This window comes from Tachysurus vachellii, chromosome 4, assembly GCF_030014155.1.
Source record: "Tachysurus vachellii isolate PV-2020 chromosome 4, HZAU_Pvac_v1, whole genome shotgun sequence".
NCBI lineage: Eukaryota > Metazoa > Chordata > Actinopteri > Siluriformes > Bagridae > Tachysurus > Tachysurus vachellii.
Window position 1 is genome coordinate 15739116 of NC_083463.1, and position 72089 is coordinate 15811204.

At 36.4% G+C, this 72089-nt stretch overlaps 1 protein-coding gene across 1 annotated transcript; it reads right to left on the reverse strand.

The window, feature by feature from the left end:
* Positions 1 to 3729: 3729 nt before the first annotated feature.
* On the reverse strand, positions 3730 to 30091 carry quo (quattro). The gene is made up of 23 exons (XM_060868004.1): positions 29872 to 30091; positions 21154 to 21351; positions 18722 to 20636; positions 17123 to 17299; positions 16126 to 16249; positions 14643 to 14736; positions 13723 to 13809; positions 13320 to 13436; positions 10366 to 10464; positions 10113 to 10261; positions 9817 to 9955; positions 9519 to 9641; positions 9125 to 9319; positions 7990 to 8996; positions 7284 to 7533; positions 7046 to 7135; positions 6460 to 6690; positions 5772 to 5942; positions 5433 to 5610; positions 5158 to 5274; positions 4705 to 4962; positions 4332 to 4546; positions 3730 to 4229 (listed from the first exon to the last, which is right to left on the reverse strand). The coding sequence occupies exons 1-23, from the start codon at positions 29890 to 29892 to the stop codon at positions 4188 to 4190; spliced, it is 5997 nt and encodes a 1998-aa protein (XP_060723987.1). The 5' UTR covers positions 29893 to 30091; the 3' UTR covers positions 3730 to 4187.
* Positions 30092 to 72089: the final 41998 nt, after the last annotated feature.

Genomic DNA, 72089 nt, shown 5'->3' on the forward strand with positions numbered 1-72089 from the left:
GTACTACATACATTCAAAGAGTAGAACCTTCATTACCTTCACAGCTTTAGTCCCCACAACATTCTCATTCAAGCCATAACTTATGTGTGAAGTAATACTGGGCCATTTGTCTGATGAAAATCCTTCCAGGAAATTGATGTTTAGTTGTTATGTGTTTGTGTTATTTGGTCCAGTTATTACAGATAAGTTTCTGTGTTCCACAGAACTCCTGAATGCCACATTAAAATAAATTGAAGCAATTAAATAAATTGCAACATGGTGTTCTATAAACCACTCACTCACAGATTTGTTTAGCAGTGTGTGCATAGTTTTTAACAAGGGCCATCCTGATGGAACCGTGTTTGAATTATCATGAGTAGATAAAACCTTGTTCTCTGATGGCACACTTTGTCTTTCTACAACTGAAACAGCAGAAAATGTGGCTTTTTGGATAAGTGATTAGTATGTTTACCTTGTGCCTCCATTGGGTTCTTATATCTTATGTAATATAATATAATATAATATAATATAATATAATATAATATAATATAATATAATATAATATAATATAATATAATATGGGGGGCACGGTGGCTTAGTGGTTAGCACGTTCGCCTCACACCGTCGGGGTTCGAGTCCCACCTCCACCTTGTGTGTGTGGAGTTTGCATGTTCTCCGAGTGCCTCGAGGGTTTCCTCCGGGTACTCCGGTTTCCTCGCCCGGTCCAAAGACATGCATGGTAGGTTGATTGGCATCTCTGGAAAATTGTCCGTAGTGTGTGAGTGCGTGAGTGAATGAGTGTGTGTGAGTGTGCCCTGCGATGGGTTGGCACTCCGTCCAGGGTGTATCCTGCCTTGATGCCCGATGACACCTGAGATAGGCACAGGCTCCCCGTGACCCGAGGTAGTTCGGATAAGCGGTAGAAGATGAATGAGAATGAATAATATAATATAATATAATATAATATAATATAATATAATATAATATAATATAATATAATATAATATAATATAATAGCTTTGACTTCTTTGACTTGTTACTGTAGTTCATTATTACTGATTGTATAATATTTATAGTATATTTATATTTGAAACTCCATTAGTTAGAGTTAGAAAGATCCATTAGTTACCCATAACCCCACAACCATCCCCCCACTCCAAGTCCTGGCCCTTTCATCTGCCCCACCCTCTCTAGCATTGCTCAATGTCTGCCATGTCAGGCATGTTAGTTCTGGCTTGGTTTTCTAGCTCATTGACATTTAACCTCCTCTCCCTTGGAAGACAAATAGTTGTATGGTGTGCATCACCAATTTGTTGGATTCCAAGGTATTTATTGTGCTTCATTTCCTTCAAGTCCTAAGTTTAACCCTAAGTTATACTTCTGAGAATAAAACCTGATGAAACAACAGAGCAGTATGTATATATATATATATATATATATATATATATATATATATATATATATATATATATATATATATATATATATATATATACATACAGTTAAATAGCCCCTTTAATCACACATTCAACTTATTTTGCATTTCAATAAACCTGTACTTTACTCTACCTCTGCTGATCTTTGGTGTGTTTCTGTTCATCCTCACACATTTAAGTGTGACAACTGGTGGAAAATGAGGGCATAAACCAAGCACCAGGCACAATGCTCACCTCAACCACAACGAAGCAGATTATTAAGCAACTAATGGAAACCAGCCTCCAGCAGCAGGCAGGCCCAAAGCCGAGCTAGTGGCCATGAGGAAGCGAGCCTGAGCAACCGTGCCCCCCTCACCCCGATCCCTGCCACAACACAGAGAGGGCAATCACCAAGATGAGCAGTGAGGATGATATACTGTAGAGGCATATCTACAAACCCTCTAAAGGGTTACCAGCAAAGAGGAACGGCCCAAGGAGGACTGGGTCCATGTCCTTGCCCCCTACATTTCAAGAGAAGCCCAGTTGGCCTCCCATTCCTTGAGGCCAATGACTACAAGGTCCTAAAACAGCCCAGGTGGTTTGGACATGTGCAGAGGAGACTGAGTGGTTATATTGGTAGAAGGGTGGAGCTGCCAGGTAAGAGGTCAAGAGGAAGGCCAACGAGGAGATATGTGGATGTTTTAAATGAGAATATGAAGGTAATTTGTGTGAGAGTAGAGGATGCAAAGGATAGAGAGTAGAGGATGCAAAACAGATTATTCACTGTGGAGACCAATAACGGGAAAAGCCGAAAGTAGTAGAAGAAGAAGAATTAGTTTTTCACTGTTTCACTTAAAGGCACACTGCGAAATCTGAAATCGAAGGCAGTGCTATATGAATTGCCAAATCAAATTTCTCCCTTACACACTGAGTAATCAGTAACAGAACCCAGCAAGCCCTAACCTGAGTGTAATCATCACACTACTGCAGGCATGTCATACATCAAAATGATCAGTAACATAGATCATTTCTGTACATGTCTTTACTCCCATTGAATGAGGTACTCTAGATACTTTGTTAAGATTGGTTGGTATGATCTTATGGCAGAACTGGTACTTCATAATGTTTGTTTTATTGTATATTACTAAAATGCTCTAGATACTAAATTGATAACACTATAAAGTTACAATTTGTCATATTAGGCACTATTTATTTTGAGAGGCTTTTTAATGCTTTGTCATTTGTTTTTGAAACTTTCATGCCAATACAGTCCCTTTGATTAAAATTACATTGGACAAAATTCTATTTACATTTACAGCATGTGTTAGACACCCTTATCCAGAGAGACATACAGTGCTTTTACTATGAAGCCATCATTTACCAATGTCATCAAGCATCGCGTTAGTTCTGAAAGGCCACGTAGTCAAGCGTGCATCAGCTGTTAATCAGCTGTCCCCAACGCGCACCAATCCGGTCATGACCTCCATATTACCCGACCATTTAAATTCCCATTCATAGAGCTGCTTTCTAGCGCTTCGCTGCTGCCGTGATCTAAACTCCTTCCTCCAACCCCGACTCCACCATGCCAGAACCCGTGTTCGTTGTACAAATCCCACATATTTTTTCTCTCTCCCTCTCTTTTTATTTATTTATTTATTTATTTATTTATTTATCCATCCATCCATTCATTTATTACTTTCCAAAAACGCATAAGCATATCTAATACTATGCATGATTAGTGGTTCTGTAATATACGGGGGTCTATTCTATTTTCTAGTTGCTGCTCTCCCCACTCTGTCCACGCATGCGCACGGACGGGAGCGTGGATTCTTGCCCAGAACAGAACCATACCGCCAACACTAACTGTATGCATATCATCTAATAAATTATCTTTTGACAAAGTGGTCCTGACAGAATTATGTTAATTATTGAAACATTCTATACTTTTTATTTCTGAAACAATTATTAACATAAACATTATGTGTGGTAGTTACATATTCTGATTTTGTGAGGCAGGGATTACTGATCGTATTTGCCGGAAAAATATGTACAAGTGCATACTTAAACACATAAGGCCGTTCCTATACCAGAACTTTTGCTTTTTACTGTTTGTCTCTAAACATACAGTATTAGAATGTAATTGTTTGGTTGGTGAACATGTTACATACAAAAAGGAAGTCAGTTTGGGTTTGCTTGCATGTTTTCACTAACATATGTGTGTGTGCACCTTTATCTATTGTAATGATTTGAATAATGGAAACAAAATTTAGACTTTCATACAGTTTCAGTAAAATGTGTACCTTTACCTATTGCAGTCATATATTTTTTGTGCAGGTAGCGAGTAATAACTTTTAATTTTGGTTTACATTCAGACATATACAGTACCTGTGCCAGTTACATCTACAGTACTGGAAAAGTATCAGTACGTCTCGCTACATTTTGCAATACTGCATATACATATTTTAACAGGAAACAGGAAATCTTCAGTCAGCTTATACTGAAAAGGAAAAACATACAGTGCATACAGGAACCACAATAACTGTAACATTGGAAAACAATTTGGAATACAAGTAGAGTACAAAGCAGAAAGCAGAAACTATAAAAAAAAAAATAATAATAATAATAAATATTTTGTTGTACTTTGCGATCACACAGTAGAAAGATATGGTATCTGAGAACATCCTTTTGTAATATTGAAAGAACAAGCACCAGTATGTACTTTGACAAAGTTTATAAGTTGATTTGGTAGTTCCACACGGTCAATAATGCTCCATGGTTGAAATAATATTATATTCACACTTCAGTTGATTTTCCCATGTGATTACTCCCTTGAGCCTGCAATGTGAAGAAAAATACTGCATCATTTTCTATGTTCAATAAAAAAATAGAATGTCCATGTATAATAAATAAACTCTGTCTACAATTACATATTTTCACCTTTGGTGGTTGGTCCCTATTTTGAGTTTGAGGTTTAGAAAATGTGTCTTCGGGTTGCTGGTTGCCCTCCATTTTGTGGGGGTATTGTTTCCCCAGGCCAGTGTCAGACAACTCTAGGGAGTGTACCTCATGTTCTCTTCCAATCACTGACCGAAAACTGTAGCCAGAACTGCTGAAGCCGCTTATACTTTCCACTGAAGATTCTGAACTGTCAACTGGAACAAGACGAATAAAAATAGCACTGAACTACCTAATAACTTCATTTGTCAAGTATACAGGCATTCTGACACAAGATAGAATGCTTTTATATATTTTAGGATAAGTCATGATAGAAGGTAGCCAGCAAGCATATTTTAGTTCATTAATGTCTTACCCAGCTGATTTTGCCTGACATTTTCTTGGTTTAAGTCATGTTCTCCTGGATTAGAGAATCTTCCATGGTCAGACACAGAAACAATTTTTGTACTAAGGCCAACGTGGTAACCAACAGGTGAGACAGATCCTCTCCCGGATGAAGAGGATGAAGACGAGTGGCTACAAGATGACACACAGCTAGCTGAACCAGAAGAATTTGGTCTCTGGACAGGGAATCCTCGTTCAGTGTCGGACAACCCAGAGAAAACCTTATAGTCTGAAAACATTAAATAAATTCAGAAATTTCATTACACTATATTATATTACTTTGATTTACTCAAATATTTCTATAATTATTAAACAGTTTTCTTTAGTTGGATGTGTTAGCATAGTGTGTATTGTAAGGAATCCTTCAATTTGTCATACATAATTAATATCATAGTTAATAAATAAACAATATGCTTTTCTTCACCTCGTCCTGTTAAAGCACAGTTAATGGCACGGTCACAGATGGCAGCTTCACTGGGCTTAATGTCCATAAAAGGCTTGCATCCAATTCCCATGAAGACCCTCTCTTGCATACGAATCTCTATGTGACATATCCAATAAAAAGGCAATTAATTAGCTAAACAGTAAAAGCCCATTATATTGCTCTAACTGGTTATATCCTAATTCAAACAAACTGCTGCTAATTAAGGAAATACAAGGACATTATTAGTCAAACTTAGAAAAGCCCTGTCAACTGACTTCTGTTGTGTATAGCCTGATCCCACAAAATCCTCTCCAGGTCTATGGTCCAGTCTTTCTTCACTTCGTAACTTCTAGCCTGTAGTGTGTATGTGTCCTGTGATTTCCTCCTCCGAAACCAGATTTCAAAGCACATCCCACTATCACCACAGTTATGTGTCATCCCAATGTCAGAGGTCTTTACAGGGAGTGGATACAGAAGAAAAGGAGATAAATAGAGAAAATTAGTTGTGTATTTGTATTGGACAGATTTTTGGTTTGGCTTCAGGGTGTGACAATATTTGAGTGATGAAACCAAATTTCAATATTGGAATGCACTACTGTATACGGGGAGATTACCTTAAATGACTGTTTGTAGATATATATGTCATTCCCAAAATCTGTCTTCTTGGTCTTGCTAAAAAGAATAAGATCTTGGAAAAGGAAAATATGTCTGTAATATTTCTTCTTTCTAAAGGACACCAAAAACTCATCTTGGCGAATCAGCTGCCCTTGTTCCTTCAAATTCACCTGCACAGTAAGTACAGAACTCAATCAATTATTTTTTAGTAGTGATAAAGTCCATAAAGTAGCAAAAGGTCCATCACAGTATAGCAAACAGTACACAATTGCATATACCAGATGTATTAATAATATATCTTGTGTTGTCTTGTATTTAATTAACAGTCTAAAAACAAAGTGGGTGAAAGAGGGTGTGCTTTCAGAAGACTTATTTATTCAGTCCGCAACATTCTTACTCACAAGGAATCAGAAATAACATGCTGTGCTACAACATGACTATCACTTATTATATTAGAAATCTATCAAGTAGGTACCTACCAATCCCAAAATATAATTATTTTCAAATCCTAAATGTTAAATGTCAATGTTAAGTAAATATTAATCTCAAGATTTTGTTATTTTAATTTTGCCACCTTATAAATGAAAAGAGGAACATAAAAAGTATATATATTTGTAATGCATTGGCAACTTTTAATCCTTTTGATCGCCTAAAGATGTACTATACTTTCTGCTCCACCATACTCACATCGCATTCCTGGATGTCATCCATAGCAAGGAGGTTGTTGCCATGACGAAGCTGGAACTGGATGACCTCTAATGCAGCCTGCAACTCGGCTCGCTCAGGAGCTTTGCGTGATGTTGTGTCACACTCCTGTAGCATGTCCTGTAGAAGCAGACTGTATTTACTGATGCGCTGCACTGGCTTCAGCAGGTATGATGACAGGTCCATTTTGTCTCCCAGCAGCTGCTGTTTCTGCTGCAGAAGTAAAAAATTGGGTGTAGCACAGTGGATGTACAAGGAGCTTTCAGAAATAAAAAAAGTCTTTCTTCTCACATTATGTTGATTACCCTTTCTTACATTATCAAGCACATCAAGATGCTTAAGATCACATTTTATGCTATTCCTAATTTATTAAAGACTTAATAAATTCACATACTAATGGTGACAAGTTAAATGGAAAAACATTATATCATGTTAGGCCATAGTAAGTTACCAGAAAAGTGGATATCTAGAACAATAGAACAGCAAAATGCTCCTTCAGTATGTGAATAATGTGACATTGATCAGTATGTGTATGATTTCCTTGTTACAGCACTTTGTTGCCTCTTACCTTAAAGAACTCTTTGCCATGGTTGATTAACAGGTAGTCTGAGCGAGGTTTATTTTTGCTGTAGAGAGCATAGAGACCAAAACTCTCTTTCTGGATTTGAGAAAGATGTGGGTAAGTCTCAGTGCAGAGACACAGACATATAACATAATTCTGGTTTAAGAGGGCAACACTGTGATTGCTGAAAGTAATTTTTAGGGCTCTGTGTTTTATTTGGGTCGTATGCAAAGAACTTACTTACATGTCGCAGAAAACATAGTCCTACACGAAATGGGTGTCTTAGGCAAAGTTCGAGGTCTTTGAGAAAGTGGTGTTGATGGAACTCTTTGAGTTTTTCCAGGTTTCCAAAGATGCTACCCCTTTGTCCCCTCAGATCTTGTGGTACATCTTGGCGCTCAAGTTCGGGGAAGTAGTGCTCCATAACATAGCCAAGTGCTTTCACATATTCTCTTTCTGTCTGCAACAACTCTTCCATAATGTGCTGCAATTTACTGCCCATGCAAGACAACATGAAGAGTCAAACGTTATCATACTTTAAAGCCACTTGTTGTTTATTCATGAAATTATGAAATAATTCATTATTTTGGAGGGGTCAGAATTATGTTAAAAATAATAGTTTAAAAGGGACCAGTACCCTGTAGTAGTATAACTCTAATCATGGAGTATCTGCCATGTGGTGATATTATGATGTCTCAAACACCCAAACTTAAACACTGATTCCCATTAAGTCTGGCCAATTTTAACAAGCTCCACTTTTAATCATTAGCATATGTTTCTTAATAAACAATATAAAGATGCATACCAGTACCTGATGTCATCACTTACAATAATTGAGAACAGAGCACAGTCACCAATTGAATATTAAAAACAAATGGCCGACTGCTTCAAGTGTATGCAGATGTTACTTTTGTAAGTTGAGAGGGATTTCTTCTCTCTTGATTACTCACAGTAAATTACTGCTGTTCTCCAGTTCTGAGGCAAAGTTGTAGTCTGATGAATCCATAAATCTGTCTGGAGTTATAAGGTCTCTAGTCGGGTAGCCTGAATTTCTATCATCCCTGTAGATCCTGCTGCTTTTCTCCTCCTTCATCCAACCCTGTCTCGGGCTGGACACACTAGAACAGAAGCTCTCTTGCCGAGATATTTGAGAATCATGGTCATCCAAAGTGACTCTAGGCTGATCTCTAATATCCATTTGTATCCATTCTAGTTTTATATTGGAAAAGTCTGGACAGAAGCTGTCTTGATGGTCTGAAACAAATTCCCTATCAGCTAGCAACACATTTGATTTGCTGGTAGATATTTTTTGGAATATAGATAATGGAGGCCCAGTTAACACAGGACTAAAATTTCTCATGCAGGATCCCTCACTGTGGGATCGGCCTAATGCTCGATTACTCTCTTTCCCACTAAAAAGGTCAACGTTCCTCAGATCAGCCTCACTATGATGTTCACGGGGAAACTTTATTAATTTATCCGGTAAGAAGTTTACCATTGTTGATTCTTTCTGTTTATTTACAGATTCATCCCTAGCTTGTTTGTCTTGACTCTGTGTCTGTCTATGAGCTTCACACTGCTGAGCTTGTACTTTAATATTATCCAAGGAGAAGGTAGACCTGGAGGAAGACTGCAAGGAGACTTCATCATTCTTCAGAATTATTTCATCCCTCTGTGGAAATCTTTGAAGCATCTGCTTTTCATCCAACTCTAGTAGCTTCTTCTCCAATCTCTGCTTTATCTCCTGAGTCAAGGAACAAGCCTCACTCCACACACGGACCACTCTCTGAGGTTTCATAGTCATAGCATTACTCTTCTCCTCCTCAAAACGCTCATGTGAAAAGGCTTTAAACCTCTCCTGAAAGGATTTCAGTTTGTCTATGTATGCCATCTCTGGGTTCCAGCCCCTCTCCAAATGTTCCAGATAATGACTGCATTCTTTGGTAAGAGTAAAAGCCTGACAAATAAAGATGAATTGAATTTATTTCATAAGCTTTAGTTTCTACTTGGCATTTTACTCAACAAAGAGCAAATGAGTACATCACAAGTATTAAATAATCATAGTACAACAGGTTTATTTCTAACCTGCTCACAGAAATGAAACAGGTGGATGAATGCCTCCAGGTCAGATTTATGCTGCTCAGCTTGCAAAATGAAATCTGCCAAGTTGGTTTCAAACTTTGTCATGTGAATATGGAAAATTTCAGTCTCAGGATAACATGTTCCCTGGATATTTCTCTCCACATATTTCTTCAATGACATTGCTTTTTCTTTTCTCTCCTTTAAAAAAAAAGATAGATATAGTATAGCTGTGACTGTTCTTCAGTTTCATAATTCACATTATGTGACATATTTAATTAGAAATTTTAACAGCTAGTAATCCTGGGTATGCCAAGCTGCTACATAGTTTATATTACCTTCAGTTTGTGCATTTGTATTAATTTTTAAAGGAAAGTTAGGTTAGATCTACTTAGTCTACCTTTGCCTCAGTGAGAACAGCATGTATGTCTGTAAGTCTTTGCTCAAGTATCTCCCTGGTTTCTTCTCCTGGTTTGAGGTCCTTCTGCCATCTCCCAGCCTCCTCTTCACACCACTCTCTGATCTACAGTATGAATTATATCAATTCTAGTTGAGAAAGTTGATTATCCCTTTGTCTTTTTATTTAGGGGTTATTAGTATTTAATAATCATGCTCAAGGTAGGTAACCTAATAAAAAGGACACAGCCTACATTATATGTACAAAAAGAGAATTTAGCTCTACTATATAGTTGTCTCACTTTGTTAAGTTGCTCCTCGGTTTGCCTCAGCAGGAGCAAATGATCTAGATGCTGCAGTGATTGGTTGGACCTCATGACCAGAGTGTGGACTCCTTCTTCCACCTGGTTATACAGACACATCACAGCCTCCATGGAATCCCTGCAAAGAAAAAAAGTGAGAGAGAGAGAGAGAGAGAATGAGAGCACAAAGAAAAGAAAGAAAATAATGATATGTAATCTAAATATAGTAATTTGTCACACAAGCATGCTCCATAAAGCCTTTTATAAACATACTACAAAAAGATGACAAGGCAAACCTGTAGTCTTCAGACTGAGCAAATCTACATTCTTCCTTCCTCATTCTGGCTAGTATAGCACCACCATCCCTCTGAAGCTTGACCATATGTGTATCTTCAAGTACCTGCTTCATGGCACTCTTCTGTTCTTGGCTACACCTCCTTACATCCTGTGGTTTTGGATTGGTTAGACACATATTATTGTAGACTAATTTTGTCCTAGGATATATGTTATAGATGTATCCTAGGAACCTAACCCAGTATCCATCGGTACCTCTGCTGTGTCAGTTTTCTTGTTACTGTCCAATTTTCTTATAGCACGCTGTAATAACAAGGCTGCTCCCTGAAGGTCCATCTCAAAGAGGAACAGTTTCTGTGGTAAACACACACACACACACACACACACACACACACACACACACAAAGTGACTTCTGAACTGATACTGGTGCCTTGAATGAACAGCTAAATAAAAGCAACAGTACTGATTGGATCCGTTGCAATATTTCAGTATACAGTATTACAGTCAATGTAACTGAGCTTCAATGAAACAGTGCTCATTTATGAAACTCATGCATATCATATATTCCCACACATGTTTCACAGCTGTACTGAAGTCCTGGATATGAACTTCAGAGACATACTGAGATTTGGCAGGGCCTTAATGCCTTTTACTGGTTAGAGCCCCTCTTTCTCAAAATTCAAAAAATGCATTAATTCTTTATGGCATACTGTATATTGCACAAGATGTCGGAAACATTCCTTTCATGATCAGGCAAATCATGAATACCTTTTGAGATACACATTCATGCTGTGAATTTCCCATTATACCACATCACAAAGGTGTTCTTTTGAATTCAGATATGGTGACTGCAAGGCCATGTTCATGACAGTTGCTTTGTGACATTGTGCATTATCATGTTGCAAGTAACCATTAGAAGACGGGAAAATGGCAGCCGCAAAGGGATGCACATGGACAGTATACTCAAATAGCCTGTGGCATTCTAGTGATTGGTATTCATGGGCTTGCAATATGCTAAGTAAACATGTATCACACCATTACACCACATCCAACAGCCTGGAATGTTAACAGAAGGCTAGATGGGTCCACAGATTCATCCTGTTGGCACCAAATTCTGATCCTATACCATCTGTGTGAAATGGAGATTATTCAACCAGGCTTTTTCCATTTTTCAACTGTCAAGTTTTGGCGAGCTTGTGATCACTGTTCTTGGATGACAGAAGTAGAACCCGGCATGGTCTACTGCTGTTTATAGCCCATTCACATCAACGGTGGAAGTATTGTGCATCCCTTGATGATTTTCTTCTGACCACAATTACAGAATGGTTATTGTAGCTTTTCTTACAGCTCAAACCAGCCTGGCTATTCTCTAAAGTCCACTCTCATGAACAAGCCATGTTTGTTTGCAAAGATGATGCTCTCTGAATGATTCTTTTCTTTATTGCATTACTCTGATCTATAGGGACAGTTTTGAAAAATACCAAGAGATCAGCAGTTACAGAAATACTCAAACCAGATACCATCTGAAACCATTAATCATGGAACAGTCAAAATCACTGAGATCATTTTTATTCACATTCTCATGGTTGATTACCCAAATCTATATGATTTTATTCATAACACTGCTGTCAATGATTGATTAGATAACTGCATAGTTTGTAGGCGCAAAAAAGTTTCTAATAAAATGCTCTGTTTGTGTGTGTGTGTGTGTGTGTGTGTGTGTGTGTGTGTGTGTGTGTGTGCGTGTGTGTGAGAGATTATTTGCTCTACATACATGTGACATAAAAATGATCTACCCCTGAAATACTCTTAAGATTATCAGAGCATGTGCAAACAGAGATCCACTTCAGCTTCAATTTCCAGTACTTCCAAGAAAGATGTTTTCTTTAAACAATTTTACCGGACGAGTACACTCACTTTTTCTTAGGTAAATCTATGACATCTTTGGTTATCTACAGTAAATGCATCTTCCTTTCTAGTTAGGTATTGCTCAACTTGGCTTGCTCGTACCTTTTACAAACATCCATTTAACAGATTCTCATTCATACATGAAATACTTTCTCCTGAAAAGTAAGGAACGGTAAAAGTATATTTACAATTTTTGATTACCTAAAAACGTAATAGAAATTGTGAAGGCCCATGTTTGCACTATGAAGGGATGAACTGTTAAATACTCCCACTAATAAAACAGTGATAGATGTTATATTTAAAAACTTAGCTTCCCTCTTTAAGGAGCCTCCACTCATCACCTTTCCAATAGTAGGACACTTCAACATTGATAAACATAACATTAATTATATCTCTGTGTGCATTGCCAACTGTTGATATGAGAGCAATGAACTGGAAAAAATAAAAAAATTAAAAAAGAAGGAGCTCAAGGTACACTGTTGGAACTCTGGGGCCCCAAAGAATGAATATTATGTTCCAAAAAAGATTAATATGAGACCTTGGTATTGGAACGGCAAGGCCAATCCTTTTGATTTTGTTTTATACTGAAGATATAAATTTGTATAGCAGTATTTCAGCTTTTATTCCCTGATCATCTAGTTACATCTAGTATTAAACAACTTACAACATGGTACCTTTTGTTTGAACTCACCCATTTTTCAAGTAATCACATAATGTTACTGTTTGCCTTGCTAGATTAATTTATACAATTAATAGTCCTGTATAACTATTATATGATATATTAAGAGTTATTTACTTTAATTTACATAAAGTCCATTTGGTAGTTTTGGCCAGCAGGAAAGTGGGTGGTCTGCCACCAATGGTAGCATGTTTTGAATTACTTAACATATCTAGACGTATATATCAGGAAATGAAAGTTGAATCTGATCTATCATTTCAAAACAAAGGTCCTCAATAGACTTGGGCTTGTCATTTCAATAATTGTGGCAGGGACTGCATATGGTCCATAATAGAAAGTTGTGCTACTGATTTGAACTATGCCATACACTTCTTCATTTCAAAAGGTCTAAGAACTACAGATAGTTTAGTGTACATTTACTGTGGAACAGCTGGAATGAATGAGTACACCCACTATTAATGGAAAGATAAAACATTCATATTTCAGACAACAGTCACACTCATATTTCAGTGATATGCCTTGAACAAACATCTTATTCATAAGCTTAATAAAGTCATATTAAGTAGAGTCAAATAGAGTAAGTTGATAACAGTCTGTTGTACAAACTGTGTACTTTCTTACTTGGTAGAATTGTAGCCAGTCAGTGTGATTATAAGGGAAAGATCCTCCAAGTTCACTGGTCAGTTGCTGTCCATCAACACACTTATGCAGAGCTTTTATTGAAGTAATAATATCCATCTAAAGTTTGTCAACACAGAAAGGGAGAAAATGTTTATTTAAAATAAACCACCAGTTCAGTACAACTGTGACACAGAGCACAGCATGTGCATCTGTTTGCTGTGTAATACACTTCATTGGCCTAGTGGCTATAAAACTTATACGGTTTATATAAACTTATACGTTTTTGCCTGAACTGAATATTTTGATTTGGGGAAAATATTCCATTCCCAATTATCTTTCTCAAAAATTTTATAAGGAAAAAATATAGTTAAAAAGTGTACTATACTATTCAAAGTTTTCTTACCTGTAATCCTGATGGTCTGTCTGCTCGAGGACTTTGGTCTTTTTCCACCAACAGCAAGATACTGTGCATAGCACAAGGGACCTGCTCCTAAAAGTCAGCAGGTATTTTAATGCACATGTATGCATGTGATTGGACATTTCTGTTCAATTCCGTTTCATTTGTATAGAATATTTAATCAAAGATGTTATTGAAAAGCAGCTTTACAAAAATATAGATTTAATGCTGTAATTAGAAACTGTGTTAAGGAAAAACGAAAGGAAAGGAAATCACTGTCAAAAATGAAGCCTATTATCTTCTAGGTGACACCCGATTGTTGGGGTTATAAAATACTGTTTGTTGAAAGGATGTTCACTATGAGCATCATAGTTTTTACTAGTACAGCAGCAGCTCTTGCATACAGGCATATAGTATAAACTTATATTGCATAAAACTGATATTCATTCATTTTCTACCGCTTATCCGAACTACCTCAGGTCACGGGGAGCCTGTGCCTATCTCAGGCGTCATCGGGCATCAAGGCAGGATACACCCTGGACGGAGTGCCAACCCATAGCAGGGCACACACACACTCTCATTCACTCACGCAATCACACACTACGGACAATTTTCCAGAGATGCCAATCAACCTACCATGCATGTCTTTGGACCGGGGGAGGAAACCGGAGTACCCGGAGGAAACCCCCGAGGCACGGGGAGAACATGCAAACTCCACACACACAAGGTGGAGGCGGGAATCGAACCCCGACCCTGGAGGTGTGAGGCGAACGTGCTAACCACTAAGCAACCGTGCCCCCTAACTGGAAATTATGTAATACAATTTAATGTAATAAGTTATGTATATTTAAGATGTTTTTTATCTATTAGTAATTAAATAAATAACTTTGAGATCATTCTAACAAGCATAAAGATACTAAACTCACCTGGACCATAAGCAAAGCCTTATAGAGCACTGAGGGAATCGGGTTATTTCTGCTGTTAATTATGACTGTTAATCCCAGATCTCGAACTTGTCTCCTACAATGAGAACACATATGTTTAGTAAACCACAGAGGAGTCACTTTGTACTTAATTATGAATAATTTGCTCGTTCAGTTGCAGCTATGCTTGAGGATCCTTCTGCTTTATGAATCTGCAGTTGTAAAGAGAAATTTAAATTTCTGCACGATCAGATTAGGCTGAAAATGTTTGCTAGAAATGTGGGCTTCTATTTCTCCCTAGTCAGACAGTTAACAAATAGAATAGAAGAAATTCAGCTCAAGTAAAGTGAACTTTTATATGATATTATTTTGATGGATTATTACAGCTAATTATTATCACTGAGAAAGAGGTAAAAAACAAAAATAACAAAATATTGTATTAATAATTCTCTATCATTTTAAAGTGCAGGTGCTGGAGGGCTCTGTGTTCATTCTAGGGTGTGTGTTGGGATGTTGATGACTCCAGGTTGGTGTTCAGCATTCTGAATGCCTCAAGAAAAAAACTGGAGAATACCATGTATGCTTTTAGTCAACTACAGAACTATATACTGACTGTACACAGTGCTGATCTGTGTATACTATTGTATTGCAGTATACTTTACTGTCCCTCTTGTCTTACTCCATGTTGTTTTTGCATGCATTCATGTACAACTATGATAATGTACTTAATTCTTAGTTTTGTGTTGCTAGTATTCCGTGTAACGCCATGGTCATGGAGGAACATTGTTTCATTTCACTGTGTACTGCACCAGCTACATATGGTTGAAATTACAATAAAAGCCTTTTGACCTCTTAATATAGGGTGAAAAATAAATAATAAGTGTCATTTAAACTGGACAGTTAATTTAGACCAAGTCCAACCCCTCCCCTAAAAAAAGCCAGCTACTAACAAAGAAAATATCAAACAAATCTAATCTAATATTTTATATGCATATCAGGGTCTAACTTGTCCTACATGCATATATTATACACTCTGTCTAAACATGCAGAACACATTGTGGAAAAATGCAGTATTTATTCAAGATAACGATATATATAATATATATTTTCATTTATTTTATTTCATGACGATATCATCAGTTCTGCTCAGAAGAGATTAAGGAGACATGATAAAGCCACAATTTACTTAATGGTGTAGATTGCAGTAACTATTTATTTACAGTTGCCTCATTCTGCCATCTAGTGGCCAAGATATGATGTTACATTTGTATGCACAGCTTATGTTTTCTACAAGACCATTTTAGTTGACATCCAAGTCTCTACCAAAACAACGAAACCAATCAAATATTTGCATGTTTCTTCCCTTCTTATTATAATTTGCGTGTTTAAAATAATAATAAGCAAAACAAACACATTAATATTTACTTCTTAAACCTAACATGCCTATGATTGTGGCAGTGTACTCTTCTTTTGACATATAGGATACCTCGGAATGGAGTAAAGATAAAGGACCAGTTTGCAGAGTACAACAGGAGTGAGCAGAGGGAACGTCCAGCCATTCTTTCCTCCATGAACTTCGAGTACAGCTCTGCCAGCTCTATCACGACTGCCTGTGGGAGGCACAGGAAAGGTAATATTACACAGAGAAACATATTATATTATTATATTATTATATAAAATTATGTGTGTGTGTGCAATTTTTGGGAACAAACTGAGAAACTTATTTTTTGTTGTTTTAAATAATTGTGTAAAGGTTTTATATTTTATCTACAACTTAATAAAATTAATGGTATATAAAATAATAAAATGCATTCATTATCTATATATTTTTATAGTATCTATATATTTCTATTGCTAGTGTTTAGTGAGGTATCAGACAAAAGCATATCTGGCTTCCAGTGCATGTTTGTCTGAGAAAGTCCTCAGTGATGAACCAAAAGTCTATGGGTTTGTGTCAGTGTTAAACACCTTATCCAGCGCATCCTACCTGAGTCGAGTTTCAGTCTGAATTTGTGTTGTACTTTGTAGGTTAGGATTAGGTTTTGTGGGTTAGGATTAGGTCTACCCCACGGTCTACTGTTTTTTTTAACAATGAATTTACTTTTGTCACATTTTATCAGTGTAATCCATTTCGGTATATAAATATAAAGAACTCATCACTTATTAGCACATGAAAGCACATCATAACCTATTAGTGGAGGGATAAGTGGTAACTAATAATTGTAAACTTTATAATTATTTGTACTTATTTTATTTATTTTTTTTATTTTTTGCGGTGGTTGTTTTTTTAAACCTGGGATTTACAGTATATCAACTGTTCCTTCATTTCACTTAGGTTTCAAACACAGTGTCTGGCCTTTGCAAAGCAGTCAAAAATCAAAAACAATATTTTGCCATTGACTTTGTATAGCTGTGGATAAATAATTGTTTAAAATAAATTAGTAACTTATTTGAATGAAATATAAATACTCAGAACAGGTCACCTGGCAGACAGATGACACCTATCTGGAGAACGTTCTTGATGATGGGGTCACGTGAAAGAGCAGTAATCTGACTTCCATGTTCAGGAGAGAGGTTTTGTAGCTGGGTTGAGGAGCTCTGGAGTACCGACCCATTCTGAAGTGCAGGGAACTGTTCAACTGACCCAGTAGTGGGCAAGTCTTAAAGTACAAAATAAAATAAAAAATGTACTTTTTTATTGGCCAAGATTAAAATGCAGAAAAATAAAATACAGATGAGTTCATTCAGTCTACATACATGTGACCCATGTAGCCAAGTGGTTAACCTGTTCGTGTACAAAGTTTTGCCCACAGACGCGGTGTTTGTCTCTGCAAGAAGCTATTGTTGTCATGGTAGTGATAGCTGAGTGGTTAAGGTGATGGACTACTGATCAAAAGGTTGCGAGATTGAACCCCAGGTCCACTAAGCTGGCACTCCTAGGCCCATGCGCAAGGCCCTTAACCCTCAATTGCTCAGCTGTATAACTGAGATAAATGTAAACATCTCTGTATAAGTTGTCCGCCAAATCCTTTAAATGTTATGATCATAAGTGCAGCCTTATAAGTGGATGATCATAAGTGCAGCCCTGGCATTATAATAATGGTAAAAGCAATCAGAAGTTCATGCACACAGGATGAAACTCCCGTCTCTGTGATTTACATAGAGATTGTTTATGCTGCACAAATCAGTCATAATTACTACAAATGTCTTCCAACAACATTATATAACATATTTCTGGAAATCCCATCTGGATAATACTTCAGTTGTTATTTTCAAAACTGCTGTTTTGACCATTCAGCTACATTACGTGGAGCAATTGGGCTCTCTGTTTTATTAACACACAATGTTAACTCTTACAATGTAGTCTTTCTTGTCTTCAGTTAAAAAAGACATCAAACAGTCTTCCCCTGCAGAGGAGAGTGAGGGAGCAGTTATTTCTGGCTCTTCATACTGGAATTTTGTCCAGCATAAATGGCTTCATTCTGCTGAAGTGGGGGGATGAGATGAAGGCGAGGAGAATTCTGTACTGGAATGCTGTACAAACTATGACCTCTGACACTTGGCCCCATGTTATTATGTACTCTTTTTGGAAGACCTTTTGTCAGGACAGACTGTCAGGACAGCACATTCCACTCTTTGTCAAGGAGATGAGTCAATGTCATCTGTTAATCAGTCCACTTGTAAGAGACCAGTTTTGTTATAAGCATGTAACATGACATTGAGCTGACCCTCTTGTCGGATGTTGACCAGACATGCACACAGCTAGAGTAAAGTCTACATAACAGATGTGTTTTCTCTTCAAACAATCACTCATATCAATCATGCTTACATATGTTTATGTACTGTATAATGTGATCTCTAAAAGATACATATTAAACAGAGAGGAAATCTACAATCAGGTCCCATGCCATTTGAAAACAAGTGTAAGGGTTCGATAAAACGTTAAGCATTTGCTTCAAATTAAATCTGCCATAGAATGGTAGGTGACATAGATTTCTAATCATAACCATCATTTGGTGAGGAAACCCATCAGATCCAATAACAAATTTATAATATGTAATAAATTCTTTGTTGCTTCATACCATTTTTTGCTGCTTTTCTTCTGTCTAGTTTTGGGGACACAAGTCCAAAGGTAGTGCATTTTTTGCTTCGTTGGTCCCGAACTCCAGGAACCATGGGAATGATCTCTGGACAGACATCAGTGCGACTCCTGCTTGATGGCCTATCCTCCTGTGAACACTCCCTTGTCGACTCTGATACTGAGGAAGTAGAGCGAGCTTTAGGCTTTCTTTTTGCCAAACCTTTTAATGCCAGTACAGGGTTTTCACCACATTGCTTGTTTTCACACTTAGGTCTTTGTTCGTCTTGACTGTTTTGTTCTTGAAGCATGTTCAGACTTTTCTGTGGGTGAGAAATTAGAGAATGTCTCTGTCCTGTAGGTTGTTGAAGCGATTTATAAGGAGGTGCAAGGCTATACACAGACTGTTCTATTTGCCTTTCCTTGCCTACACCTTGACATTTGTAGGCACCGGTCTCTTGTCTGTGACTTCTGTGGTCTGGCAAAGCCCTTAGTCCCATTTTGGGCAAATGTTTATGCACATTGGTCCACATTTGATGGGATTCCTGCTCATTCAGGAAGTGTTGCCTGTTGACATTAACTGCTCCGTTATCTTCTGGTACAGTTTTCTGAAGACACTCTAAAGGTTTTTCAGTAAGAAAGTGCCTTGAGTGCTCAGATGTGCTGATACTTGGCAGTGCTGTGTTCATGGACAGATGTACTGTGTTCATATTATTTTGAACTAAGCTCTGGTCTTGCTCAACTGAATCTGGATAGGACTGCATTGGGTTTTGCTTAAGTTGGGATAAACCTTGCACTGATGAATTGCTCAAAGAGTCAATCCCAAGGTCAACCTCTTGTGCCTCATAGCCTGGTTCAGCTTCTCCTAAGCCTGGCCAAGCTTCTTCTAGGGGCACTATTGTGTTTGCCTTCTCAAAACTTACTGGGTTTTTTATAGCTGCTAAGTAAGACTGACGATGTCTACCCTTGGATTCAGAAGCCTTCTGTGGATCTTCAGAAAACTGATTACTTCTTGAACATGGAACACAGTGCTCATCGATCAATGCTGCGGTTTCCACACATGGGGTGCTGGCCTCTTTTGAAAGTGGAAAATAAATGTGCCCTTTAAAAGACACTGGATGTGAAGGAATAACCGATATTTTAAAGCCTAAAGCATCCTTCTCTTTGGAAAAATCCAAAAGATCTACATAGTCCCCCTCTAGCTCTTGACTGGACCTGCTTTCGCACGTATTTGGGGAAACCCAACCAATAGGTTTGCCTACAGGATTGCTTACAGGTTTCATTTGTTCCCTCTTAACAAATTTGTTGCTACTTTTCACTAATTGATGTGAAACTGCAACACCATTTTTAGCTGGAAGGATCATGGTTTCTGTTTCAGGAGTTTTGGAAAAAGACATGTTTACAGGAAGCTGCGAGTTGGGCTCATCCTCAGAACTATCTAGCTTTATCAAAACTGCAGTTGTGCATGATGTTTTAGATACAATATTAGTTTTTGGCCTGTCCAGAAATTCAGGATTGATCACTTCTCCCCAGGGCACCTTCACAATCCCCTGATCAGAAGAAAGCACACACTGATGTAGTTGATTACCATGGCGACCCTCGTTGATTTCCCTTAACCAAGCTTCAGTGAAAATGCAAGGGTAGGATGTCTCTGGGATAGGAGTCTCCTCCACAGCAGGGCCTTCTTGTGCCCTACAGCCTGCTAGTAAGACTAGATCCTCCTGTGCCAAGATATCCTCCTGCACAAGGAGGCTCTTGAGTACTATACGTGCTGACTGTTCCCCAAAAGGTTCCACCTGCAAGTAGAAGTCTCCAGGACGTAACAGTAAGGGGTTAATTGGGGCTAGCTGGATTACCACACGGTCTCTCAAACAGAGAGGCCAACCTTCACATTGGAACAAAACATCAGAGTACTCAGCCTAGAAAGAGAAAAAGATAGATGAAATGAAAATTATTTTTTGATTTTTGAACATACTATTAACTTTTAGTATGAAATTTATATTGAAACCAAGATGGTTTCAGCATGGTCTTACTTTTTACTATGGATTCTATATAAATATTATTTAGAGTCTGGTCAGACTTTGTTTGTTTCTTATCATTTCTTATTCTAAAGAACCTCATTATTAGAAACTGCCTTTGAGGGCATTTACTTTACTTTTTGAAAAAAAAAATGAATAGATGTGGAAACTTCTTGGATCTAAGCCAGAAAACTCCACAAGGAATAAAGCCAGTATAATGGATTCAGAATTTTCTAGTGATCCTAAATGGTTCCCTCTGGTTACTTTAATTAGAATACAGAAAAGACAGGAAATACAAATGCAGCCTTCAGGTATGTGTAGTGCTGAATAATCTGTTGAATGCTGAGATGATGATGATGATGATGATGTAGTACTCCATTATTATATTATTACAGTGTGTTTCATTTGTTGTACTCACACAGGCAGCCTGTTGCACACTCTCAAGGATGTGTTTGGATGGAATGAGATAATCCAAAAAGCATTGCAGTGCGTCTCCCTGGTAACGTGCATCGATGGTACGAAAAAGCTGGCTCAGCACGGTTGGAGCAGTGGCCTCAAATGGGGGGTAAAGAGATGACAATGCACTCTGAATGGACCAGTCCAGAGAAGAGGAAGTCTGAGAGAAAAGTCACAGAGAGAGTTTGTTACAGAAACACTGTTTTAACATAATGTCTAGGAAACCACACTATTATATTTATTTTTACTTTGTCAAAGACAACAAGAAGGAATTGATTTGCTGGAATTGATTTGACTTCTGTTTAAGCAAGGAGTGCATTTTTGAATATTGTGCCATTTTCAGTCATATCTCATTTAAAATGCTTAACCTTCCACAGAAGCAAACCAGATTAGACTAGATAATGAAACCACAATAAAACATGGTCTGAATCAAATGCATGCAATTATGTGCATGAATTCACTCCACATTGTGTGAGTTTACATCTGTATCAATAATGAGTTTGTGGGAAATGCTTTATACTGTACTTAGTTGGCCTTAAATCATATTGTTTATTAATAATAAACAATAAACATAAACATATGTAATAAATAATAAACATATGTAAATGAATCCTTATTCCATTCTTAATGGCCAGTAACTAGGGTATAAGCATGTAAAAACTGAAGTTTAGCATTCTTTTAGCATAAGTAACAATAAAGTAATGTGTAGGTTTGCCTTTCATTTAAAAATGGCAGATGATATTGTAGGTTACTTTTTAACATCCACTGTACATCCACTGACATTTAAAGGCTGACTTATGTGTATAGTGATGTCTATCTTTTTGGGCAGTGAATGTAATTATTGGACAAACTTCAGTCGCATTTAATGAATAAACCAACAAGAATCAAATCCTGGATAGAAAAGCAGTCGTGACTGTATACCGTGTGATTATATAGCATTATTTATTTTTGGTTCATATTCCAGATTTATGAGTTATTCTACCAGTGCAAAGAGGCAAAAACTGAACACATTCTAGTGAAAGCAAGACAGTAGATGCATGTTTAGTCTACCATGTGAATTCTACAGGCTTAAAACCATTATTCAGTATTCAGTCATAACTTTTAACGAAACATGCAGAAGTTCTGTTTTGTCAAATTTGGTTTTCAATTAAATTCATTCATACTGAATGCTGCAGCCAGATGCTGTTGATTTCTTTGGTTGAAAAGGATCTCAGACAGGAAGTATTTAATCAAACAACAAACAACTAAAGCCTGAAGAAAGAAACACCCATAAGATTGCTCTTTGAGAACAGATATCTGCAAGTCATTCTCATAATGTTACGATTCAATTTAGCCTCAGTTATTTCATTAAAACTACAAATACAAACACTGTACACACATGAACCGTACATGCACACTCACACACACACACACACACACACACACACACACACACACACACACACACACACACACACACACATTAGCCAGTCCTACTTCACATTAGAACTAGAATATATGATTTATTACATCTAAAATAATGTTATTTATAATGTTCCTGCTGGCTACACAATTGTATACAGATCCCCAGAGAATTGCATGAAAATTATAACAAAAATATTGCAAACATTTAAGCAGTATTTCATGAAATCAGTATAACAAGCTGCCATTTTGTGAGTTGCCACAATTGAGGGAAAAAAGTGTTGATGGTTTGGTTTCTCCCTACAAAAGCCCGATCCACAGCCAAGACAGCCACAGCCATGAGTGTGTATAGAGTGTATTACTATTCTATTAGTCATACAGTAATACAGCCTGTGAGGTCATGCCCTCACCTCAGAGGAATGCTTGCTCTGGATTTTTCAAAGCTTTTCTAGCCATAATGAATTTATTTGATAGCGAGTCATTGAGCTTTGCTGATATGGAATTCACTGACAGTGTTAAAGACTGTAATACATTGCAGCTGTAGCCCATGAGATGTGATCTTCTGTTTGCCTTTTCATCAAGATCTGGGATTATAGAACTTCAATCCAACAGCAACTTGTTATTATAAACATGTTCTTATAATCAAATAGTCCAGGTATGATTATGTGAGAGACAGAAGTTGTTATTATGTTTGACTTAAGAACTTTTAATCTGATTATGGCATAGACACCAAAAAGAGAACTGAAATCTCTATACGGTAGATAGTAATTTGAATTAATAAGTCATTTGATGCAGTGTAAGCATGTAGACAATTTTTTGCATGAATAATAACAATTTCCAGTTGATTTCTCTGGCTCAACATGTCTGGTTCAGGGTGGTCTTTTCTTTGTTCTATGCAGGCTCCAGAATCCTTTGGCTGACCTCCCTTTCTCTCTCTCTCTCGCTCTCTCTCTCTCTCTCTCTCTCTCTCTCTCTCACACACACACACACACACACTCACTCTCTCCTTTTCCCTATTTTTTTCCTCCCTTACTGAAAATTCTCTGTTTCTGTCCTGCCATCTTGCCTCTCTTTAGGCATTATATATACTTTTCATTTGTTTATTTGCATACAAGTCAGAGGATTCTTTACATGTGGTCCTATAAGTGTTTACAATTATACTTGAAAATAATGGGACAATGATACTGCAAAATGAATGGAGAAAGTGCAGTGGATGTGATAAGGCTGAAAATCAGTACTTATTTCTGGGTTCTACACCATGCAATTTGGCTTTTTTCCACAACACATCAAAAATTAGCACAGATGTCAAACAAACAACATAGAATACAATATATAACAAACCCCTACTGCATGCACTGTTTATCTACTTTGGCACTTTTGATAACTAACTAACTAACTATCATAAACTGAAACACTATACAGTAACCCAAAATAAATCCATTAGTGAAGCTGCAGTCTTACACACTTCTGTGGTTTCCGTGCTGCACATCAGCATCATCCAGCTCATTACATTTGAACAGTGTTATGTTTACAATCTGACTTAACGATTAAATGTGCAAAATTACAAATTGTGCAAATTGTGACTTTTTTGGTTTTTAGGTAAATAGGTAGGTAGGTAGGTAGGTAGAAATTGTAGTTGTGCAGGTCAAAGCTGGTTTATAGTTCTGATGTGAAGCACGTTTATGTATTTGCATCAATGGTTTATGGAAAAAAGTAGCTTACCTTAGCCTGCCATCGAGCGTCTGCTCACTATTCTTACCCATAAACTTTAGGGCTCTGTGCAAGACTCTCAAGAACTTCAAAATCAACCGTGACAAACCATGACTTCACAGACTTTGCTTTGTGCACAGGAGCACTATCATGCTGGAACAGGTTTGGGCCCCTTAGTTCCAGTGAAAGGACATCTTAATACTACATAGACATTTTAAACTATTGTGTGCTTTTAATTTTGTGACAACAGAAAAAACCACATATTCATGTGATCATGGTCAGGTGTCCACTTACTTTTGGTCACATAGTGTATACTGTATGATGTTGTTTACACAAGAGCTGCATATTTCTTGGTTTATTCAAACCTATTATGTATCATTATATTATATTAAAAATGCATTAATATATTATTATATCTGTGCATTATCAACTAAATATTGATAAATTTGACTAATAGCTAATCCATTTACTTGGCAGAGAACAATAAAGAAACTGTGAATTTTACAAAACACCTTACTACTGCAAGAGAATAGGATTTAGCAAGCCAAAAATATCCACATGCTTCATATTTCAAAAGATCTTAATCCAACATGTGTTCAATCTTCAAAAGGCAAAATCTTGTACTTTCAGCTGTCAAATTTCAAAAGACTCCCTCCTTCACTTCTCTCAGCAAGTATCTCACTCCTCTCCTTTCTTCCTGTCCCTCCCTGCTTTCTTAAAGAGGACAGTGTTGTCTTTGTCTTGGTGCCACTCTTATTTAATTCCTTACAGAGGGACCTGTGGCATAATGTTCCCTATTCACACAGTCCTTTTTTTTTATCTTTGGAACCCAACAAAAATTGTGTACCAATCTAACATCAGATCATAAGCTGTCTGCTTACCAATCCACAAATTTGTTTAAGCATCATCCCTGCAGACCAACTCAAAATTTCCGAATTAGTTTCCATGCCATTGTCTAATCTGCCTTCAGCTATTTGACATGCAATTATTTTCTTCTGTATCTGATAGCTGTGATTAAAATATACCAACCTAATACATTAGCTATAATATATACAAGGACTATTGAGAAGACTTAAGATGTTATTAATACAGTACAATCACCCTTAACTGTGAATGTAAGCTTTCAGTACAGAGGAACATCTAGGACACCAGAGGTGCAGAGAATCTAGGACACCTGAGAATTTAGACATAACGATAAAAGTAAGATTAAAACGCCATGTTTGACTTTCCATCAAAGTTGGACACGAGGAACAGAAAATGTAGAAGGCTCAACAATCACATTCAGCTATACTGTTTGTCCAACAGCCAATTTGAAATGAAAATGCAAAACTCAGCACCTGCTGTGGTGTTTGCAGGGTTGGAGAAACACAGACAGGATTTGCAAGACTTTACCACTGCTTTAACAAGCAAACTCAATAACCTCAATGCAGTGCCTCCACCTTCATGCAGTCTATATCAAAGAATAGGAAAGTGAATGAAATATATGAAAATTCTTGTGAAGTGTACTATGGAGCCAAAATACCAAAAAGTGCAACTGATGTAGAAATAACAAAGCATGGTCTTCTGTCAGATGTCAGTGGCTGAACATCTGGCTTGAGGTACAACTCATCAGCCTGCTCTCTCTGTGTGACTCTGTCAGGCTTTCCCAGGGTCAAAACACAGAATTTTATTTGGAACACATGCTCCATATTGTTACTTCTCTCCACGTGTGGCACAGCAAAATAATAAATCCTGACTAGGCCACAAGATGGGCCAGTAAACAACATTCTGCAAGTTAAAAGTGATCTAAGACAAGAATTGTCAATGACAGAAGTCACTTCTCCACTAATGGGATGAATGGTTCTGACTACAGAAAATAACCACAATCAGAAATTTTTTAATGTGCATCAACATAGATGATGCATATTGGCAATTAACCTGGGATGACAATTACTTGAAATAAAAAGACTTAATCTCAAGACATTGCGGCAGATGCTGATTAATAAACATCATCAAGATAAAATAATCCTTACAACAAATTCTCTTTTTCTGAGAACTCCTGATATAAAGCACACAGAAATAAAGCACACAGAAATAATAATCGAACTGTCACAGACACAAATTAATTTAATGAATGAAAATACAGATGAAGCATTAGGATACATACAGGATCTTTTGCTGACCCACAGCATCACTTTAGTTTATCTTCCTATCCTGACTTTGGTGACAGAAAACAGGCTTTTTTTATCTTTATTTTCTTTTGTCAACATCCCTGTTACCTGTTCTTTAGATACTGCTCCTAAGCTGGTACCGCACCAGTCCTATTATCATAACAAAACAAACCCATGCCAGCACTAATGCCTTCTCCTCCCAGCTTGAGCCCTACACATTAGCTTTGTCAGGTGAATCTGGCCCAGTCTGTCATTAGTGAAGGAAAGAATAAGAACATTACATTTGCTTTTGAGTTTTTATTTGTTTGGTTTTTTTTCGTTTATTTTTGCCTTGTTTGCAGCCATGCTATCAGAGTGGATGCTAGTAGGCAGTAGGTCAGCTAATTTAAATACTAATTCATCGTCCTTTGATCATACCAGTAATTGTTTGCCTTTTTACTTCAGGGGATTTAAGGACACTGGATTGCTTAATGCACTTGATTCCTCGCTTGTCTTTCAGCTTTCTCTTGATGAGTCGATAGTTAGCAAGGTGAGTAAAATATAGGTTTGTGTAAGCTTACGTGAATTTTTATTGAGGGTTGGAATGAATCCATTGAGGCCACACAAATACACTGTGAGTCGTTTGTGTGTATGAGAGGAGGGGTTGACTAGAAGCTGTTACTTTCCATTGACTATTACAGCCAAATAAGCATGCTGGCTTCTGCAGGCAAAAACAAGTGAGCAGAGGTCTGCTGCTCAGCAGCTGGGAAGAAGACACATAGGACTTCAGTTTGTGGGAATCACAAACCATAAAACTCAAAATATTTGAAATATTTGGCTGTTAGGTTTGTGTTTAGTGGTAAACACAGCTGTCAAATCAATTTATGAGAGAAATGCTTTTATAGAAAGTAAATAATATATATTTTAATTTCTAATTTTATAATATAAATGTAACGTAAAAAATATAATACAATATAAATGTAGATATATATTCATGAAGTTATACAATCAGCCAATCACCTGGCAGTAGCATAATGTATGTAATCAGGTCAAGATGTTCAGTTAATATTTACAACAAACATTAGGATTTTTGTTTGTTTGTTTTTACACAGCATTTTGTGTAAACATTAGATACTTTGTTTGAATATCCCAGGAGATCAGCAGTTTATGAAATTATTAAACCTTTCTGGCACCAAAAACCATAACACATAATCTCACATTCATGTTCTGGCTGCAGATTTTCTAACTTGATCTAAAGCTAAGCTGGGTGGTTTGGGACAGCTGAATTTTTCACCTAAGGAAGTTTTTTTTCTCAATAATGTCTGTATACTTGGATCTAAAAGCTGTGATGCATTAAGGAGATAGAGATAGATCTGAATAAAGTGAAGGGTTAATCTAGAAACATCTCAGTGATGATCGGTGGAACGAATGAAATCAATATTACCTACATTTCAAGTGTATTAACAAGGTTCTCTTGATACATCGACACTGTTTAATCCCAAATAATGCCTAGAAAGTTCCATGTTATTGCTTAAAAAGTTGGTTACTTATTTCTGTGTCAGTGTGTGAGTGTGTTGCCAAGCACAGAAAACATGTATTGTTCTCATACTTTTGATATTTCAGAAATGCAAAATTATATATCAATTGTACAGAAAAATAGTGTAACATAAAAACGGTTAAAAAATAAATGAATAAAAAAGGTGCATGTTAATAAGAACAGGTTAAATACAAAATACATTAAATAAATTTGATGCATGAAACAAAGTGGGAAATTGGCCTTGGTGGGACTAAATTCTAATAGATATAAGCTGTTCACAAAATAGAGCTTCTCATTTTTTGAGCGGTAAATTAATCACTAATAGTGAGATAGATTTAGGTTTGAAAGTTATGTTTCCTGTTGGTGTTACACTTGCAAGGTCTTGGCTGGCCACTAAATGGATTTGTTACACATTTTCTTTGGGTATGTAGCATGAATATGTGAGGATGTCTAGGAATAATAAACAGCTACCTCTCATATTCTCACCCACATATTTGAGTAAGACATTAAATCATTATGAAATCTACTGTAAATGGCGGCTCACTGCGTTCTGAGAGAAGCCAGTCCCACTTTGGTTCTGTAATTACATTGGTGGAAGGAAATGCATGCTTTAATTGAATTACTGTAGAAAAAGTTCAGCAATAGAAGAGTGAGATGATAGCTAGATGAAAACTGGTGACAAGACAGACCAGAATCATTTGCTGGCCAGAATCGGCCTGCTTCAGGATAGGCCCTTCGTTTAATATGTGCTGCAGAATATGTGTTGAGAAAAGTGTAAAGCTGCACAATATTGGTCAGTTTTGTAGAACACTGTAAATATACTGTTATGGGTTAAGCAATAGAACATGGAGAGTCTGTTTAAAACTTAATTTGTTTAAGAAAAGCTATAAATGGAAGGTATTCTAAAAGGTAATAGTGCTTCCGTCTAGCCTCCACAAGCACCTACAAACATGGAGGCATATTTCTGTATGCATCTAAAAATTTACTTGGAAGCCAAAATACATACCGTATTTGGAATAAGCAAGTAATATGTTCTAAACATAAACAAAAATAGAAAAGAATAATAGCTGCACTTTTTATTTTATGTTTGATTTTTTTAATAATGTGCAGGGTTTGGATTAAAGGTGTGCACGAGAGGTCAGATATGAAATCATTTGTCCTCAGTAACTGCCTGCTCATGACTGTGGTGCTTTAAAATAGGCTCCTAAATTATGGACAGAATGGACATCTCATAGTTTTAATTTTTTAGATATTTAACATACAAAATAATTACTGTAATGTCTATTTAATATTCCTTTAATTCCTTTAATGTCTATTTAATATTCCTGTAGTGCCCTTTATTATTTAATTACAACTGAAACATGACTAGTCACTGTGGAATAAATAATAAATATTAATAAAAACTCCACCATGCACAGTACAGTATTCAGAAAACAAAAGGTATACACATGTGTTGGAACACATGCATGCAAATACTCAAAGTTAAATATTTGTGTAATGTATATAGTAAATTCTAGTCAATACTTAGAAAAGAAAATCTTTTAGTACATATACCAAAAAGAAAAACTAAATTGTGTGGCTCAATAATTTGTAGTACTTCCCATATCTGCTTTCACTCTGCAGAGTAATTACTTAAGTTTTTTTGATTACTAAAGTTAAGGTCATTAAATAAAGAACACTACTAACGTTGAATCAAACACAATGCACTTAAGGCAAAAAGTAGGGCGACAGGTTGCCCATTCCTATATAAAAGCAGTAATTTGCGTTATCTTACGGTATACCAGTCTACTTCCTGCTCAGAATTTAATCAGCAAGCGTGTTAATCACAAGTAATGTAGAGAAGCACTATGGATTAGAACCGAAAAACATAGACAAAATATAACAGCAGGACAATCAGTCGTACCATTTTGGCGATACTATCCATGTTATCCAGCTGTCATCTTTGTTTATCCATGCAGAAACTGGTTTCTTTTTGCAGACAAACTTATACCCGAAGACAACATATCTGTATTGCTGTCCAGTTTGCAGATGCTTCAGTGTTTTGGCTGAAGTAGCTCACTGCCATTCTACTGCACAGCAACAAAAGTTGCTCTATGCCAGAAAGCTTGTTGCTTGATTTGGTACTCTTGCTTCCTGACTACTTTTTCAGGGAGGGAGGGAGGGAGGGAGGGAGGGAGGGAGGGAGGAGAGAGAGAAAGAGGTAGAGGGAGGGGAAAAAGAGGGGGAGGAGAAAAGTTTTCTCTAACAGAGGAAATCCCCCTTAAGGCTTTTCATATTTTTCCTTAGTTGCAGTTCTGGACTTCATATCTATCCCCCCAGCCCAGTCCTACCCCATAGACTATGAGGAATACACACCTAGGTATAAAATACACACACACACACATACTCACACAGTTCATTCACAAACAAAAAGACCACTAAAGACCCACTGAACCTTTTTCATTTCCTCTGTTCAGCTTCAGTTCTCACTCTAAGCCCCTTCTCTCTCTCTCTCTCTCTCTCTCTCTCTCTCTCTCTCTCTCTCACACACACACACACACACACACACACACACACACACAAACCCAGTTGGAGAGAAAGAAAGTGAGAGAGAGGGAGGGAGAGAAGGAGAGAGTGACAGACAGTGAAAGAGAGTGCAAGAAGGAGTGCAGACCCCTTGGAATGTATGGTTACACCCTTTTTGAACAGAAACACAAAGACAGACACGATGGCTTGTGTGAGTGGATAATATTTATATGGTCTGCAGTTTTAAGTGTAGAATAATACTGCCTAATTTTTAAACAAAGCACCCTAAGGAATGCCCATGGCCTATGTACCAGCAAAATGGTAAACTGAACTCTCTCTGTCATCTTTTGTTCTGCTTGCCTTTAAGACTGTGCTTTGGGACCTTGTCTATCTGTCTCATAACAGCAGCGTATAACAGTTGTGAATATTCCATGTGCATCAACCTAGCTCTCTACTTTTAGTGCCTAGAAATACTTTTACTATAGTTTCATGATAATATTTGCAGAAACACACTGAGAAAAGAATAGATTTCTAAAAAAAAAAAAAAAAAAGAATACAAAAAGAGAATACATTCCTAAGAAAAAAAAAGACGAGGCAAACAAATGTATGGAGCTGTTTTTATTTTTATCTTATGCCCATAAATGAAAAAGGCTGGTCTGTTGATGCCAGATCAAAGAAGCATGATGCACCAGACATGTATTCTAAAGCCCAATCTTATTAAAACCAGATGTGGACAGAGAGAGAGGATAAAATAAAACTATGCGAGATCATGCAGAGAAAAAGGATAGAGAGAGCAACAAAGACATAGCAAGATAGAAAATGGATAAAGAGATAATAAACACGTAAGAAGGCTCTGTCCTAAACATGCAAGAGAGGATAAGAGAGCAGAGAGGTCTGTAAAAAAAATAATAGATTGATTGTTAGATCTTGTTAAAGTGTCCAGAGAGAAGGAGAGAGAGAAAAAAGGGTAAAACAGATGTGTGAACAATGCTGTAGGTTGTGAGTACAGCTGGGGTTTTCGAGACAAACACGAGAATCTTCACAAAAGCCCTCAGGTCATCCTCAACTACTGAGCAGACTGTGAGTGTCCCCTGCACTCCTCTAGATCATGTCAAATATGGGCCAGAATTTTTTGCACAGCTAACAAACATGCACATACTGTACTGTTTTCTTCTTCATTGTAGATCAAACTCTATCATGGAGAAACTACGGCAAGTGGTGAAGGAATATCTGGATGGGAAGAACTTTGCAGGTGAGAGTAAGCAGCAACTATAAACAAAAGCATGGCAGATCTGTCAGAGCATGTACAAAAATGGCTGTGTCTTTGATAACAAAATGAGTCAGTGAAAGAAAGAAACAATATCAGTAAGAAATGCTAGCTGCTCTGCTGTAAGTAAAGTCGTTTTTAGTTGTATTCACCCATGTAACTTTTTAGGGATTAACCTTACACCATTAATAATTTTATTACCTTTGTAAATATTTGCTCTGTTTCGGGTCCTCAGTCCTAATCATTCATCATTAAAATCTATAAATAAAAAATATTTATGTTATAGAGGGTCATTCATATTTATTCTGTATGTATATTATAATTTTCTATAAACCCAATGTATGTGCAAACTCTGCATCATTCGTATTGTGTTTATAAAATGTTTGATTTAATTTGCTGTTGTTTCCACTCTAGTTATTTTTGTTTCTTCAGCTTAAATGTATGTGCAAGCCACATGCACATCAGAAATGTACAGCCCTGGGCTCGGTGTACCACTTAAGACTGCTCTGTACACACTTACCCTGGCACACACACAGTATCCACATGCCGTCCTTTTGACATAAATGTAAGTCATACAACACAGATACCATAACAAAGTGTTTACAACTTAAATCTAATTCCAGTAATCCAAGTAATTAAATGATCTCTCCAAATCCCAGCAATCCATACAGATGTGATTTGACATGATCATCTATTTGACTGAAGGTGAAGATCAACGTTTAACCGCATTTCAGATTTGTGCTGCATTTACGAAGCAAGACAAAGTCATTGAACATAAAAAAAAATGGTTTATGTCTTTAAAATGTATTTGAGAATCTTGTTTAAAACGGTTAGTGATGAGTCCACAAGGGGTTGGCCATTTGCAAACTAGTTGAACTGACTTTGTGAAAGGCACAAATATTGACTATAATTATCATGTTGGAAAAAGCACAGAGAGATTGCACTTCATTAAATTTGTGTACCGTGCAGAAGTATGTGGGAGAGAAATATGATTCATCATCGTATATGAATTGGTATCCACTACAAAGCACATCTTACTGCTACTATGACAAGTATCCAATACCAGTAATACTTGCTTTAATAAAACAGTACATACAGCATGTACAGTAAAAATTGCAATTAACAAAGTATTTTCTATTCCTGATAATTATTACAGAATGCCAGACACACAAGACCAGTATGTGACTAACTCCTATTGAAATTTTAAAAGCACAATAAAATATACTGCATATACTAACAGATCTTTAGTTATCAAACTAAACTATAAGATGCCTGTTGTGCATGAGTTGCATGAGTTGTAACTGATGTTTACTAGCTGGAAGAGTAATTTATAGGAATGGGTGATATGGGTCATCATGATATTTAACCATTACCTGAATTATCCTTTATCGTAATTCGAATCCTCTTTAAAACATAATATGTATAACAGTATGTCATTGCATATCATGACGTGTGTATCACTATATACACTCACCATCCACTTTATTACTATCATCTGTTCACCTGTTTATTCCAGTTATCTCATCAGCCAATCATGTGGAACTGGGGCAATGCATACAATTATGCAGATAAAGGTAAAAAGCTTTAGTTAATGTTAACAACAGACATCAGTATAATGGAAAATGTGATCTCAGCTTCTTTGAACCATGGCATGGTTATTGATGCCAGATGGACTGGTTTGAGTATTACAGAAACTGCTGCTCTTCTGAAATTTTCACGCACAACAGGTTAGAGCTACGAAAAACATCCAGCATTCAGAAACAACTGAAAATTGTATGTCTTGAACAAGTAAATGTTTAACAAGTGTATGTCTTCACCGATCTACCAGAAGTCTTTACACTGATCGTATTTTTAGATCCTGACCTATTTATACTAGCATTTGGTTTAGATTTTTGTAACAATGTGCCGAGAAGAGACACTACAGGTTCAAACATGTAAAACATTTAAATAAAAAGAAATATATTAAATTAAGTAAATTCACTAAATAATGGTAGCATTTTTACTGTCAAATCAACACCATGTTGGCGCCGCCCAAGTGGCAGCCTGTTGCAGCAGCTTCACTTAAGTTTGTACTCTTTTTATTTATTTTATAGTGTTCTTTTTTCTTCTTTGTATTTATACATTGTGTTGTGTATATTATACTATGTCTTTTATTATTTATTTTTTATATATTTGCATTTCTTTCGCTTTGATGCTATAACAGAGAAATTTCCCCATTGTGGGACAAATAAAGATATTTCTTATCTTATCTTAAAAACTGACCACAAATACAATCAGTAAAGTGTCTCGGTATATTATCATGTTATTATATCCCATTATTAATAGCCTATTAGTGTATTGCCCAGTCTGCATACAATATTAAGTTACTTGCAGCAGTTGTGCTATATTCCTTGCAACAGGACTGTATCCAATCAGCACGATTCACGCATAGAGAACCTTGGACCTTATACTTCAAAATCTCAAACTTACAGGAATAGTAAACTGCATAGTTATGGGAGTTTGCTGTTTATGGGTGTGTCAATTTACAAAAAACATGGGACAAAGCTATTTGTTTTTGTCTCCTTTGTTATCAGTGTCTGCCAATCTCTGGCACAGCAGTGCATCTACTTCCTATTGCCATGTCCCACCGGGCTCTCTCTCTCTCTCCCTCTCTCTCTCTCTCAAACCCCCTCCCTCTTCCAACAAAATTAAATGTTCCAATATATATAAGTGAGAGTCATATAACCCTTAATTGAGACTTAAAATGAGGAATGAAAAACAGCTTTATCCCTTAGGAAAAATATAAAAACAGAAAAGGTTTAACTCAGTTATGCATCATCTATCAATCCTTACTTTAGGAGCGCATCTGAACTGTAGAAAGGATACGAAAACTTTGGTCCTCTGGGTGTGTGTGTGTGTAAATGTGTGTGATTCTTGTTACTAATCACTATGCCTCAGTAATTTACTAAAATAAAATAATAACCGAAATACAAATCAATCAGCCAAATATACAGAATTTTCTGTAACGTCCATAAAAAATCATACTGTAAATCTTTTGTTTGTTTTGTTATGGCCACAAGCTGTGTTGCAGATGCATTCCCAGGCTGAAAATTACTCACACTCATCTGTTTCTCTTTAACTCATCTCCTCTCCATGAGTGAACAACATGAGGCTTAATTTTAGGTTGGAGGCTTTTGATTTTAATAATGAGATAAATCTGTGACGGGATTATAAAATAAACAACATTTGGATTTTTGTTTCACTTAAATACCTTTTTTGTCTCACAGAAAGAGTCACACTTTCTTAGATGCCATTAAAAATAAAAATGATAGGATAATTTCTGTTATGCGTCTCATACAAAGGGGTCTAATATAAGAGATCCAGTAGAAGTTTCTGTTATTTAAGTTTTATCAAAGACATTTCTCAGTTTGTTTCAATGCTTCTTGTCCAGTCTTTGCACTCTCTAGCAGGATGTGGCTGATCTGGAACCTCAGAAGCAGATGTTATGTCGCTCAGGTTGAGTGCAAGTGTGTTTCCGAGCTAATGCAAAATGGTTTAAATATACCACATGAGAACATAACAACAGTGCAGTAGGTTAATCTACTAATAAAGTCAGGTAGTTCAGGCAAATGACCTCAGGTGCCAACAAATGATTGTATGAGCAATGTAAAGGGGGGCTGAGATAGATAGAAAGCTAGATAGAGACAGGGGCTGGGTTATGGATTGTATAGAGGCCATTTCTAATTATATTTTGCTGTGTATTGATATACTATGTTTATTTTATGGCTGCAATATCTAATAGACAAAAGTGAGGAAAATGAAAAATAAGTGGTAATAATGTTATGGTCTTGGCTGCACATGTTACATCAGTTCATTTGGACTTTTTGGACAGAAAATCCTGTACTGTCACCAGTGTATATATATATATTTTTTTTAATATGACTGGTCTGCATTGTTCAATTCATTTCACTGTGGGTTCCTCTTCCGGTGACCTGATCACTGATCTCTTGGTCACATTGATATATAATTACATGAAAAGTGTATAGAACAAATAAAAAAAAGCATGGAATCCAGCAAACTTACATTAGTTTGAGTGCAAAATAAGCACTTTTTAAATGATAAAAACAAAAAAAAAAAAAAACAATCAAATAACAGTGTGAAGTGCAGTTATGTGTGCAGGTGGGTTATTTTCCATAGTATGTAAGCTTGCAGTGGATATGTTTACACAGAGAGAGAGATTCATTTTGTGTGTGTGTGTGTGTGTGTGTGTGTGTGTGTGTGTGTGTGTGTGTGTGCGTGTGTTTGTGTGTGTGGAGGTCAGTTCCTGTAGGTAGTGTGCTGCATGAACTCCAAAGCAAATCTTTTGATAAATGTCTGAAAGTCTAGACAGGTCCAGGGTTCATAAACACATACAGTATTCAGATAAAGTAAAATACTACAGCTGTTTTAGGTGACATCATCTCTTTGATTTATGTGCAATTTTTTCGCTCAAATTTTGATACTAACAGTCACATTCCTTTGTATTTATACAATTTAGTATAACCATTACATTTTAATTCTGAAAATTCTCTCTCTCTTTCACTTGTCGCAGTTGTTCATGCAGGGATTCATGGTTTCGATTTGCAGAAAAGCCCAATGAAACAGTACTGTTTGTGTGTGTACTTCAAATATTCTATCTATTTTCTTCAGCTTATACCGGGTCTGAGTCTCTGGATCACCTAGTCTTGGTCTGCTCTGGGCTTTTCAACTCATTGAACATAATACTGTATGAAATACTGTACCTCCCTAGGATACATCCAAGATACATCCTAAAGATCCTAAACAAATGCCCGAACTGCTTCCTTTTCCTGCAGAGGAGCAGTGACTCTTACTTTTCTCCCTGAATGTCCCAGGGAGCTGTGTACTGAGCCCAGCCTTAGGAATTGGTATGTGTGTACTTGACACACCCACTATAACACCAGACAACACCTCAAGCACATCAAGTACACCAAAATACACTGCTCATTTAACCAGGCAGAGCAAGAACAGGAACAAAGGCAGAATGTCTTTTTCAGGAGCACTGGCAAACTGAGAGGACCATCTTGCGAAGACCGTGCTGAAAATAAATGTATATAAACCACATTGTATGTGGGTTTCTTAATGCCATGTTGACTGTACAGGTCTTTGTTCTAGTTCTAGTGCTCATCAGATGAAACTGCAAAATGTCATCTTAAATAATGGGTTTACAGTCAACAAACACAATTTTAATATGTATAAACATGTTATAACATGTTAAAAGAATCTGGGCATTTTTAGAAACATGACATTATTGCACATCTGGTTGTTGTGTAAATCATATATAAGGATTAATTTCCCTTTTTCACATTTTAATTTATTGCAGATGCAATTCATGCTTGTCAGCTGTTCAGACAGAAAATGTTCTATGGGTGTGTGAGAGAGGTAAAACTTGATAGCTATTCCTAGTAAAGTAATTTACTGCAGGCATACCTAGGCAGGAATGGGAAGTGTTGTACAGATGTTAATTTAAAAAAATAAAGTGACTTGAAACTCATGACATATCTGTAGCTAGATGGAGCTCTATAGCAGCTAGACTTTAAGGGTTGAGCTGTAAAATGATTTGTGTATTTTAGGTGCAGCAACTCATATAAAATTTCTTTGCAACAATCAGTAATAAAACTTACTTTGTAACAGGTTAAAATTGGTTAACTCATTGGTTAAAATATCAGTGAGTAATGCAACCTGCTGTTATAAATACTCTGGAGCAATCTGTGACTCTGAGTCCTTAATATCCCGAACAATGCTCTGCACACACATCCTGCCACCTCTGATTCCAAACACATACACCATATATACACACGTTTATCTTACTATCCTTATGAGGACCTTCCATTGACATAATTATTAATAAAGATTAATAATGCTTTTATAATAATGATGATAAATTACGAATGTTAGCGTTGATCTTAACCTCAATAAACAAACGAAAACATTTTGTCTCTTTTCATTTTTGTAAAACACGATTTGGAAACCTTTCCACTTGACAAGCATAATTATATTTGTATAATGTTCTTCTTGATGATTATAGAATCTGGTCTGTCTACATTTGTCTGGGTTATGCTGTATTTGCTAAGAAATTTAGAGGAGCTATAGCACTCTGTTCATGTATGTGTTCTGGGAGTTTTTTAAACTACGTCCTCTGTTTCAGAATTCAAACAGCACCCTCTAGTGGCAAGTAAAAAGTATTAGTCTTGACCAAATCTTTAGGTAAATCTTTTACCTTGCTTCTTTACAGAACTTGTGTCCGGCTAGCAGGAGAAAACTTCATTTCAATCAGCTACTAACTACTACTGGGAGCTGCATGACTCACTGTACTGTCGTTCATTCATTTTAGCCACTCCTGAACAAGACATGATTCATCCCAACTTTATTAAAGCCATTTTACTGCAGTTAAAAGAGAGTGTGAGACAGGAAGTGAGTGAGTGTGTGAAAGAGAGAGAAAATGAGAAACAGAGAGTTTATGGTTCCTGTGGCAGACATTAGGCACACCTGCCTCCTTGATCATTTAATGTTGACTCTGTACTTAGGACAAGAGCATGCGAGAGAGAGAGAGAGAGAGAGAGAGAGAGAGAGAGAGAGAGAGAGAGCGGGCGAGCGATAGAGAGAGCGAGAGTGTGTGTGTGTGTGTGTGTGTGTATGTGTGTGTGAGAGTCTGCATGTCTAGACACAACTCATTCTATGCACCTGTGCATCTCTGTACAGAGCACATTGTGTCAAGACAAGAGCAAGGGTGTGTGCATATATATGTATGTGTGTGTGTGTATTTGTGGGGTTTTTTTTAATAATATGAATTTGTAAATATACCCTTTAAATATAGAAAGAACATTCATACATTAGTTGCTGCTTCCGGATTCATAGACATGGATAGCTTTCTTATAAGCAAAGTTAATACAAACTTCCATGTTACACCCATTCCTTCTCAAATCTTTAAAATGATCTACACCCTTGACACCATTGTCGTACAAGGCATACCCTGAAATAAAAAACAGCTCTCAGTCTCTTCCTGTAATATTCCTGAAAGACTGAAAAAGTGAAAAACATACCATTGTAGGTATAGAATGGACTTTTACTCTGACAGTGCTCTAGGAGAAAAGGAGAAACTGGGAAATCAGCACATATACATATAAAACAGATACTCAGCACCTGGGAATGAGTCTACCTTTTCTCATCCATCGTCATTACGTGTTACAAATAGACATCATATAAATAGACTGAGATGGTCCCTGGACAACACTGATTTGCTACGAAACCATATCGGTGTTTCACATTTCTACAGTCTACATTTCACCTCATCCAGCTGCAAGCTTCATTTAAGCGCAAGATTAATCTACAACCAAGTCAACCTCCTAGCAAAGGCAGCATAGTTTTTCTTTTCCTTTTTCTTATTGACAATGATGCAAGGCTCAGCAGTGTGACTAGATAGCATGGGCTCCCATTCATGTTACCATGTATTTAATAAATAAAAATATAACTGATAAGAGCTGTATCAGATGTCCATCTGACTCAGTAGTCTATCCAGCATAGAGATTAAACGAAGCCCTGCTGACCTCTACTGCCTTTACATGACCATAACACATGCAGTCTGCTGGGAACATGTTAGCATTGTAAACACCAGGCTTTCTCATTATGCCACACAATTTAAATTCTTAAGGCAATAATTTGATATTGAAGATATCACTGAATGTGAATTCGAGTTAGTAGCATCAGGTTGAAATTTGACCAACCTTGTTAAAGCTGGGTAGCCCTGAAGTTAATTCATAAATGATAATGATGTAAAGAAGAACTAGAATTTTACCAATCAAAGCTATGCTCTAAAAGTATGCTTAAATATATAAAAAATATTTATACACCAGGTGAAAATCCTCATTTTTAATACATTATAAGTAATACCTGATTACTGATGGCAAGATTTTACTAAGTTAATGTTTTTCTATTACTTTGTTAAAGGACCAGGTCATTAAATCTTTTTAAAAACAGGATTTTGTCATGATATCATCCATAACTACAGGTGGTGAGACAACAATAATTAGTCTAGCAGGCCAAACCACAGTGATTGTCCACTTTTAGGGCAACTAGATAATTCAAAACAAGCCAAAACAAGCACAAGGTAGACATGACAGTACTGTACACAGTACTGAGATAAACAGAGATAATAATGTATTTGTGTCTGGGAGATGAGTAATACACACATTACACAACACTTTAGATTTACAGATTAAACCTGAAATCACCATAACTGCTTTACAGCTTGTTGGTCTAATGCGTATTTCTTTATAATACAAATGTAAAAATTGGTTGTATTTGCATTATAGTAGAGACATAGAGCTTTGTGCAGCTTTAGTGTTGTGTTCCCTGACAGTGATATTTCAAGAGAAGTTAAGCTTGGAGAATAAATATATTTTTTACAACCAAAACAAAAGGCTAGTAATTAGGTTTTAAACATAATGCGACATATATATATATATATATATATATATATATATATATATATATACGTATATATATATATATATATATATATATATATATATATATATATAGAGAGAGAGAGAGAGAGAGAGAGAGAGAGAGAGAGAGATACAGAGAGAGAGAGAGAGAGAGATACAGAGAGAGAGAAAGAGAGAGATATTTATTTTCATTTTTTTTTTAACTCAGCTTTATTAAATAAACAATAAGTTACAATACAAGGTTAAAAGCCAGCAGCACTTTTAAGAGAGAGAGAGAGAGAGAGAGAGAGAGAGAGATGAATGTATGATGAATAAAGAGAAAGTCTTCCTGGACTGTTTCTCGTTTCTATAGTCATTAGACAAACCCTCCATCTGTTTCTGCATGAATATAAAAGCTGAACTTTAAGTAAACACTGAGCCAGTGATATCTTTCAGTAGACATGACCTCAGGCAATGGCTTTTCTTCTGTGTAAACGTCTGTTATTTGTTTTACAGACGAAGACAAAAGCAACAGAACTGAAAGTGACTGTCTTTTTACAAATCATTTCACTGCTTTCGTTCAATGAAATTAGGAACTAAATGTTTACTTCTGTATAACGACATTCATTTGTTTACAGTGTTGATATTTATTGAAGAAAGAATTGACAGAAATATACGGACCTGCTGACTGTTTTCCTGAAACGGAGAATCTCCATGTGTTTAAATCCAAACCGTCACCTACATCGTGTGTTCCGTTAAACTCTGTGGATTTCAACGGCACGCACGCGGACTTCAATGAGCTCGAGCGACAAACGTTGCCAACAGGTGCGTGACGCTCCAGCGCCCCAAAGTCTCGAGCCGTAATAAACTGCGCTGTGATTGGACGAGGACTTTAAGAGCGGGTAATTAATGACGGCACTTATGGCTAAAAGCACATCAACTTTTATTGATTTTGTTCAACATCCAGAGTCACACACATATACTATACAGTTTTGAACCCACAAGTAAACCAGATATATGTTATCATTACTCGGTTGGAAAAAGTATCATTACTTTTTCTATAACATCCTAGTTTTTGTATTAATGACTCATTAGCATAGCAAAGACATAAAAACAAGGAAGTGGGTTTCTTATTATTATTATTATTATTATTATTATTATTATTATTATTATTATTATTATTATTATTAAGCTTTTAAAAAAATATTTGCTAAGTTCCACCAGACCTGAGTCTAAATAACTGGCAAATACTATTCACTTGTACATAGGATATACTAATATAGTATTAACTAATGGTATATTTACACGTATGGGTTATGGGCTAGATATGCTAGGCCAAAGCCCTATCTCATGAAAACAACCTTCTTAATCAGTCTACATTTTAACAAAACATCAAACCATGTGCCAAAATGTGTAATTCTAAAATATAAGATAGTTTAAAAGAAAAAGCACCTGATCACAATAACCATTGTGATGAAGAACAGTGGTGGAAACATCATGCTATGGAGCTTCTTCTCATTAGTTTGAACTAATCGTGACAGAAGGAAACAGATATTACTCCAGTTACCAAATTTGATGGCATGGGGGTCAAATTCCGGCAGAAGGAATCAGATATTACTCCAGTTACCAAATTCGATGGCATGGGGGTCAAATTCCGGCACAATTATGACTAAAAGCACAAATCTGTGTCGATAAAGGACTGGCTTCAGATGGAGAAGATCAAAGTTGAGAAATGGTCCAGTCAGAGCTTAGATCTAAATCCTGTCAAAAACCTATGGAATGACTTGAAAAGGGCTGTGAACAGAAGAGCCAAACAATGTTTGCATAGGAGAGGGGAATGGAATTACCAGATGAAGTGTGCTATGTTGGCAGACTCTTACACCAAAGGCTGAATGCTGTATTAAGAATGATTGCTGTATAAGTAGAAGGTGTTTTAACATCATATTAGCCGATGGGTGTGCACACTTATGCCATCAGGTTTTTGTACGTTTTTTATTTTTTCTCGCAAAATGCTTCCATTTTTTTCTTTCAATTGAATTATGTTGCTTTTGAATTGAGAGGCATGAAAGCCTTAATTATCACCACATATACATTACAGCACAGTGGAATTCTTTTCTTTGCATATCCCACCTGAGGAGGTTGGGGCTGTAGCACAGGGGCAGCTATGAAACAGCGTCCCTGGAGCAGGGAGGTTTAAGGGCCTTGCTCAAGGGCCCAACAGTGGCAGCTTGGATGTGCTGGGGCTTGAACCCCGATCCTCCGATCAACAACCAAAAGCTTAAGAATCATAATATGTTTTAGATTACATATATTAGTAATATATGGTGAGGCATTAATGTTTATGCCTTTAGTAATATTCATACACTCTAGATTGCCTAGCTGTTTTGACATTGTGTAACTTTTCTGTTCCTCCACTGGATGGAGCCAATGGCTGTGTAATAATTCTTCCTGATACGCTTTTAATTAATTCTATACCAGATTTGGTTACGGTATGTGGAAAAACATACTTCATACTGTCACTTGACTTAAATGTAGCATTATTCTGAGTCTAATGTCCTGTGCATTAGTAAACTGAGAGCAACTCAAACTGAGAACATGTGAGTAGGCTGAAAATTGAGTATGCGTATGTGCGATTGCACTATGACTCGGCCTAAATCACAGCTCCCACTGGGTTTCCCAGGTTTGCACAGAACTGGCTCAGCTGATCTAAAGAACAAAATGTAGTGTCCTCTTTAGAATAAATATAGCTGGTTAAGATCACATGTGGAACACTGTGGCACGGTTCTTTAGAGGCAGAGTGTGCCAGACCTCCACCTGTCTGTCAGATAAAGAGAGGACTTGTATTTGGGTCAAAGAGCTGTGGGAGAGAACACACACACACACATACACACACATACACACACATGAACTGTGTGTGTTTTAAGAGCTGCATTGCAGGGTGTGCAGCTTTCTGTTTGTGACCACAGCGAAAGGATGAAGATGAAACAAAAGGATGACATCAGTGTTGCTTATAGCATTTAAGATGAAAAAGGATCACATGGGCAAAATGTGTGTGATGATGACAATTACGATGATGACAAAGATGACTGTGGAAATGTACAGAGAAACTGCCAGATATTCACAACATCCCGAAGCACCTTTTTATAAGCCATTATCAGCAAACTGCGTCACACCGTGATTTGTTTCAGAGTTCCAGATGCGCCACTGTACAACTAACTTTGGTGGTTTTGGCCTAAAACCTATGCATAAGTAGGTCAGCATGTGCACCTGACCTAGCTCAGATTTGTGATATAATGGGACTTTTCTCATCTTTTGTTGTCCTACAAAAAGATAGTACAAGTTTGCATCTCTCATCCACTCCTTTTAGGCCAGAGGGTAGGACCCTATGTCATTTACTTGATGTTTCATCATATAATTTCCATTCAGAAGTCAGCAGTGCGTGCTAGGATAGAGTAGTGAATAGGAGACAAAATTCATTTTACAGCACTATCAAAATCAACGTATGACTTAACAAGATCAAGAAAGACTTATTCTTAAGAATGAGGATTTCTCATTTTAAGTTATTTACCTTGATGTTAGTTAATTAGTTTAGATTTTTCTAACCCATCCAGTGCAACACAATAAAAAATCCACAAAAAAGTCATTGCTATAATATTAATGATTGTTACATGTTTTCTTCACTCAAATCCACTCACGCATGGTGTACTTCAGCCTGTTCACTGTTACTTAATTTATACTTAAATTAATTTTCCATGGAATGTCAATGCTAAAATCCATGCTTGGCTTGTTTGGGTCTCTACAATTTGAGGTCAAGAAGTATGTATCCCAGGTATTATTACATAATCCTGTTTTTGCTTTTCCTTAGCAACCTCAAACAAAGCAAAGGCTTTTATTTGTTACGTTCATATATGTAAATGTGCTAATCTTGCATTCTAATTTGTACAATGCTACTTTCGTGGGGTTAACTGTGTGGGACTGAATGTGAGTATTTGTGAATATTTTCTTATCTAATATCACCTCCTATCTATCCCTCCATTCTGTTTCCCTCCTGCTGTTTCTTTTGTGGTGTGTCCAAGCCTATCCCAATAAGCAAGCTGTTGGCAGTGAATAATATTCACAGTAGTCACACTTGCATGGAACTACTGTGGATATACTCCTTGTTGTGACCTATATTCACTGGTATTTTTGGTGACTTTTGGGGCCTGAACATACAGCCCCACTACACAAACAATACACTCCATCTCCCCACCTCAGTCCAAGGCAACCCACTGTATTGCTACCTGAATTCACCATACATCATTCCTCCCAATAAATGTTTCTAACATCACCTTACTTTATTCTATGCATAATAATCAACTGTCAAAAATCTAACTGTACGTTATGTTGTTTTTGCTGCATTGGCAGACAGAACTGAAGTAAATTTTGCTGTCTGCACTGACTTGCTCATGTGGGTCATTTTCATCTTATTATAGCACTAGCAAGGTTGGTACTTTGCTGAGTGGAGGAAGAGCTAGAGCTGAATGATGAATATTACTTAGTGACTAGCTGTGAGAGTCAGGGAAGGTGAATGTTCCCTAGAGATGTTACAGTGATGTCACACACTGGGGGGAACCTGGGATATGAGCTGTGACACTATACAGTCATGAGACATTTTCACTCTTAAAAGTGACATTTAATTTGTATTTTGTTTCTGGCTGCATTGTTTTCTTAACAATTTTCTGTTTTCTTTATTCTTTTCACTTCTGAGCGGAACATATGTACAGTGTACTTCTGTGTATGAAATATGTGAGTGGTATTAGTTTTTAGAACAGTATTAGACTTTTAGTTTAGAAATAATGTAAACAAAAACCTAAATCATCAAAAAACTATAAAAAGAAATGTTTGGATTTTAGGTTAGCTTTAGTTTCTTTTTAGAACCCTGAATAATGAAAGTTATGTGTTAAAGGTAAGTATTATGAGAGCTCTGTAAAAACTGTATTATGGCTTAGTTCAACCACATTTACTTTGTACTCATTTTACACATGTTCTTTGTGTTTCTGAGAGAAACCTCTAAAAACTAGAATTATTATAGTGCTTTATAGAAACCGTGTTGTGTTCTTTTTTTATCAGTGTTATTTGCTGCACAAGTGCATATAAGCTGTGTTAGTGTTCCACTTCGCATCCATACAGACATACTGGCTCCAGGCTAAATCTGCCTTCAAATTTAGACTCACCATTTTTCTCTTCAGCACCATGTGTCTGTGAATATGCAAGGTGGGTTGAAACAATTAGTTAATGGAACATAGAAAGGACAGAATGGGTCACCATCTAATCTCCTTTTAAAACTGCATCAGTTAATCCTGTGCTGCCCTGGTAAACGTCAACCCCAGCCAACTCACAGTCATCAAATGAAATATGAAACATTTGCCATTTTTGGATTTGTCATAATCTAAAGGTATCCTGCTAAACTAAGTTCTGAGTGATTATCGTGAATTGTCCAGATGTCATAAAATGGACCATCATTTATTGTTATGCATATAGGACACTGCATTCTGCATCACACAGCTTTTATTCTTTTTTTCACATTTCTTTTCACATTTTATTCACATTTTACATTATGCTTTCCAGAATGTGACACTTTTATCTTTATTTTTCACGTCTGTGAACTGCATTGAAAATATTGTTGTGGCTGTGTGCTTCTGCCATTTAATTAATTATTATGTGTGTGTGTGTGTGTGTGTGTGTGTGTGTTTGTGTGTGTGTGTGTGTGAGTGTGTGTGTGTGTGTGTGTGTGTGTGTGTGTGAGAGAGAGAGAGAGAGAGAGAGAGAGAGAGAGAGAGAGAGAGAGAGAGAGAGAGAGAGAGAGATACTGACCATGGGCTTTGCAAATGCTCATTCAAGAGCTGACATTGAATTAAAAAAGCAGCATCAGCAAATTACACCCAAGCACAACAAAGTCAATGTCATGTAATAATATATTTGTCTCATATATATGCGGGAAGACAAAATCTTAGGTAACATGAATAGTTAGTAACATTTATATTGTCATTACAGTTTATGATTACAAACTAATGGTAAAGTAGGCAGAGTATATACAGATTATTAATATTGCTTCAGAAGTAACAAGGTCAAGGGACACTTATTGCAAATGATAATAGGCATTACACTATCATTATGATTTGCATACTATATGTGTAAAGGTGTGTATGTGAGTGTATACAGTGAGATATAGAGGTATACAGAAAGAGAGGCATCCTCAGAGATACTCAGCTGGGAATAACACATTTTTCTGACATCTGCTTCTGCTGACATTTCCAGTTGGATTGAGAGAAGCAGAGAGAGCGTAATGGAAGAAGTGGCGATGCGTTCCAACCTCTTCTCAAACGGCATAGCTATAATTAGAGCCAGCACTTACACACACAAACGTGTTAAAAATGTTTGTGTCATACATACATTCATGATTACTTGACAAATTTAAATGCCTAAAATTTATAGTTATCTCTAGATCTATAGCAATCTATAATTATTATAACTTCACAAAGATGGCAAAAACATTTGGCAATTACATTTTAATTTTGTTATATAAAGATTTTTTTTGCATTCTCTCTCTCACTGTCTGTCTCTCTGAAGTGTGTAGATCTCACGCTGAGAATAGACGTGTTTGACGAAGTAAAAGTGCAGCTCTGGAGGTGATAATTAATCAGATTTACACTGAGAAATTTATGATTTTTTCTAATCTTCTTGGAAAGGTGTTGTCAATGCAATTTAAAGCTGCCTTTACACATGGGACAAGATAAAGTTTTTGCACATAGCAGTGATGTTGAATAGGTTGAGCATACAAATCATATAAAATTGCTGCCTTTATGCACAGGATTATGGGAAAGAGTGCATGAAAGAGAGAATAAGAGCAAATAAAAGCAGAGGAAGGAGGTGCTCCTGTAATAGACATTCTTATTCACATATCTATATTTAATGATGTCTGGTATCTTTTGCAGAGGCCCTTTACATCCATGAGGTTAAGTATATTTATGGGATTTGGTTACATCTGAAATATTAAACAATATCCTGTATCACTGATTGGGCTGCTTCCATAATATTTCTTCCATTTGTTTTTCTTCTCCTATTTCTTTGGCTGAAATTTCAGATGAGCAAAGAGAAATATATATACCAGAATGACGAATGAATCAGAAAGGAGAATGACTATGAACTTTGGTTAGAAGTCTAGTGTTCAGTGTCTGGATATAAAAAAAAGGAGGGGACAATAATTATTCTCATCACTTGATTTTTCCGGGAGGGAGAGGATTCTAGTATTAATTAATTTAACTTTTTGGATTTTAAATTTAGGATTTTATTTCATAAAAATATTTCTGTCAGGTATTTCTGTCATGTTATTTTTTTTTCTATTCATTGTCAAGCATGACTTTGTTTGTACTCTTGTGACTGCAATTCAAGAATTTTTTTTATATACACTTATGACTCACAACCACTTCGGTATCTGTCAAGCCCTCATCACTACACACTTGGTTCTATGTAATGTCACTCTTCTTGCCCATGGTCAAAAGCCTCCAGGCTTTGAGGTCAGAGGGTGACGCAATCTGCCAGAAACTGCTTCTCCAAGAGCCATTCTGCTCTCCTTTTCTGTAGACTATGATTAAAATTTGGCCCAGCACAGCTGTTCCTCAAATGGCCTCAGAGTCTGTAGCACTGGCAGCCATGTGTCTCTGTGCCATCTGCTGATCAGATGGCACATCACATTGTAGAAAGCCCTTCATCTGGTTTTGACATCCCTATTAATTTCTCTTTAATAGAGCTTGAGTATTTGTGTAAATGAGAGTGAATGAAGAGTTATATGGACAGCATTCTGCTAGACCTTAATAAATCCCTGTATTTTTTATATTTTAAATTTTAATATGCATACTGTTAATGTATGGTGACTTTTGGAAAACCTTGATTGCTTGACTTAAAAATCTGATCTTACAAAATTAATCTGCCAAATAGTTAGTCAGCATTTACAGAAAAGCAGTATGGTTAAAAATGTTCTGCATATGTTATGTAAGTGTTAAACATTTTGATTATTGTCAATGTGTTTATTGACTGATTTCTAGTGATATACAGTAGAGCACTAGATATTTGTTTCTCAGTATGGTTTGGTAAATTTGGTTATTCGAAAATATGGCATGCAAAAGGTTGAGATGTTTAACACATTAATAATGACTGCAAGGCAGGTCTCATGAAGTGCTCTACTTTGACTCACCCTACATTCTGTGACAAATATAATTCAGTGAATTTTTGAAGGACTACACAAAGCAAAGTAGGAGAAGCAGTGCATAACTTTGTAGCTTAAAGCCGGCAGTTTGACTGTGCATCTTGAGCAAGCAGAAAGTAATTTCATTACTGAACGTTGAGTGGCTTTCAAATATGTCTGCCAATTTCTTGAATCAATTGTCTGAATCACATCCTATTCCCTATACTGTGCACTATTTTGGGAGTCTGCCATTTTTAGGCTTCTTGAAAGAGGATAATATCTAGTTTGCATGTGATGTCCCACAGTGCACTATTTAAAATCCAAATGATATTCCCTGAGAAGGTATTGTGTAATCATGGTGGTCCGGATGAGAAATCACAAACTTGGCTACCTATATTTTGATCTAATATGATGCTCATGAAACCCAGATTTTTTTAGGAATTGCTGTATTGATTCTCCATATCCAATGACTACTAGCCACATGTCTCCTATGTGAAATGAATACCTAATAATTAATTGCTTTAAAACAAAATCAATTGTTGCTGAAAATGTTAGGTAATTGACAGTGCTGTGGTAAGGGTAGTTTAATGGATCACCTTCTCCTCCACTAACTGTTGTCATATGACCACTGATGAAATGATGATGATGAAACATGCCAAACCACAGAAGCAACAATGGGCAGCAAATATGGTTTTAAATAATTGAATTTATACAGATCTTTTCATTTTATAGCATTGATGTATGACACAGTACAAGTTATTTGGCATGTGTGAACTACTTTGTGGCAAATAGTTCAAAATATGATCCAAAATACTCAAATGTTTGTAACAGGACTTTCTCAAGTTTTCTACATTGAACTCAAAATTCTTTGTGTTTTCAGTAACCCTTTGGCCATTTCTCGCTGAATTCATAATCTTAGTATCAATTTTACACCCTTCTTTGTTGCTATAATTTAGCCATTGTGGCTTTGTTTTAACATCATGTGCATAAAAGCTCAAATATCAGAAATATGTAGTCTAATAAATGCAAATATATTTATATGTAGTCAACCACCTGATCCTTCAATAGCTAGAACATAAAATATCTGGTCACCTGACTGTGTAAATTGACAGATGGTGTTTTAATGATTAAACACTGACATTGAAATTCTCAGTTCTCTGTAGAGTATAGCTCTCATTCTCAGAAAGAATATTTACATACTTATTTTAATTAAATCTTAAGCTTCAGTTTTGGCAAAGTATGTGATATTTAAACAAACTTTGAAAACTTTGCTTATAAGAAAATTCCCATCAAAATTTTTGGCATCACAAGATTTGATGAGCTTTTAGCAGTTTAGGCTAGAATAACATCAGGCATTGTAAAAAAAAATAAATAAAAAAAATAAATAAATATTAAAAAAAATCAATGTTCAGGTGGGTTTTTTTTTAAATGCGTTGCTCAAACTGCTTTAGCTAGTCGCCCCTGTCCATGGTGCTGACCTAATCTTGATCTCTCTCTCTCTCTCTCTCTCTCTCTCTCTCTCTCTCCCCCCCCTTCTCTCTTTCGCTATCTCCCACTCTCCCATACTCTCTCTCATTTCTATGTCCCCTTTCACTCTCTCGCCCTCCCCCATGCTTGCTCTCTGATTCTCCACCTTTTCCTTTCCCGTCGCGCTCTCTCTCTCTCTCTCTCTCTCTCTCTCTCTCTCTGTCGCCCCTCACTCTCTTTTCCCCTCGGGCCCTGTGTAAGGAGCTTTGCAGCATCAGTGCCTGTTTTCAAGCCCCGTCTCCTCGCTGCAAACGTGAATGAACTGAGTACTGATGAAAATCACTGTTTTAGCCGCTTCCGTTCGCTGGAGACAAACCGACTCAGAAGCGAAACGAGTTCACCCTAGTAGTCTAACACTCGCTTTTTAACCATCTCCTATTCACGAGGCATTTCGGAACCGGAACAACCTACAAGTGACTTGATCACTGACTGAAATGCAACGCCGACTGTTACCGGTTTGAGAAGAAGGACTGCAAGCTTAAGTTTCCAGGATAATTAATTGCTCTCCTGCACGTGTGACACAAACACTTGATGATCGCAGCTAAAAGGTACGCCTATAATTATTGTATGTAAGTTCATTTTGTATCGTTTTACGTGTGCGATTGATTTGGTTTAGAATGGCAGTGCTAAATTTTCCGAAACAAGACCACAAAGTGTATGTGAATAAAGATACCAATGAGAAGTGTTGTCACACTGTTGTTTGTTCATCACATAGGCATGATACACCGATGTCGTTAATGTTGTTGATGATTATGTTTATGCACTTGCTTTTGCCTGCTGTGTGTCAGTGAAGTGAGAAATGCGAGTGATTGAAAGGAGTCAATTATAACCAGTACTCGTGTGACACGCGGTCGTTACCCCTAAACTCGACCTATCACACTGTATAGTAATCATTACGGTTAGCGAATCAAAAATTTTTAACAAATATGACACAGCCAATCAGTGATCATTTCCGCTAATTTCTTCTTCTGACTTTGTGGCAATGGTGTTGGTAATTAGGATTATGTGTTTAACGCAGATTTCAGCTAACACTTAAATACTGTACTTTGACCTTGTCTGCAAACATGCACTTAAAACCTTATGCTTTGTTCAGACCTTTACATTTCGGTGTTGTTGGCTTGTGGTCCAGGAAATCCAACTGCTACATGGACTGTTTTCATCTCAGTTCTTCCCTTTGACTTAATTATAGCCAATCACACAGAACTACTGGAGCCCAATATCCACCCTGTTGCCATAAAATCAATACTAATGTTTCTACTAGGTGATGACAATTACTTTCCCAACCTATTAATCATCTCCCATATTGGTTAGTAAGGACTAGAATTTATTCAGTAACTTCTGTAAAACAAATAGGAAATATATGTAGTTAAAACGAATAAAAGTTATTACTGTACTAAATATCTAAGTATACACATTTTCTTATTGTCTATTACCCTAAAACAAACTATGTAAACATGTAATTAACTGGTAACTTGGTTATATAATATCCATAGCATATCCTATTAATACTGGGCACAAGGGTAGGAATATGCTCTTAATGCTGTTTATAATGTCTACCACAGTGCATTTGTTTTTGAACTTGTAAATGCCTTTTCACTGGGTTGAGGGTAAAGAATCAAGTGTCATAAAATGTCATAAAGGTCAATCCAGATAAGTAGTTTTTGTCCATACGTACAGGCAGCTGAAGCTGACCACACTTTTTGCTTGTGAGGAAGTGTTCATGTGTCTCAAGATCAAGTCACACTGCATGTTAATGTCAAATTATTTATAGTAACTTTGGTTTCTGTCTCAAGCATTTTTGTTGCAAGTAGAAACAGCTGCTTTATTGGCACCTTTTATTGAGTTCAAAAGCCTGAGCATTAATATCATTTTCAGTACAATGCATTTCAGAAAAGAATGTCTCCCACTGCTATTCTGCCCATTTCACTCTCTTTCACACATCTGCTCTCCTATACACATTAGTCTAATAGTCCAAAGAAGTCTGTCAGATCAATTTTAGGTTTAATATGACCTGTCCAACTACAGTGCTATTTTTTCTGAAAAGAGTCCAGAAGGGCAGATCATTATTACCTCCACTCTGTTGGTAAAAAAAAATCTATTCACCCACGAAATCCCTTTTTGTAATGTACAAATGTCAATATTGTCAACAAAAGAAATCAATGATGCTCAGGCTGGCCAGTGCTAGTTAGAGTTCAACCTTAAGAAAATCGAGGTTAATTGTAAAGAGAAAGGGAGTTAAAGAAACATTTTCTGCTCTTTAGATGGTTTGATTATTTTTGAGTCTTTGTGAGGAAAAATGGTTTTTAGTGAAATGACACCATACTTAAAGGCAAGAAACAGCCGCAAAACATTTAACGTTTTTTGCCTGTAGAGAAACACTAAGTCTGGGATACAGAGAAGCAATTTGTGGTGTAATTATTGACTGATCAAGACTGCTGAGAGATGAAATACAGATAGGAAACCGAGCTCACACACACACACAAACAGCACACATTGTTCTATATTTGAATGACCTTAGTTCACGTAAGAGGCTATTTCGCTGAGAAAATTTGGAAGATGATATCACAGGGCCTGGCAATATGAATATTGTTGTCATTCCACAATGCATAACCTATTTTAATAGAAGCATCATTTTAATGTAAGGTCGTTCAGCATTTTATGTTTACTGCAGTGCATTTGTAAATGAAAAATGGATGCCTTCAGAGATAGAGGGATGAATGAGATAGTGAGAGAGAGAGTTAGAGAGGGAGAGAGAGAGAGAGAGAGAGAGAGAGAGAGAGAGAGAGAGAGAGAGAGAGAGAATAATGCATGCACTATTCATTTAGATTTCATTAGTCTTTTAGGCTGTCTGTCTTGTTGTCAGAATGTGAATAATTGAAGCAATGAAAATGCCAGGCAAATCTTCCTTGTGTTTGGAATTGTGTGTTTATCAAATCAGTGTTAGACATAGAATCATGCATTGTATATATTCAGGAATACATAATTAAATTTTACTTTTTTTAGATGGAAAGAGAGAAGGAAGTAAAAGAAAAAAGGGTTAGAAGTAAGGAAGTGGTGGAAAAACAGTGGAAGGGTGGAAGACAGAAGAAAGAAAAGAGGGACGGAGAATGAAAGAGGAAGAAAGGAAGGAAGGACTGAATGGAGAAAGATCACTATTTAGAGTGTGCTTTTGAAAACTCTAATTAATGGACACTTCATTTATCAACCCTGTGTCTTTTAGCCTGAAATTGACCCAAGTCTGCCATATTTAAGATGTTTAAAATCAAGGGTATGTTAGTGCTTCCTACATTGCAGTCCTTTTTTTTTATCTGTAGAATGCCACATGCAAAAATATCAACATTTTAGCAATGTTATACATGGTATAATCATGTTTAATTAAGCTTAATTCAGTAAGTCACATCAGTGAGCAAGGAAAATACTGTCCTTGTTTCCTTTCCTTGCTTCTTTGAAGGGAGGAGCTAAGGAGTGAGGAAGGAAAACAAGACAAGGAAACAAAGAGGCACAATTTAACGAAGAAGAAGCAAGCAACATTACTATACATTTATCACTTCACACCATGACAGTGATCATTAGTGGGTAGACTAGGTTGTGAGTAAGCTGAAGAAGTACACTAGAAGGCCCAATTAAACTGTCCAACACACACACACACACACACACACACACACACACACACACACATCAATGTCAGAATAAAGGTATGGTGGGATGTGTGTTATCTGACTAGCCTTTACAGATTGCAGACAGAATGCATTTTAGGACAAGATGGCTTGTCATTAAGTCAATCTAATCACTACTGAAACAAATACACAATGCATAAGCATTACATGAAACAGAAAGGGTAGCACACAAACTGCCACGGAGTAAGTACAAACAGAAACACACACACAAACATACATACATACATACATACATACATACATACACAGACTCTGGAATGCTCTGCGGTGTGATGTATTTTTATCACATCATCTTCATTTAACAGAGAAGATTGATAATTATAGCTCTTTTTGCATCCTCTCAAGCCTTCTAGCAGTCATACAGCCTTCTAGCAGTCATACATGCACATCAGTACCTAATCTCACTACCCTCATGCTTCATTACAGCGTCATTTTAATGGCTAATGATTGTGACCAAAAAGACAGAACGCTAGATGCTTATTTATTTATTTGTTTGTTTGTTTGTTTGTTGTTTTGGGGGGGTGTCCAACTCTTGAAATTTAACCTACAATATTAAGAGTTGTGAAAAAGTGTGCCTCTTTAGGTTTTAGTTTTTACGGACAGCAGTTTGAACCTGACACCCCTTCTATCTCTTCATTTAATTTACAACAGTAAAGTCTGCAGTCTGCTGCCCTTCTCAGGAAGTGCTGAACAGTATAGAGGTCAATAGGCTGTGAAATATGATAATGACTATAGACTGAGGTGGGATTTGAGATTGTGTTTCTGACCCTGGAAACTGTAAGGTATTATTGTGTGTATGGAGCTGGTGGTGGTAATTTGTACCTTAATGGGGTCCCATGATGATAAGATTGCAAAACATAATGGTCTCTTGACAAAAAGGCAGCTTTTCTGTTGCTGAGGGTCAGGTTAGGGTTAGGTGACTGCATTTAGGTACAAGAATACAGAAGTCATTTGATGTAATAAATGAAGCTTGGAGGGATGGGGAAAGATGACCCTCCCACTGTTTGCTGCAGCACACCCCAACACAGCACTCTGCTCATTCATTTTTATCACATTTTGTCCCTGATTTGTCAGAACAAATGAAATCTATGCATTTCCTATGCCTAACAGTAGAAGGTGCAGTTTAGTAAGACTAGCTACCGGTATTTCAAAAGAGATATTATGGATTCTCCTAAGTGAAACAAACAAGGATGCATGCACTTCATATTATAGTTTGATGACAGTGACTCAAAGTTTTAATCCCGTTCCAGAGTCTGTTGCTGTAATTTTTGAATGTTTTAACAGCCAAGGCAGGTTACTGTAAAACGTAGACTTCTAAGTGGCACCACTGAAATCATTTATGACACAGATCATCGAATCACAGCAAATCAGGATACCACATCCATTTTACCCTCAGGTTTTGCACTTGGTGTAAAATTGATTTGGTAAAATTCTGACACACTGCCCTGTAACAGAGCATCAGCAACGGTTGGCTTCATGTGTCTTGGAGGAAGCATGTGTTTGCCCCACCCTCCCTGGTCAGTAACTGTTGTATGCACACATCATCTGTGGCAAAGAGCACACACAGTTTCTCTTTCATCTTGTATGATATGTTGCATATATAAACTGCTGATTTTACACATTTGATTGATTGTCTGATTCAGAGATTAATTGTTACTTTTGGTTCTTTTGCTACTTGTTTTGTTTTGTTTTGTCACTGAACATCATTAACCAAAATGCAAAAATAAATAAAAATATATTTAATTCAATGGTTAGAAACACTCCGTCCAGGGTGTATCCTGCCTTGATGCCCAATGACGCCTGAGATAGGCACAGGCTCCCCGTGACCCGAGGTAGTTCGGATAAGCGGTAGAAAATGAGTGAATGAATGAATGGTTAGAAACGTAATGACGAAAAATGATAAATAAATGGTTGAAAACATTTTATGTATGACCCATTATTTATTTTCACTTTTTGTTTATTGGTCCAACTTTCCAAAACATGTGACATTTTCTGAGCACTACAGCTCTGCAATTTTGTTCAGTTTGCATATCATGGCTCAGTTTGGCAGCTAGAATAATCTACAAAAAATGTCATAACATGTTTAGTTTACTTTGCACCTTGCTCAGATGTCTTGGTCAACATCCAAGTGCTGTGTTCTCACCTGCCTAAGCAAATTGCAGCAAAGGGCAAATATTGATGAATGAATGAATGTATGAATGAAGAGTTTTTGAAGCTATAGCCTTGCTTACATCCACAGGTACAGAGCTGATTTGTAATCTCAAAAAAATACTCTGAAATGAAAAACATGTACAGTAATACTTCCAACGGTGGAACTATTTTATTTAAGACATAATTGGTCATAACATTTGACTTCCAATTATAAATGGATTAGACCCAAGCAGACAAAAATAATCAGGCAGAATTAAGAAATGGCAATTTATCTAATGTTCATAATTGCAGAACAAAAAAGATCCCCTTGACAGCTGTTTCTAAAGCAGTGTGATTCATAGTGTTATTATTGATAATCTTCGCTTAATTTAAAGGTCATCATAGTAACCTCTATTTCATTTTTCTTTTTATCTACAACCAAAAACCATAGCAGTGGTAGGAGCTCTTAGGCCTCCACTGTTGAATCCTTCTAAAACATCCTCTGTGCATAAACAAGGAAAGATGGATGCAGATGTATTTTTAGTATTTTTTACCATGACCTTTCTCCTTTCTATATATATATATATATATAATCATAAAAGTTCTGAGCAAAGGAAAACAAACTGGCTACTCTGACTTCAAGAAGATGGAGCACATGTGTTTTTAACTTTTTCTGTCATTGCAGGCCTTTGTGATTGAGTGCTTGAAGAAACATGTCTCACCTGTCCACACATACCTGATGTGATCTTTAAAAATGGCAGGTTTCCAGAAATGTTTTTTTATTTAGGCTATTTACTTACATTTATTTTATTTTGGTTAAACATGGCATCGCTATGCACAAACATAAAAATATGAAGGACAAGTATTCCCTCCCATTTAAAGACATTGCAGGAAGAGTCAGTGTTACTCAGTGTTACTCTTTACAGGTGAGGCTTCAGCAGACATTCACTAAGGCTGATAATATTTTTTAATTATTTTACCAATATTGTAAAAAAAAAAAAAAGTATTTATTTGAATTTTTAATGGCATTTTAAAAGACATCCCAAGGGCATCTAAAGTTGGGTTGTTTCCTCAGAAAGACTCCTGCAGACTTTTCCAATGTCCCTGTCATAAATATCAGCCCTAATTATTAGGCTTCACTTTTTTATCCTACCTGTTGTTTTTCTGTAGGTTATGTTAAAATGAATGGGAGAAAATTATTGTTGTGTTAGAGCAATGTAGTGAAAATTTGTTTGCTTGAAACTGTACATTAACAGGACCGATAAATTAACACATAGAGTCTAATATAAAGTTAATTGTAATGCAAGTGACTTTGTACTTGCACTTTATCAGTAATGGAAACATACACACACACACATACACACACACACACACACACACACACATACACACACAATCTGAGTCTGTGCCTTAATTTAGCCTCAGATTTCAAGTAGTGTTATCACCTGAATTCACAGTCACACATCCTTTAAATAGTGATGATGTTTCTCTTCCCTTCCGGTTTTGTGTGCAATCTGTTAATCTGTCCTAGAAATATGGCAAAAGATGAAAACAAACTTAAAAACAAGCCCAAAAAATAACTTAATAATGTTTTTGTAACTGTGTTTTTTAATGAAATAACTGTACTGAAATGTTAATTTAATGCTGGAACAAATCAGCTACAAGTACAAATACATACAGTGTCATACACCACTTAAATCTGAAAGGAACTTTCATGCATTGCATGGTTTTAGCAGGTGTAGTGAATGAGTTTTGTGGCAGGAAGATGGAAAATCTATTGGCTAGCTACTACTATATGTTATACGGGGCAAGTGTGTCCGCATTAAATCTTTGTACCATGATTAAACTTTATCTGTAAAAGCTTCCAACAAATCTTCTCTAAAGCTTCTCTTGCTTTTCCCTCCTCTTTTTCTGACCATGTGGGTGTCTGACAACCATGGCAGACTCAAAAGAGACCTTCTCAATCCTTTGGGAGAGTATTAAACCAGAACATTAAAGTTTGATGACTTTCATTCACTTATATCTCAGCACTGGCCCAGCAAATCAGGCCAATTAGCCTGAGACTGGGGACACACATCTAAATGAGAATTTTTTTTTTCAACAAAATGTCCTGGTACATTATCGCTGTATTGTATTTCAATAAAGTGGACAAAGATCTCAGCCTATGGTGCATTGTTATGAATCTAAATGATAGCCCTTATTTTTTTCTATTTTTTTTTCTCTTTTATGCTATGTGGCCATTTTGCTGCCATGTTCTGGGTTCACTTGACCTCCATAATTCAAGCAAATTCAGAGCTTTTAATATTGGGCCTTGGCATAAAGCACCTTTATGAAAATATATAAATTCAGGAAGTAATTTTTTATTTAATCATGTATATCTTATAATTAAACCAGAGGCGACGAGTGCATGGAAATCTTCCTGAGTCAATATGAAGAAGAAACCTTGAGAAAAACCAGACCTGGTCTGGTCTGAATCCAACTGAACATATCACTCATATGTATAAACATGTGGTATGCAAACCAAGGCATGTTGTGATTGTTGTGGCCCAACACTTTACAAAGACACTTCTGCTTTTCCCCTTTAATTTGTTGACTTTTCCTTCAACAAATTCTTCTTCCTTCCTTTTTCTTTTTTGTAGATGACAACATTATTCAATACAGTATATCAAACCAAATAAACAAGTTGCTCACGAGTAACCGAAAAGATTTTGTTGACTTTTATGTAATCTGAAAGAATATCTTATCTTAGTCCAGGAGTTTGTATTCAATAGTAGATTGGCTACATGTCCGTCCTTCCTTTATCTGATATCATTACTTTGTTATCCATTCATAGGCCTTTGAAAACAACACTTTGAACTCAGTCTTGATTCAACCTTCTTAGATATGGTGGTGTTCCTATGACTGATGGAAGCAGCCAGCAGCACAGGTTTTGCTATAGTTCACTCATCAGTAATACATGCTTGGTGTACCTGTGAATTGGCTACTGTTGAATCCACTTTTGATCACTCTCTCCACTCTAGCAGAAAGTATCTGCCATCAAAAAAATGAAAATCAGAGCTTATGTTCAAAGGCATAGGAGAAGGAATTCTATTCACGGTTGTTTAGTGAGCTGTTTAGTCTCACTGGCAGTTAACTTTATAGAAAGCAACAAAGAAGAAGTGCCCATGGGAGGAATTTCATTAGCATATCTGCTGTAATGCAAATAAGCCAACATTGCAGCATTTCATTACTGAGTTAATCGACCTGGAAAAATATCACTGCCTCGTCCCTCTTGTTGTGCGCTAATCAATGAATTAAAGCATTTTGTGTTGTCCTAAATATCTTTTGCAAGATCTGTAATCGGTTACAAAAATTCATAATGACCTTAAAAAAAGTTAAACTTTTAAATGATAAGTATATGACTGCTAACACTGCATTTTTAGATTATTCCTAAAAAAAAAAACAACTTTGTTCACAGTTTGTAAAAAAAAAAAACCTGCCTTCTGTTATCACCTAGACATATGGCAATGTGAGAAATGGAAATGTATCTGCCTCTCTTCTTCATTCACACAGTGACAGTGTGTACAAGTTTACTAGGAGCAAGGTTGGTAACAAGTCTAAAATCTGGGATCAGTCTGCTTCTCCATCCCAGATGGCCTTATTGTGCTGTGGCTGTGCAGCTTAATCCGGTTTCAGTCTGTGTTATACTGTAGGTAGCACACCAAAAATACACAGCAGCTCAGCTGCTCCTGAGATTTGTCATTTTGCTACAACCAGGATTGGATCTCTGTGCTCTGTGATATATAGAGGGGGGAATTGAGGACAACTGTGAAAAGTGCAACCTCTGAATTGAGGAAATGGAAGAAGGTGTCTTGTAGTTCATGCAGTGAATAGCTTTGAGACATTTGGTAATACAGTATGTTCCAAACTACATTTTATGCTTATTTATTAATTCATTGCTTGAGTTAGCTTGAGTTACGGGATACATTTTCCCTTGTTATTGTGGATATTTTTTGTGTTTGTAATTTAATAATGTATCATTAATAATAGAAGAGCACTTTCTACAGCCAATCAATTAAAGACAACGTTTACAAATTAAAGAGCATCTACAGTTAAATGTTATTTTCTCTTCCAACTTTCCATACTGAGGCTTCATGTTTTTAAACAGAAGGTGAATAGTGATTGGCCAGTATGTTTCATTCATCCTGTGTTGTACTGAAGGATGATTGGCTGGCAGATGGAATCTTTGGAGACAGGATTATAAAGTATCCCCTAGTGATGAAGTATATGAGCTCACCTAATTTTCAACTAAAATGCCAGAATCTTATAATACTGAGTGAGAACTATGCTAGCTTCACCACAACAGGTGGTATACAGTTATACAGTATACAAGGATGCAAGCTTGGTTTTAACTTTGGTATGATCATTAGTACTAAATAGCTAAACCCCCTTCCTCGAAGACATACACAGTATATTATTATGATACCGACATACAGTGTACAAAAGTGTATTTTATTAATAGACATTTATATTTTTACAGTGACTGTACTTATTATAACCTATTAAATGTGCATGATTATATGCATGTACAGTGACTCAACCTGCTGGTTTGCTTGATTACTTATTCACTGTAATATCTTATGATTAAAAACGCTGATTTTTAAAATGACTCATGAACCTGAAACCTCCTGTTGTGTCTATATTTCTGCTGCATGTTTTTATACAAATGTAATTTATCTAGGCAAATTTTTTAAGCAGTCATTATCAGCACTTTGAACTTTTTATTGTAATATGCACAGGAAGTACAATGAAGTAATTTATAAATTTTGTAAACCCAAATCAACTCAACCTACTTAGTTACTTAATATTTTATATTTATATAATTCCAGTTTTGGGGGTTCGATTCCCGCCTCCACCTTGTGTGTGTGGAGTTTGCATGTTCTCCCCGTGCCTCTGGGTTTCCTTTGGGTACTCCGGTTTCCTCCCCGGTCCAAAGACATGCATGGTAGGTTGATTGGCATCTCTGGAAAATTGTCCGTAGTGTGTGATTGCGTGAGTGAATGAGAGTGTGTGTGTGCCCTGCGATGGGTTGGCACTCTGTCCAGGGTGTATCCTGCCTTGATGCCCAATGACGCCTGAGATAGGTACAGGCTCCCCGTGACCCGAGGTAGTTCGGATAAGCGGTAGAAAATTAATGAATGAATGAATAATTCCAGTTAGCAACACTACAGACAATACCAGAGCTATCCTCTTAACCCTATTATATTATATTATATTATATTATATTATATTATATTATATTATATTATATTATATTATATTATATTATATTATATTATATTATATAAAAGCATATTTCATTTTGTGCAATGGGGTAAGACCCCATTCCATGATTCCCAAAATATGAACAGTAGAGAAAAAGTATTATGTGGTGTGTGCTTTTCAACCAGTGCAGACCACTGTGGTTCATTCTCTATCCATATGCAGCCTGCTGTTTTAAAGCAAAAAACCACCTACTAGCTGTAATAGTAATATCCAAGGTCAGAACTGTGTTTAAAACTTAACCAGAAACTGTTCCCAAAAAAAAAAACAGAACCCAATCCATTCACTGAACGTAAGGTGTGTGTGTGTGTGTTTGTGTGTGTGTGTGTGTGTGTTTGTGTGTGTGTGTGAGCGTGTGTGTTTGTGTAAGAGAGAGAGAGAGAGAGAGAGAGAGAGAGAGAGAGAGAGAGAGAAAAACGCTTGCAGGGTTGAAGCTCAGTGGTGGCTGCATTGATTCATTCATTCTGAGAGCAAAAGCATGAGTCCAAAGAAGAAGAGGGCCATTTTCTCACCATAACAAGTGGGGATTGATGCTCCTCTTGGCCTGCAAAGATACTAACATGCATCACACATGAGAGACGCCCTTATTGATTTTTTCTCAGCACGATGTTACTCTTAAAACTATGTGTGATTGTGTGTGTGCCTGAGGCAGTGCACTTTCAGAAGACTTATTCAAAATGGGAAATAATTCATATCATTCACTATTAGGCAAGTCAAGCTCAGGGTCAGAATGTGAGTGGAAAATTAATGAGGATGTGATTTTTATAGAAGGATATCACAAGATCATAGCTGGGTAATAATACATGCAGCATAAACAGAGAATTAAATAACATTCTTTAGGTGCATTTTTATCTGAATTAATTTAATACAAGCGCCAGTACATTTGTTCATTTAGCAGTTATCATGTAACAGCACTATACATAACATCATGTAGATGTAGGTCAGGAGCTTCAGTTAATGTTCACATCCAACATCAGAATGGGAAAAAGTATGATCTCTGTGACTTTTGCTGTGGCATGCTTGCTGGTGCCAGATGGGCTAGAGTAAGTATTTCTGAAACACCTGAGATGCTCACAAATAATGGTTTCAAAAACATTGTGTGAGTGACAGTTTTGTGCATGGAAACACTTTGGAAAATGGCCAGAATGGTCCCAGTTCACAGGAAGGATAAAGCAACTCATACTGTATAATCACTTTTTTACAATTATGGTGAGGGGAAAAAGATCTCAGCATGTACAGAACACTGAATCTTGAGGTGGATGAGCTATAACAGCAGTCGACCACATCAGGTTCCATTCCTGTCAGCCATGAACAGGAATCATTTATTTACCTCTCATGCTTGGTTAAGACTCTCTGTACTGAGTAAACTATAGCACACAATATGGCAGAATGCAACAGATCCTTATTTCCTGAACTTTTAGCAGACTATGCAGTTATATTACAGAACAACATGAGTAATAGATTTTGAATATGTTCCGTTTTATTATTAGCATTATTTGTGCATATAGAATATAATCTCACCCTGATCCGCTAGCATTAAGCAGTCCGTCATTAACTCAGACTTATGTCTCAGATTAACGATCAAACCATCATCACACAGAAGCACTGGTTCCAATTGAATGCTAACTGTGTGCATGAGTGTGTGCTACTTCTTTTAGACTTGCAATAATAATTTCACACTGTAGTTAATAATTCACATTAGTAAGAAAAAGTTGCATTTTTCTTTTCTCACATAAGTATTAATAACTATTCTGTTTGTGATATCCACTGAAAAAAGTAAGTAAAATTATGCCTTTGTTACGGCATAATTTGTTAAGTTTAGTTGCTTTTTAAATGCAGTATCCCAAAGGCTGCATTTATTTTGTATGTTGAATAGACCTGCACTTATGTCATGCTTTGATCTCTTTGATATTTGGGCTTTTTTAAGTCCTGCTGAAGGAGAGAGCCTAAATAGCTTAAATAGGCTAAAGTCTGAGGCTGACCTAATTGCCATTTACAATAGGTGTCACAGAGAGAGAGAGAGAGAGAGAGAGAGAGAGAGAGAGAGTATAGACAGTCACTAATAAGGGAGAGAAATGTCTGTACAGAATGTAACATTGAATGGGCTTTCTCTTGTAAGTCACCTATAAAATACTCCACACTCACACACACACACACACACAAACACACACACACACACACACACACAAACACACATGCACACATACCTAGAGTGGCCTCGATTGGCCACCAGCTGATACAGTACCTTGGCCAGAAATAGAACATCTACATTTTACATTTGATCGCACTTTCTTCTTGCTGCTCTCTCTCTACTCTCTCTCTCTCTCTCTCTCTCTCTCTCTCTCTCTCTTTCCTTTTCTCTGCTTGTATGAGGCCAATTCTCCAATTTTGATTACCTTCTGTAAACCCTCTCTATAGAAGGCAAATAGAGTTTTTCTGAGAGATAAAAATGCAGATCAGCTGCATTGCTCCCATTGTCTCCATGCTGCACAGTGATGAAGGAGAAAAAGACATATCAATGATATCAGTAGATGGACCTGTTTGTGATCTGTGCTAGTGCGAATTAGTTAAAGCCGTTTCCTGTCAGTAGCACTGTCCTGGTTTCCATCTTATATTAAAGGATAATGCTAAAGCAAGCTCTTTGATTTGATGCTTACTGGAGTCACATCAACAACATCCTGTTCTCTGTTTGTTTGCCCTCTTGCCTACTATTACACAATTAATGACAAGTAAACTACACTTACAGGGTCAATGCTAAATGTCTGGAAATCTTGTGGAAATCACAACATAGCATTGTGAAGGTATATTTGATAATATTATATATATATATTTGAGTTTGTATAGTTGGTCAGTTGAATTAAAATTGGGTTTAAGACAAACATCAATAATTTAACAACAAATATAAACCAACTTGTAACTGTTATAGTATATATAGTATATATTTAATAACAACCAACCCAAGAGAACCCTCACCCAAGTTCTGACACTTCTGGCTTGCTACGTTGCACATCCTTTGCAACTTCCAGGATTTCAGCGATATGTAACACAACTACACCAACAGTCCAGTGCGAAGTATTGCCAACTCACCTCTGTATACCAAGCTGTTGTTTTGTTCCCAGTTTGTATGATCTTCACTCTTTGTTTTCTTGACCCCGCCATAGCATGCCAACAATTGACATTATGCCTGTATTTTCACTGTTCTTTGTATATTGATTTTTATATATATATATATATATATATATATATATATATATATATATATATATATATATATATATAACAGATTTAATCTGATTACAGATTTATATAGAGATTTAGATACATCTGATACAGATTTAATCTGATTACAGATTTAATATGATGAAGATTTCACATGTACTATCCAGTGATGTGACTAGTTCTACTCATTTTTAAAATATATATGATATTTGCATCTAGAAGTCAAAACTTTTTTGTACAACTTTGTAAAGCAAATCGAGGTTCATCAGAGGTTGCTAAAAAGTGATGAAAGTGGGAAATGACTCTTAGAGATTAAGCACTGATAAAGGTGTTGGTGATAAAACTACTCGTCATATGAATGGTGTAAAGGAGAATAATGCCACAGTTTTTGATTACGAAAGACAATTCAATATGCCTAGAGACAGAATGATCGTATTCTGGAGTACCAATTAAAACATGCTATTTTTGATAAGAAATTTTGACTTGCTAAAAACTCTTTCAACTAGTGGTGTTTGTTGATGCTTTAGTGCTGTCAATGTAACCCGAATGGTCTGTTTTACTTGACTAGGCATACATGCCAAAAGCTAATCTATGTAGGATCAAGACCTTCTCAGTCTGTTTCATGTGGTTTAATGTCAGTCAGAGACATTTTATAAGCCCAGGGATAAGGTTGCCAACAGCAACAGATCTGGTGAGAAACTAAAGCATAAACATTATTTGAGTCCCTGATTAGCTCAATAAATCGCTAAACCTGAATCTTGAAAATTGTCCTGTTTTTTATGATAAGCTGTGACAGTTGCATCAAATAATTAAATTATATGCAGGCTGCCAACTAACAGATTGATCTCTTTCTGATCATCTCAGTAAGAAGTAGAAATATGAAAGGCATTTCAGCTGTGTGTCAGCACTGTCTGATTTCAATAATCACACAGAACTGAGACAAAGGAAGATCTACCTTCTATCTTGACCCTATCTTGAGTCTGGTGCTTGCAATCATTGAGAGTTGCCCACATTGAGAAACAGAAATAGCATGTTATGGAGATCTGTCAAATACCGTTACACCTTTAATCCACAATCTGATAGTAGCTTTTGCTAAAGAAAGAGTTCATTTGCCTGACCAAGCAACCAACTAATCACAGACTCTCTGATAAATCCATGATAGTATCACATTTTAAACCCAAGAGTAAACCCAGGCTTCTACAAAATATGATGTAATTTTGTTTTTTAAGCATAATGTATCACTCCTATGATGTGATTTTGGTTTGTTCAATATTTAATGATACCACAGAATCTAATATGATATGAGAGTATACTATTTAGAAGCTTCTGATCAATATGTGACCAAATTTGTTCAGAATCTGGTATGCTTACCAGTAAATTGCAAATTATGATGATGTAGAAAAGAATATTGAAGTATTAAGTATTAAGTTACAGCAAATCACCTTACTATATATTGTCCCTATTACCTTTTCCCTTTTTGTAACCAATTTGTAATCAATTTTAATAAATAATGAGAATTTATAATATAATTATAATATAATTTATAATTATAAAATATAATAGAAAATGATCTATTTGTGTTTGTTGCATCAATCCAAATGGTCAGATGTTGCACCATACTTTTGACACTTACTGCTTTAACCCAAACTTTTCATACAATTCTAAAGTCAAAATGGTAGGAACTACTTAACAATTCAGTGACAATACCTTGCTCAGAAAAGCTGGTTGAGTCACAGATCTCAAGTTTTTATTTTATTTTTTTTGTGCTTCATGGGCTGTAACCAGAGAATCCAAGACTGAGATAAACAAAGTGGGTCTACTGTCATTCAACTCCATCTTTGAACCTCAAGATATTTTCTAGATTTAAAGGTTTTTGCTTCAAGCTAACCATGAAACCTGGCCTTGTACCTGATGCATTTTTTAGTGTTATAGTGCCAAAACTGTGTTATGTTTCTGTTGTTATTAATGTAGATTCTGCATATGTAAAGTTAACTATACATATTACATGTAATTCATATCCAAATATTAGGAGAGAGTGAGTGTTTTAATGCTGTCTAAAACAAAACCATATGGAATCACATAGAATAGCATTATCATTCAACATGAATAAGCTGATCCGCAGCATGTTGTAGGTTAAGAGGTTATACCATTAAATATTTATACTAGGTTACCACACAGTCTTTTATGCAAAAAATATATAAAAATATATAAAACATTACTGCTAATTATGCTAACGAAACCACTAAATTATTTCTCCCAGCTAATTTCCTCTCTCCTCATAAAGCTTCCTGAGCACAACTGCTGAGGTTTTGTTTTTCATTAACACTGTTGGAGCATTAAGTCAGAAGAGCACAAACCCCCTACAGTCTAAGTACTCGTTCATTTCCTGTATGTAGTCAGCATCAGCTGCATCTTTTCTTTTGACAGTTGCTTGTGAAAGTGTCCTTATGTTGCCTTTATAAAGTGTGATGACTCATTATTCTCTGGGAACAATACAGAGACTAGTGCTAGCAGAGCCCTGAAAACAGTACAACAGTGATGCGTACTACACACTCTCATACAGACACACATACACAAAAGCACATAAAACAATAACATCACATGAAGAAAAACTTCATTTCAAAGGCAACTGAGGGTTCATAGCCAGTGTCCCCATGCTGCCTCAGGGAGAAGTTCAGGTTGGGTCATGTTGAAACTGCCCTTCAGTATAACGGCCTCCTGTGCCAGACACACAGAGTAGCATGTGAGCACAGTCACTTACCTTGCAGATTCTGTACTCAGTACTGTACATCTGATGAAATGAGACTTGGTAGATATGCATTAGTGAGTATTTGTTTTGCTGCCAATGAGATAAATAATGTGCATGGTTGATATGTCACTGTTCACAGTTTTTCTCTAAAGATTAGAGGACAATGTTGCTTGCTTTTGACTGAGATAAAAGGAGTCCACAGCTTTCCTCTTTACCAGCACAATTCAGCTGCAGTCAGACAAATTTATGTCGAACAAGGACTTCAGATCGTAATCTATCGCTGACTTGACTCCTGAATATATAAATGAATAATAAAATAAATCAAGAAGTCACATCAAATCATTATGGTAATTTACAGTATATACAGTATACTGTATAGTTGCTGCTGATTTATGAACCTCAAACCTCTTCATATATTCATGACTCATGACCACTTAACATTACAAGCCAAATGTTACCAGTGAAGGAATGTCAATAATGTGCCAGGGTTTGAAAAGATGCTGTAATACAGTATGTATACACACACTAAATGCTAATTTTCTGCACTGCCATTTAAACCATGCTGTTTGATGAGCAACACTGACTGAAAAATTTCTAATAGGCTGCTATTTCCTGCAGTAGTTCTAGGACATCAAATCTGTTTTGATCACACTATATATACTGTATAATTATCATAGTCTATCTATGTCATGTTGTTGAATAATTACTGTAATGGTGATTTGAAGTGTATGAACACATGCTGGGAGTACGGTGGCCGAGAAGTGCAAAACATTAACAAATATGAAAACAAATGAACAAATCTGAAAATAAATTAACAAATCCGAAAACACATTAACAAATCTGAAAACAAATTAACAAATCCGAAAACCAAATTAACAAACTGAAGCGGTAGGTATTGTTTATGAATGGAAACTTACCGATCATTGGACAAGACACCTGTCATTAAAGATATACAGGTGAATGAAAGGTGTCTCGTCCGATGATATTAAGTTTCCATTCACAAACTGTACCAACCGCTTCCGGGTTGTCTGACTTGTTAATGTGCTTTGGGATTTGTTAATGTGTTTTCGGATTTGTTCATTTGTTTTCGGATTTGTTAATTTGTTTTGGGATTTGTTAATGTGTTTTCGGATTTGTTAATTTGTTTTGCGCTTCCCGGCCACCGTATGGAAGTGTAGTTATTGTTTAAGTGGTGTTTTTATCTGGGAATCAGTGACGAGTAAAGATGTAGAAGTTGTAAGGCAAACATGGCAACAGTGTTTGAAGAGCCTTGCTGCAAAGGGTGGAGATCAGTAATTTGTGTTTAATGTCCTTTCCATACATTTTATCCAGCCTCCCAGACCCACAGGTTCCAAGATCTATAGATGAGCCATAATATTTTTGACCCCTTGCATCTGCATTACAGGATCCCCAGTTCAATTAGCAATTCTCCGAAGACAAAAAGATATTCCGTGTTACATGTATATGAAATATGCATTTCACTTTCACTTCATACTGACTTAATTTATGTGAACATTACAATGAATATTGTGAGGATTTAATAAGTCAGTTGATCAATAGTAAATATCTTTCACAACAGTTTTATACAGATGGTTGTTATTTGCAGGTTGGACGTGTACCTTTTAATATTGGAATAATTGTTTAAAATAAACTTATACACTCAGCTGGTTGATTATAAATCCATATTTTGTAGTTAAATATAAGTGTTAATATAGACCTGTCCTGCACACCGACAAATGCTAGAGTTTTTGTTTTAAAAGAACTGTCTTATATCTCTGCTTGCTAGAATTTCCTTTTTAGCGACGGTGGGCCTCTGTCAGCATGTGGAAATCTCTCTCTCTCTCTATCAATACAAGACTCTCTCTACTTCCTATCCCTTCCAGGCTTGAGCCTGAGGCGCAGGTGTTTTGGAGAGCTCTCCATTATAAACCCTGTCCTAGTAAAATGCCCCCTACCCTCTCTTTCATTCTCAGACCACACTGATAAGTTACTGGCTCATCGAAGCTGCCACTCTGGCTCACTCAACGATGCTTGTTTAATGGAGCAGATACACTTGGGTGCATTTCAATAGCTGAGGCTGATGTACACTCTAACTGCAACATATAGAAGAAGCTTCTCCAAGTAGCAGATCAAAGCAAACGTGTAAAAATTAGAGAGTTAAATACTTTTCCATAGCATGGCATGAAGTATGGATGCGGTAGCTTTTAGTAAGAAAGAAAAAAAGCACTGAAAATACTCTGTAAAGCTTAAAATTGTACAAGATTCTCTACATGACTTCTCTACATAAAAAGCTAGATATACAGTCAACTGCAGATTTACTGGAACACTTAATGTATTGTATAAAATAAACAGTACACACAATGATTTGATTCTTTTCTATTGAAATTAATCAAACATGTTTAAGAAAAGTGGTAGATTATCTAAAAAACTGTGCCAAAATTATTAATACTGGTGAAGAATGTTTTAAATAAATGACTACAATGAACATGGCATGAACATTGAAACAGAAACAGAGAAAGATGAAATGCCTTATTGTCTGGACAGAATTTGACGACAGTGTCTGGTCTAGAAGATAATACCATTGCTGGCGCTATATGAGAGAGAGAGAGAGAGAGAGAGAGAGAGAGAGAGAGAGAGAGAGAGAGAGATGTTTTACAGTAATCTAAAACAGATTGATGGAGCAAAGACTGGGGAGAGGAAACCAAAGCAATGCCAGGACTGTCTGTCTGCCAGTGTTCACTCTCTTCGCTCTCTCAGTCTCACTCTCACTTATATATACATTTTCATCCATGTCATCTCTCCAGGCCTCCTGTGGATTTTGTTGGAATACTGCCTTGTTTTATAATTTCTCTTTTGTTTTGGTCTCTTCCTCTTACTATTTGCGCTTTGTGTTATTCTGTTTCCCTCCCTCTCTGATTTCACTCTTCCAGTCTTTCAAACACTGCTTAGGACATCTCGAACCCCATCCCCCATCTCCCTCTCACCCACTGTGGTCTAGTATGAGCTGGTTTCATCTCCATGACGATGGCTGGAGGCTTCTCTGTTCTTCTCAAGGTCATCCCAATGTGTGTCAACCAGCATGAAGTGTGTGTGTGTGTGTGTGTGTGTGTGTGTGTGTGTGTGTGTGTGTGTGTGTGAGAGAGAGAGAGAGAGAGCGAGAGAGAGAGAGAAAGAACACTGCTTAGACTTCCTCTAATTAAGATTCATTTTTAAGAGAGTGGCTAAAAGTGATAAATGGCAAAGTAATACTCTGTAAACTCCCATGTAAAAAATAACTGAAATAGATATAAATTTAGTTAATTGTAGCTATTGGCAATTTTTATTTACAATATTTGACATATATTGGTCCTATTCCTGAAAGTTCTATAGAAACAAATGTAGATTTTAATGCACAAAATCATTTTAATGAGTGCTGAATAAATACATTTCTATTATAATTTTAACTTCACTTAGTATACTTACTTAGGTTATTATTTACTGTAGTGTAACATTGATTTTAATTATATAATATAATTAAATAATGCATTTTCATATTGTTAGAATGTTACACTGTGATTCACACAAATGTGAGCTTGATCAGATATGCCAAAGATGACATTATTTTATAAGGTACCAGGAAGTGGAATTTGTGGATTCTCATTTTACAGTCTAATTTGACCACATGCAGAGGCAGATCTGGATCTAGTGCTGGTATTAGTCCTGTATTTAAGGACACATGCTCTCCTTGCTAAAGAAAGCATAGGCTGTACAAACCAGACCGAATCAGATCATAAAACTAGAGCATTAAGTGGGGCAAAAAACTGGAACTAAGCTACAACAAAGCCAAATGCAGTATTCCCCTAGCTGACTGCTTTTCCACTGCAGACACTTCAGGGCAGTACTCAGCTCTAGCCTGCAATAGTAACAAAAGATTGAAAAATGGAGTGGGACATTCAGAGGAATTACTTAACTTAGTGATAAGTGTGGTACTATATGTGCTTGTGGTGAAGCTTCTACGATTTTCCAATACTTTTGCAAGATTTATATAACAATTAGTTCTGGTTCACTAATTTAACTGGACACATGGTATTCCAAGATTACTCATACAACATATGGTTCAACAATATTGGACATTTCACTTTTTGTAAATATTTTTGTAAAATTGATTTTTTTCTCAATCAATGCAAATAGTTCCCAAGAAGGCACAACTAGAGAGTGTGATACGTTGACATGCAACATACAGACTGACAGACAGCTCATAATACTTGTAATTGTAACTACTGATATTGATCAAATGAAAATTTTATGCAACAAACACAGAGGACCGGAAACACGGAATGAATCTGAAATACACATTTTATATTCTTGTTTATGTACTTTTTTGTTAAATCATGGAATGTGGTGTGTGTGTGTGTGTGTGTGTGTTTGTGTGTGTTTGTGTGTGTGTTTGTGTGTGTTTGTGTGTGTGTGCGTGGGGGGGGGGGGGGTGTCCACTAATTAAGATTCATTTGTAGAGGAGAGTTACAATGCTTAGGTAATCACCAAAATGATGGTCATAAACATGCGCCTGTGTTTGAAATAATTATTTAAATATTTAATAAATTAAATGGTTGCTGTTTTTAAATGATGAGATTTCACACGTTAGCCCTATTTGTTTTACTATCAGATTTACAAGACAATAAATACAGTACATTACATTACAATAATAATATATATGACTGGTTGTGGACAATGCACTGAACCATATTGTATATACATTTCTGATTATGTTTGTTCTAATAGCCAATTATTTTTAGTACAATATTTCTACCATGCCAATAGTTTCAACCTCCATACTGTACGTTAAATGTTTGGCAATATGAGAAATACCTGTTTCTAATAAAATGTAGAAAATAATTCATATACAGTAACAAAATAATCGTGTTATTTTAAAAATATAGTCATCTTACTTGTTTTACTATTTTTTCTATACATACAAATTTTATATCGTAATATGCTCATTTTTGACTGTATCATGCTTTCATACCTTCATATTCATAACATCAGAGGTATTCAAATCTAAAACTTCAAATCTATGTCCT

Bases quoted from the DNA above. Each gene is read 5' to 3' on its own strand.
- quo (XM_060868004.1), bottom strand. From the start codon at position 29,892: ATGGATAGTATCGCCAAAATG. The intron at 5,943-6,459 runs GTGAGTATGGTG...CTTACTGTGCAG, and splicing joins ATGACATCCAGGAATGCGAT to GTGAATTTGAAGGAACAAGG. The intron at 4,230-4,331 runs GTGAAAATATGT...TTCACATTGCAG, and splicing joins ATAGGGACCAACCACCAAAG to GCTCAAGGGAGTAATCACAT.